This window comes from Brassica rapa, chromosome A02 (assembly GCF_000309985.2).
Source record: "Brassica rapa cultivar Chiifu-401-42 chromosome A02, CAAS_Brap_v3.01, whole genome shotgun sequence".
NCBI classification, from domain to species: Eukaryota; Viridiplantae; Streptophyta; class Magnoliopsida; order Brassicales; family Brassicaceae; genus Brassica; species Brassica rapa.
The window spans coordinates 21,051,955-21,105,978 of NC_024796.2; the positions used below are offsets into that span (position 1 = coordinate 21,051,955).

General features: G+C 33.6%; 4 protein-coding genes and 1 long non-coding RNA gene across 16 annotated transcripts; 2 read left to right on the top strand and 3 right to left on the bottom strand.

Annotated features, from left to right (window-relative positions):
• The first annotated feature begins 601 nt into the window (after window positions 1–601).
• Window positions 602–10,240, top strand: LOC103848843 (chlorophyllase-2, chloroplastic). Of its 3 annotated transcripts, none has more exons than XM_033284723.1 (5): window positions 602–1,516; window positions 2,383–2,635; window positions 2,708–9,395; window positions 9,475–9,765; window positions 9,850–10,240. In XM_033284723.1, exons 1-3 carry the CDS (start codon window positions 1,160–1,162, stop codon window positions 3,067–3,069), a joined length of 972 nt encoding a protein of 323 aa, XP_033140614.1. In that variant the 5' UTR covers window positions 602–1,159; the 3' UTR covers window positions 3,070–9,395; window positions 9,475–9,765; window positions 9,850–10,240. The 3 variants fall into 3 exon arrangements, with proteins under 3 accessions (XP_033140614.1, XP_009123914.2, XP_033140613.1); XM_009125666.3 differs by having other exon boundaries at window positions 605–1,516; window positions 2,383–5,950; window positions 6,059–9,395; XM_033284722.1 differs by having other exon boundaries at window positions 605–1,516; window positions 2,383–9,395.
• A 1,300-nt stretch (window positions 10,241–11,540) lies between these two features.
• On the bottom strand, window positions 11,541–16,374 carry LOC103848844 (VAN3-binding protein). The gene is made up of 7 exons (XM_009125672.3): window positions 15,822–16,374; window positions 15,471–15,566; window positions 13,163–13,583; window positions 12,650–12,868; window positions 12,495–12,544; window positions 12,289–12,346; window positions 11,541–11,958 (listed from the first exon to the last, which is right to left on the bottom strand). The coding sequence occupies exons 1-7, from the start codon at window positions 16,128–16,130 to the stop codon at window positions 11,756–11,758; spliced, it is 1,356 nt and encodes a 451-aa protein (XP_009123920.1). The 5' UTR covers window positions 16,131–16,374; the 3' UTR covers window positions 11,541–11,755.
• Window positions 16,375–16,628: 254 nt separating this feature from the next.
• Window positions 16,629–26,293, top strand: LOC117131863. Its single transcript, XR_004455264.1, has 2 exons — window positions 16,629–19,786; window positions 19,887–26,293. It is a non-coding gene; the product is annotated as an uncharacterized LOC117131863 (long non-coding RNA).
• A 2,608-nt stretch (window positions 26,294–28,901) lies between these two features.
• Window positions 28,902–33,982, bottom strand: LOC103848845 (probable indole-3-pyruvate monooxygenase YUCCA5). 2 transcript variants are annotated; one of them, XM_018655961.2, is made up of 3 exons: window positions 32,505–33,982; window positions 32,030–32,401; window positions 28,902–31,939 (listed from the first exon to the last, which is right to left on the bottom strand). In XM_018655961.2, exons 1-3 carry the CDS (start codon window positions 33,189–33,191, stop codon window positions 31,799–31,801), a joined length of 1,200 nt encoding a protein of 399 aa, XP_018511477.1. In that variant the 5' UTR covers window positions 33,192–33,982; the 3' UTR covers window positions 28,902–31,798. The 2 variants fall into 2 exon arrangements, with proteins under 2 accessions (XP_018511477.1, XP_033140610.1); XM_033284719.1 differs by having other exon boundaries at window positions 28,902–32,401.
• Window positions 33,983–46,625: 12,643 nt separating this feature from the next.
• On the bottom strand, window positions 46,626–51,820 carry LOC103848848. 9 transcript variants are annotated; one of them, XM_033284714.1, is made up of 7 exons: window positions 51,107–51,820; window positions 48,611–50,922; window positions 48,331–48,489; window positions 48,045–48,219; window positions 47,687–47,859; window positions 46,971–47,568; window positions 46,626–46,869 (listed from the first exon to the last, which is right to left on the bottom strand). In XM_033284714.1, the coding sequence occupies exons 1-2, from the start codon at window positions 51,210–51,212 to the stop codon at window positions 49,319–49,321; spliced, it is 1,710 nt and encodes a 569-aa protein (XP_033140605.1). In that variant the 5' UTR covers window positions 51,213–51,820; the 3' UTR covers window positions 46,626–46,869; window positions 46,971–47,568; window positions 47,687–47,859; window positions 48,045–48,219; window positions 48,331–48,489; window positions 48,611–49,318. The 9 variants fall into 9 exon arrangements, with proteins under 9 accessions (XP_033140605.1, XP_033140603.1, XP_033140600.1 ...); XM_033284712.1 differs by having other exon boundaries at window positions 46,971–47,144; window positions 47,236–47,424; window positions 47,524–48,219; XM_033284709.1 differs by having other exon boundaries at window positions 46,971–48,219; window positions 48,611–48,682; window positions 48,754–50,922.
• Window positions 51,821–54,024: the final 2,204 nt, after the last annotated feature.

Genomic DNA, 54,024 nt, shown 5'->3' on the forward strand with positions numbered 1-54,024 from the left:
TACAACTCCACGGGGAACGGGAAGTCTGTTGCAGCTATGTGAGCCAAGACACCTGCAAGAAAAAATAAATCATTAAGACTAATGTATTATACAAGATATTAATTTCCTAATCCTTAAGGCCCCTATGGTTTGAATATAATCGAATATAATATTTCATTATGTATATATGAAACCTAATCCGTAAAACATCTATGATTTCAGTAGAACCGAATTTAAGTAGTTGATTAAAATATAAAATATATTCTGTGTATACTGAACTTGCAGTATTAGGACTTTATATCAAATTTTTAAAACGGCGCTAATGTTTGTATCCCATATATATTAAAAGAGAAACATTTTAACATTTGAGGTAGCCATGTGTCATCACCACAATGATTCTTAGAATCTATAGAAAAATAAATTGGTTCATCTAAATATATAATAAGTTTTTTATTAAACTAACCATAAATTAATTGTTAATGTTCTTCATTCTTTCCATAAATAAAAATTATGGAATTGTCTAATGTGGTTAAAGTATATATAATATTTAATAATTTTAATTAATAAAAATTTGATAAAAATTAGTGTACCCTCTATCATTTTTTTTCAACTTTAACTTATTAAAATAAATTAAACAACCACATTAACCATATAATATAAATTTAGATTTTTCTGTATATTTTATAATTTAAAATTTTAAAACTAAAAAAAAGAGGGCCCTGAGGAGCATGTCACCCTCAACCCACAAACAACGACTATATATTACCAAAACTATTAAAAATCTCACATTAATTTTTTTGAACTGTGGTTTAAAATTTTTGTTATGAAAAAATATAAATAACTACAAAATCATATAAGTATGAAGATTCATTTTAATAAATATTAAAATTATTTAATTATAGACCATGCAAATAAAAAATGTTTTTTTGGATTAATAAAAAAATTTGTTTTCGCATCAATTTGATAACATTCATAATAGATACTGAATTTTTAATATTTAATATATATTTATTGTTTATTATGTAATATATACGTAAAAATAATTTTTATATAATATTCATTCTGAGCAAGGCGCGGATCTTAATCTAGTTAATGAATTAAATTTTACACTTCTTAATAATAATTATTTCAAATTTTAGAAAGAAAATCCATCATAAAGTAAACTTTTTCATGTCTATATATGTATCTTACGCATTTCATTCTCATGAACCTACAGAGAAAAAAAATTGAAGAAAATAACAAAGAGAAGAAAAAAAAAATGTCATCTTCTTCATCAAGAAACGCCTTTGTGGATGGCAAATACAAACCAGATCTTTTAACAGTGGATTTAGCATCTCGCTGTCGCTGCTACAAAACGACGCCATCTTCTTCTCTGACTCCGCCGCCTCCTCCCAAGTCGCTTTTGGTGGCAACGCCGGTGGAGGAAGGAGAATATCCGGTGGTGATGCTCCTCCATGGTTACCTTCTCTACAACTCATTTTACTCCCAGCTTATGTTGCATGTCTCTTCCTATGGCTTCATTGTCATCGCTCCGCAGGTTCAATATTATCTCACAAATTAATTTTAGATTAATTACACTGATTCATGAATTAATTAGCCTCTAAAATTTATTTTCCGTTCTCAAATTTAATTTGTTAGAGCATTAGAGGTTTGGAGTCCTGAAAACACATACACATAAATGTATATGTATATATTATATGTGTATATGTAATTATGAGATCCTGTGAAAACTCAATCCAAAGTTTCTAAAAAGAAATTTTACACTAGAATTAAATAGTGAACCGAGAAACTTTTTTAAGAAAATTTGAGTTGGGTTTTCCAGTCATAGACTCCACAGTTATATATACATATATATATACATATATGATCTATATATATATTGAGGACTCCATTGCCCCATTGGTAGAACTTTCCATTAGAAATCCTCTTAGTTAGTTAGCTACTTGTAAATCTGCGTTTGGTGACACATTAGTCCCCGTTCACCATTCAATACTAGTGTGAAAAGACATTGCAAGTAGACCATTTGGTATTTGTGTTAAAAAAAAAAGTGGACCATTTGGTCACTCGGTATAAATTTGCACTTACGTAAACTATAAATAGTTATGATGGATTAATGTAAAACTTAGGTGCAAGGAGACCGTCGTATTTAGGATTTATATGAATGGAGTACATGATGCCACGTTTAGCTGAGTTCTGAGACCTTATTTGTTTTGCTTGGCTCTTATTGGAACCTTAGACAGTAAGAAAAGTAAATAGATGGGTCCACTTGATGTATGAGTCTGTTTTTGTCTCTAATCAAATTGTCCAATTTTATAATAATCTCTCAAATCTTCTAAGAATAATTTCGTTACACGTTTTTATTTTGTTATGAATCAAATTTATTGGTTATGTTATACCCAACAGTTATATAACATTGCCGGACCAGACACGATGGACGAGATAAAATCAACGGCGGAGATTATTGATTGGTTATCAGTCGGACTTAACCACTTTCTTCCACCACAAGTAACACCCAACCTATCTAAATTCGCACTCACCGGCCATAGCCGCGGCGGCAAAACCGCATTCGCCGTGGCCTTAAAGAAATTTGGATACTCATCGGAACTAAAGATCTCAGCACTTATCGGTGTAGATCCGGTGGATGGGACAGGGAAAGGTAAACAAACCCCTCCTCCGGTTTTAACCTATGAACCAAACTCATTTAACCTAGAAAAGATGCCTGTTCTAGTTATTGGTTCGGGACTTGGTGAACTTGCCCGGAACCCATTGTTTCCACCGTGTGCACCTACGGGAGTGAACCACCGAGAGTTTTTCCAGGAATGTCAAGGTCCAGCGTGGCATTTTGTCGCAAAGGATTACGGACATTTAGACATGCTTGATGATGATACAAAAGGGCTTAGAGGGAAGAGTTCTTATTGTTTGTGTAAGAATGGTGAAGAGAGAAAACCAATGAGGAGATTTATTGGTGGTATTGTTGTGTCGTTTTTGATGGCTTATCTGGAAGATGATGATTGTGAGTTGATGAAGATCAAAGATGGGTGTCATGAAGGTGTTCCTGTTGAAATTCAAGAGTTTGAGGTTAAAAAGTAATTTTCTTTAGAGCTTGTTTTTCCTATTTTCAATATACAATAGTCACACTGCTTATGAAGTTATATTTTGTAGTCTTTACTCAAATGACATCTTGCCTCATGAAAGTAACCCGTTCACATCACAATACTAGGAGGGTAAACTTATATATGTTTTTTCTGCAATTTCAATAATCAAAATAAATTTACAAAACAGATATTAAACTGTCTGGCTGGAGCTGGTAGAAAAAAACAATATCACATAATTTGGTTTCTAGGTCAAGTGTAGTCAGCGTTAGATTAACCTCATAGATAAGTGCGAGAAGGCGCATGTGTGGTTGATTCCGAACCAAGAAGAAGTTAAATCTAGATATATGGAAAACATTTTGTCCCATGTCCTCTTGCCTGAATTGAACAACATATGACTTGGTTGGGCCACTTCATCTCGGATGCACACAAATAGTTGTCGAGGTTGCACATGAGATTGTTGAAACGATGTATATTGGCAAAGGGAGCTCCAGATGACTTGAAATGCATTGGTATATATGAAGATCAAAGGATACAACTTTTATTTCGTGGCAATAGGTTAACCAATAAAGTGACCCCTCTACACGCACATGATCAGGTTTACCAATAATCCGATAAGGACAGCATGAATGACATACCTCCAAGCATTAGTGGTAAAGTCAAAAACCTCGGCTGTAGTAGGGTTTTCTGAACCTATTTCGAAAGAGGTGTATGAACCCCTAAATTTGTCTTTACTGTGAAGTTTGTCGTTTAGGTGCTCACGGGCTTCGGTTGGGCGTGTTCGGATTGGGCCAAGCAGAGTTTCTATTAGGCCGAAAGGATTACAAAGTCCAGGAATGAGCTCGGCTCTCTACGAGTGCGAGCTAAAGAGTTTGTTACAAAAGCGGGTCCAACCCCATAACAACCATCGCCGACTTCAACATTTAGAAGAGAGTAACGGAGGAAGAGAGTAGAGAGAGAAGTATCACAGAGGAGAGAGAGAACTTAACGGAATAGAGAGATCCAATCCTGATTACAGCTCTGGAGTCCACAAAGCTTTCTATGGTTTCGTTTACGTGTCCTTGTCGTCTTCCAAGGAATCAAAAGCTGAGGGGTCGTCTTCTTCTTTGTAATTGATGTAGTATTCTTCTCCGGTGAGCTATTTGTGCAATCCCTTGCAGTAGCTGCACAAAAAAAACGATATCAGTCAATATTGTATTGATTAGACCAATAGTTTAGGTATGAGAGTTTCGTTCTCTCCTCATACATGCAGGAAACAAAGTTCAGGTTAACAATTGCATATGTTCTTACTTGCTAAGTTCATTAGATTGATTACAAGTTAAACATATATGATATAACTAAAGAACAATCAGATTCAATCTTAACCAGAATTGAGTTGAAGCTAAATTGAAACCTTAACAAGTGGTATCTTTCTAGGCTCAGACAATAAGGTTCGATCCGTTCTTGTTCTGAGGAGATAAGGTTGATCAGTATTTCTTGATGTTACTTGTGTCGTTGATTGTCTCTCGGAAGTTTGATCAAAATGGAATCTATTAATGGAAAGTTTTAAATGGAGAAGTTCGATGGATCAGGTGATTTTGTATGTGGAAGTTTAACATGTTCATGCAACTTAAACTGTATGGATTGGGATATATCTAAACAACTTCTACTAAAGAAGAAACTGATGTGGATACCAGTACTAAAAAAGAGACAAAGAAGGATCCTATGGCTAAGGAGAAGACACGAGAGCTAGAAACCTTACTTGTTCGAGTTTGACAAATATGGTGTTGAGGAAGGTGATGAAAGAGACGACTGTTATGGGAGTTTGAAAGGTGATTCTCAGACTAGGACACCTTTTTGAAGCTTGTTTATGGTCTCACAAGTCTGGACATAAATGTTTCAGATGAGGATCAAACAATATAGATCTCCCCAGTCTTCCACCACGATACAAATCCTTGGTTCATACACTCACTACAAGAATATCGAGTATTCATAGAACACCAGTATATAGCATTTTTTTGTTTTGTTTTTGCTATGGTTTACGACACGCGGATTTTTCTATAGCGTTTGGTTTTAATGAAATGCTATATTTAAATAAGACGGAAAAATAAATTCGATACGCGACATATTTTTTTTAGCTAAGTGTTTTTGCGGTTACTTATTGATAACATCACAAAACCAAAACTGTTATGTAAACCAATACGCGGGATAAACCTAAATTTTTGGTTTTTCCCACAAAAAAATCTAAGGCAAAAACAGAAACCCTTTCACCCTCTCACCTCAGTTCTATCGAAATCTTATGCCTCTCTCTCGAATCCTCATTTCACCTCTATGTTCTATCGAAATAAACTCAAAATCCTCATTCTACCTCTCTGTTTGATTCATAATCTATTTCCTTCTCTATCTGTCGAAGGAGTCATCTCGTTTCCACAGAGGTGAGATTAATCGATTTAGTTTTCTTCGATTTTGTCCTCAGTTTTCGAATTGACTTAGGGTTTTAATTTGTTTCGAATTGATTTAGGGTTTTAATCTGTTAGATATACGGTTTATATTCACTAAGATTAATCGATTTAGGGTTTTCATCTGTTAGATATACGGTTTATATTCACTAAGATTAATCGATTTAGGGTTCTTCAATTTTGTCATTAAGTTTTGTTCTAACTAATACTCGATGGTTCTTAATTTGCATATATCTTCTCAAATCAAAGGAGTACACTTATTTTAGTGGTGAGCTTCTCGTTCCTTTGATATTGTTATGAGATTTTAGTTTTCTATTTCAGTGTAGTGATTTACATATACCGTGTGTGATATACGCAACCTTACTCATGTATTGTACGTACACTTGGATCTGGAGCACTGTTTTATTTAACAATGGACAAGAATTGGGTTTGGCTACCAAGGTATGTGTATGCTTTTCTATATATTTTCATTTGTTTGGTTAAGTAAAAAGTGTTTGAGATATGAGTTTCAAAATGTTTGTTACTTACATGGCTAGCCTTGAGTATCAGGAAGGAGCATTTGCTTTTGTGAAAGAATCAGCTTTGAGATTGGGTCATCCGAGTGATATGTTGTGTCCCTGCATTGACTACCGCAACTTGTGTCATCAGCCGACAGATACAGTGGTGGATCATTTAATTATCAAGGGTATGGATCAGATATACAAGAGGAAGGAGAGTTAGTTTGAACATGGAGATGCGAAGGCTGATAAGCCATCAGATATCAGAAGTGAAGAGTATGTAGTTTATGACTTGTTCAGAACTGCTTTCTTTGATGGTGAAGCTCCACAGCCCCATAACGACGATGAAGTTCAGATAGAAAAAGGTGACAGTAAAGAGGAATCTGAGTTTAGGAAGAAACTGGAAGATGCTGAAACTCCACTATACTCTCTAGCTGTCCCAACTACACGAAGGTTTCAGCAATTATGGCGCTTTACCGCATCAAAGTTAAGCGTGGTATGTCTGAGAATTACTTCGACCAGCTCCTGACGGTAGTTCATGACATGCTTCCTAAAGATAATGTCCTTCTAAGTTCAACAGATGCAATGAAGAAATTCTTGAAAGTGTTTGGTTTTGGATACGATCATATTCATGCATGCACAAACGACTACATACTTTACGGTAAGGAATACAAGGACATCATAAGTTGCCCATGATGTGGAATTCAAGATGGAAAGGGATCAGCACACTGGTGAGGAGAGGACAGGGATTCCAGCTAAGGTTCTAAGGTATTTTTCAATTAAAGACAAATTCAGGAGGATGTTTATATCTAAAAGGATAGCTGAAGATTTACCTTTGCATTTCAATAATGCTAGTTCAGATGGTACAATGCGGTACCCAGTAGACTCTATCACTTGGTCCACCGTGAAGGATAAGTGGCCACAGTTTTCTGAAGAAGCAAGAAACCTCCGGTTTGGACTCTCTACCGACGGTATGAATCCTTTCTAAAATCCAGTTTACAAAATACAACACATGGCCGGTGTTATTAGTCAACTACAATATGCATCCAACAATTTGTATGAAAGAAGAGAACATCATGTTGACTTTCCTGATCCCTGGACCAACTGCACCGAGCAACAACATCGATGTCTACCTATCTCCTTTGATAGATGATCTAAATGATTTGTGGAATGAAGGTATTGTTGTTTATGACTTGTTTCAGAAGGAAAATATCACACTAAAAATAATGTTGTTGTGGATTGTCAGTGATTATCCTGGATTAGGGACATTGGCTGGGTGTAAAGTCAAAGGGAAACAAGCATGTACTATCTGTGGAAAGGATACACCCTTTAGATGGTTGAAGTTTACTCGAAAGCATGTGTATTTGGGCAACAGAAAGAGGCTGAGACCTGAGCATCCTTACAGACGAAGAAGAAAATTGTTTGACAACAAAGTTAAAGAAGGGACTCTATCTAGAATTCAAAATGGATCAGAAAGTTTTGAGACACTAAAGGATATATCATTAATAGAAATCGGTTTCAGACTGACGATGTTATGTGGAAGACTCAGAACAGTGGAGTTACCTATGAAACCTTCGGCATGTGTAGATCCAATGCCCGAGATACTGCACATAAGGCGGACATGGTTGCATTCTACGGAGTTATTGAAGATACATACTCCTCGACTACCATATGTTTCAGATTCCACTCTTCAAGTGTAAGTGGGCGAACAAAGGTCACAGTGTGAAAGAAGAGCAAGGATTTACACTGGTGAACCTCTAAGTGAACTGTATATCCAAGATCTGTACATTATGACATCACAAGCAAAACAAATCTTTTACGCTAAAGAAGATGATTCCTCACATTGGTATGTCTGTATGAGGGTGCCACCTAGAGGGTATCATGAGCTTGAGTTAGAGAAGGAGTTTGTTGCCGCAACTTTGACAATTCCAAAAATTGAAGATTATGTGAACCAGTCCTCTGATGACGAAAGTTTTATGTTAGAGATGACTATGAAGCAGTCTTAGTAGTGGAATAGTTGGTTGAAGTAATTTTTGCTGGTAGTTCATAGATTATTGGTTGTGTTTCAGGTTTGCTAAAATGGCAAAGTGAGAAGATACAGTCACTACTCGACGCAGTCGACGTCAATCAGGCATTCCCCCAACCCCTGCAGAGATGATCAGAAAAAAGCAAACTGCTACTCAGGCTAAAAAACAATGTTGCCAAGAAGCTGCACAGGAACAAGAAGAACACAGAGAAACTGAAGAGAGTGGAGAAGCTGATATGGAAGACGAAGATGAGTATTTAGAGGATGTAACATTGCAGTACAATTTAGAAGCTCATGAAGAGAGTATGCAGCCTCAGGAAGAGCGTACGCAGCCTCAAGAAGAGCGTATGCAGCCTCAGGAAGAGAGTACGCATCCATCAACTGGAAAAGCTCAAAATGAAGAAACAATCACCAAAAAGCGAACTCGAGGTCTAACTAAGATGCGTAGAGTTGCTAAACAACCAGAGGAAAAGGTTGATGTTGAATTCACATCTCTGGATGAACATGTTGGCAAAGGATCTGTAACTCTGTCATCCTTTCTTGGACGTCTAGTGAGAGAGGATGTTCATGTACTAATTGATGATTGGAGGCACCTCGATGAAAAAACTAGCTACATTATATGGGAGGAGATTCAGGTACTCTATGTATTTAATATATCCTTCTGATGGAAGACTTGTCAGACCATAATTTGCAGAGACAATTGTGAGTGTATACTGAGTTAATTGACTTAGGAAGTCATAAGATATTGACACAATATTGTTGTGTATCAGGAACAAATAAAGTCAATTGATACTGAAATGAGATCCACATGTAGTAATAACTTCAGAGATGATGTTGTGAGTCAAGTGTTAGGTAAAGACAAAAATCAAAGAGTCAGAGGGATGGGCAGAGGAGTTACTGCTTCAAAGCTAGCATTCATTCAGGCTAGAAACACGCATGTGCAGAAGCTTGAAGAGACACATTTGCAATTTCTCAAAAAGATCGAAGAGCTGCAGACGCATGTGCAGAAGTTTGTGTTTGTCAAAACATTCTGATGGTTCTGTAGCTGAGACTACCAGTGCTAGCAAGGTAGTTATGAAGTGTCAGCTTCTGGATTGGTGTGAAGTAGGTGATGTTGTTGTTGGGGAAGGAGAGTTCTGCTGGGCTGAACCAATGTACAAAATTGGTCGTGTTCCTCTTGGACCTGGAGCAGCAGCTGTGATTGTCAATGCTGTAACAAAAAATGATGCTTATGTCTGGAGGCCAACCACAAGTATATTTTCACTTGGACAAGCATTGGATAGCAAAATATCCTGGCCAGCTGAAAAGATCATTTTGGATAACGACCACGGCTCCACCAAAAATTCAAACTATTGCTTCATCGGTAAACATCTTCTTTCTCTAATCTGGTATGAATTGGTTTTATGTTTCAATTATGGTGTAACACATTATTCATGTCTTAGGCATCATCGGATAAAATACGCATCTATGACTGGACTTGCGATGATGTGATTGCTGACGGTGGTTTGTTTTCAACTGATCCAAAGCAACTGGTCAACAATATTCTCTTTGGACCCAATGCTGCAATTGTGAAGACTGAAAAAGTGATTAAGAAGGAGGCTTTGCGAAGACCTAGTCCTTAGATGTCAACAATTGGTGATGCACTTCGTCTCAGTATCGCTTGGCCAATTCAGAAGATAGATACTATTAATCAGTCACCATTAAGAGTTTCACCATTATTCTCTTCACCTCGGGTAAGCTTTTCGAACATTAAATAGATGTGTTGTGGTTGTTATTAACTTTGGTCTTATGCTTTTGTTTGCCACTTTGGGTGATAGAGTGTTAGTAACAGCTTGGACACAGCTAAATCAAGTCTAGAGAAGAAGTGCCTCTTGTTGGATTGCTTAAACTCGGGAAAGACTGTGGCTGAAGACCGTCTTGTTTCCACAAATCCAGAGGATAGAGTACACTTTGTCCCGTTAGGAGAAAATGCTCGCAAGGTCTTTGTTTGAGTGGCAAATATTGGAGATGCAAAAGTTTGGAGACCAAATGCAGAAGTTGAATTCATATCTGATGCTCTAGGTACCACTGTGGCTTGGCATGATGACAAAGTAAAAAATTTCTGATGCTTGTATGTTTTTGTGTTGTTGGATCTTTGTCGAACTTCATATCAACTGGAAATGTAAACTTCTAATGTTTAATTAATAATGTTTAAATTATTAGATTTCATTTATATCTATTTTTAAATATATTGTGGTTTTAAATAATTGAAAACATAAACGCTACAAAATGAAATTTGTAAAAATATATGACATGGGATCAGTAATGAAATACAAATGCTATTTTAAAAACTTTAAATAACAAAAAGGAAACCACTATCTAACTAAAACATACTGTAGTGGAAGCGAAAAGCGTTATATTAAGCGGAAGACCTATTATCGCGGCCGATGATACAACGTACCTAATAACGGTATGGTATCGTACGGTAGCGTTTTTTTGGCGCAATGAATACTCAATTTTCTTTAGTTACTTAATTATGGAAATCGAAAAGAAACGCTAATAGTCAAAGAAGTGACTGCTTCGGCAAGAACTTAAAGAAAAAGGATTAGGCAAGCATCCTAGATCTAATGTTGAAGGGTTAGTTGTTTCAACAAGAACAACCGAGAAAAGGTTTAATAACCAAGGGAGGAATATGTCAAAGAGAAAAGATTTTAGATCAACGTCTCAAGGCAAGTTTAATCCTAAGACAAGAGAGTGTTGGATATGCGGAAAGGAGAAACACTTTAAACGCGAATGTCCATAAAGAAAGGACCAGAAATCTTCATATTCTGATAATGTTGCACAAAATAAAGAATTTCCAGTGATCCTCACAACAAGTGCAAGACACAAAAGAAAAATGGGTCCTAACTCTAGATGCAGCTTTCACAAATCACCAAAGCCAGAAGTACTATTTGATCTAGAAGAGTTTGAAGGGGGCAAGATACTCTTGGGGAAAAATACATTGAGTGAAGCTAAAGGAATTGGAAAACTGAAGATTTTAAACACTGATCTGTCTAAGGTGGGGGCTAACATAGGTAAGGTTGCTGCTTTCAGAGGGAATTAATCTGATTTTTTTATGATCAGATGGAGAAACATGGTTGCAATTATACCGGAGAAGACTACAAAGTCACATTCTTCAAGGATGGAAAGAAAGTCATTGTGAAGAAACTATAAAGATGGTTTATCATCTTGAAGGATCTGTTGTGAAAGCCAAGCAACCTTGGCTAGAATATAAGTTGATATCACGAACAGATGGCATTTTAGGCTTGGGCATAATTTTGAAGAATAAGAATGCTATGGTAAAGAATAGTTATTTGAATGCGAAAGAGGTTCATATATTGGATTTCTGTCAGAAATGTGTGCTGGGAAAAGTTCATAAACTTCCTGTTACAAATGAGATTCTTGGTTATGTACACAATGATCTTTAGGTTTCAATGTCGAACAAAGAAAGCTTGCCGGTTTTTTCTATGCTACAATCACCCCAGAAGAAACAAAGCAATAGGTCAACCCCTACGTTCATCTGATTTCTCCATCACCATAGTTCATAGCTTAACAACAAGAACATTACGTAATTTGCATAAGATCTTACCTTATAAATATTTAGACGATTTAATCCCATTTTAGAAGAATATAAAATACCAATATTCCCATTGTTTCATTTTCATACTGACTTTACACCCAACAAGCCTATAACTTAATTCACCATTAATGCCTACTATCAGAAGCAAGGGAAATAAGCATGGAAACGCCTTGTGTCCAAAGATCATACTCCCTTTGGCTTTTGCACTCGAATTCAATCACTCTTTTCTCTAATGTTTTTAGCCCGAAGTACCTCAAATCCTCTCCTCCCTCGAGTAATTCACGGCCAGGCCACGCAGTTAATCCCTTCACAAGTTCCACCACCACATCTATATAGATCAAAATCAAGAACACGTTCAGAAACTTATTTTAATTATGAGACCAAATTTAAGACTATGCTAACATGTCTAATATAATATCATTATTAGCCTACCATCTCCTAGTCTTTCGTGTTATTTTGAAACAAAATGTATTCGAGACCGATTATATATCTTTAGACAATCATCAGACTAACTTTAGATCGTTCTTTGACTTTAGGATCTAATAGTACACTTCGAAATATATTCCAAAGTTAGTACCTTTTTGACCTTCTATCCATTGGGATCGATTAAAGACTATGAAAGAGTAAGAGAGAAGCAAAGTATCAGTATTTCACTCACACTTCTTTTTCTTTGTAATGGTCCCGGCAACATGTTTACTTTTCATCTTCAATATTACCTGCACAATAATTTAAAATGACAATTAAAACAATGGAAAATGTAATTTAGTTTCCACAATAAAGGTCGATAAACCCATTACTTAAAACTAAAATATAGTATAGGTATCTAAAAAGCTTAAACTATAGTATGATTTAATATATTTTTACCTGCTTTGTTCTATTTATGTATACCGAAACAACTTTCCAATGAAGATCGCCTGATAGATATGAAACGAGTATTAAAATGTTGGAATTACATTAATGTATTCAAGAACTATACGTAACATGAAATAAATCGTAAGTATTTGAAGACAATAACAAACCTTCGCGGGTGCGTTTAAGCAATTCGCAACCTTTAGCTAGCAATTCTCTACTACATATCCCAAGAAAATTGTCTTCCGGAGTTAAACAGCCTTGGTAACCACCACCACCGCCGCTGCTTTCACCGCCTTTCGGTATCCCCTTCTCCACCGGAATCACTGCCGCTATGTTCCATACCTCCTTAAATGCCCTCGCCTTTAGAGTTGCAGCTCCTCTCAACGCTACGTATGTACATTTTAAAAAAATGTTAACCAAGAATTATACTACACTTTATTAGTCATGTTGATTTGATGGTTTAGGAGTCAGTATGTGAGTCTACGTCCTAATAAGTAAATCGGAAGTTCAACTCAGAAACTTGGTGATTACAAAACAAAACAAAAAACTATATTATGGTAACAATTGAACTTTTAAAAAAATTTGGTGTCAAATGTCTAGTGTTTCTTGAGTTGATAAATTTGTGTAAGTAACAATTATATTTTTATGATCAACCAAAATGATTAATATGAGAACTCTACCTGTAGCCGCGGCGGCTGTCAACGTCATGATATCTCCGGCGGAACGAACGTTGACCGCAGAACTAACAACGGAGGCCAGGTGCTCGCGATCGGCTCCCATAATCTGGGCGGCTTCCACACATTGTGCCGCCACTAAAGTCGCGGCGGAAGCCACCGCGGAGTCAGTTTGAGCAACTTGCTCGTCATTTCCAGAACTCGACTGAGAGGCAGTTGCTACAGCAATAGCAGCCACGGCGGCAGCCACTGAAGCTACAGATACTGCCGCGTGAAGCTGTGCGTTTTGTGCACGTGTCTCCTCTCTTTTCTTCTCCCTCCTGTCCTTCAACCACCGACCGACAGTTTTAGAACCTCCTGCGACGCCGGAGACGGCGGATGGACCACGTATGTGTCCACTAAAGGATGGGCTTATACGGTAGAATTGCTGGACCAATATTTTAATTTCAAAATTAATACCCGTTTAAACGTATGTGTTCAATAAAAGTATAAATAAAAGTGGACCACAGTGAAAAATATTTTCTATAATAAATGGCTGTGGAAAATTGACCCTTGTGATTTGTGAACATAGACCAGCCCATCTTTGGGTCCTAAACCATAAATGCTATAACACTATTTCTAGCAAAATAAATACAAAATCAATCGGGTTTTAATAACATTTCAATGTTGTAGTTTGATATTATCATAAATGAAAACGAATTAAAACTATGTATTTGTAGGGAAAAATGATGTGGAAAATAGACCTATGTGAACATATGCCAGCCATACTTGGGTCCAAACCATAAATGCTAACAAACTAAATTTTTTCTTAATAAAAATACAAAATCGAATCCATGTTGCTAAAATTAAACCATAAATATAAAAATAGACTTTAACAATAGGGACAATATACTGCTCATCTTGTAGTAATTGACAGAGAAAAATACTTGGGACGAAGAGAAAGCCTGCGTCTTGTGTTCCTCTGTTTTTTTTTTCTTACAGCTACTGCTGCTTCTACTTAGGGCATCTCCAACCCTACTCCATTTTCAACTCCAAACATCATTATGGAGTAAAATCTTCTCCAATCCCACTCCATTTTGGAGTTGAAAATGGAGTAATGGCTAGGGTTACTCCATTTATGGAGTAATCTTACCCATTACTCCATTTTGGAGTTGAACTTTTTTTATTTATAAAATGGTCATTTCAATCTTTAATGTTTTTATTTCTTAATTAAATAATATTTAAAATGATACATTAACATGAAAATAGTATATTCCACAAAGGATTATTTAATAATTTTAAATAAATAATGAAAATAACAGAAAAAATAAATAATAAAAATAAAAATAACATAAAATAAGTAAATTTAATAATCTGGAAAATCCGTTCCGGATCCGCTAAGGTCGGTGAAATATTGCCCAAACGGAGAAGTCTAAGAAAGAGCTTGTTGATCTTGTGATTCAACATTTCGCTTTGATATTATTTGTATTTGTTGAGTTTGAATATACGCACGAACATTTGGATCTTGTATAGATGAGAGTGAACTCAATGCACCAATTGAACTTGGAAGAAAAGCTCCACATCCGAGTATCAAAATTGCAGAAGATGAAAATGTCTGATTTCAAAATTTTCTTGCTCGATTTAGGAATATCAAAGATAAAGAAGCTCATTTTCTCGATTTAGGAATATCAAAGATAAAGAAGCTCATTTTCATTACGAAATACATTAGTTGATCATTTGTGGGAAAAATTCTAATGCTCATTGTTGAACCCACATATATGTTGTCTTTTTAATGATTTCTTGTACTTTTTAATAATAAATATTTAATTCAAATAATTTATATTTTAATTATTTATCGTAAACATAAAATAGTTGGGGTTAATTGGTAAATTTTTATAAGTATAAGATTTTATTTGCAATTATGAATAAAATAAAAATGAAATCTTTAAGAAATATTATTTTTGGAGTAGAAAATGGAGTAATACATTGGAGTAAAACCTTACTCCATTTTGGTGTTGCACCATTTTGGAGTAAAAAATGGAGTAATACATTGGAGATGCTCTTACACTTTAGCCTTTTTTGTTTGTCAACGTGTTTAATTAATTTACCATATAGACCCTTATTTTCAATCTACGACATATATTTAATCCACCAAATCCTAATTTTAAACACTAGTCCAACAGTTGCGCAAAAAAAAAAAAAAACACTAGTCCAACACTTAAATGGGTTGAATTACTAATTAAGTAATAATTTTCTATAAAGAATCTCCTTTTACCACTAGACTTTCAATTTCGGTCTAGTATTTATTGAAAATTGGTTCAAGAATTTGACTGACCTTAAAGTCGTCGATGTCAGAGGGAGAAATCGGAGGGCTTTCAGTGAAAGAGCTGTGTGAAAGTCTCCCTGAAGTCCGTGGTGATGAAATATCAGGCTGTCAGAATTATTTTTGCAATCAAATTAAAATTAAACTATTTTATTATGAAAAAGAAAAGGGAATGAAGTTTCTAATTTTATACCATCTTATAAAATGTAAGTAAAAAAAAAGTATGGAACATACACAATAAATAAAGTTGTTCACGCAACAATATTTGTTACTTGATAGAAACATTTCTAAATTGAAAAAAAGTAATTTAGATTTTTTGATTTATTTCTTAATACAACGTCCGTTATGGATAGATTTACTTACAGACTGAGCCATGATACGTTCCATGACCATTAAAGAAGTCTCAGAGGAAGCGAAAGAGAAAGTGTTTCCGGAAACGATGCCGTTTTCTTCATCTTCCGGCAACAAAGTGACGTCAGAAGCGCTCTGGATCTCGGAGAAACGCATTTGCGGCGGTTGAAAAGTCGGAGAAGCTACAACGGCTCTTGTTACTTCCGTTGCGGAAGCGCTCCACGCGCGTGACAAAAACTCCATAGAATTTAACGGCGTTTCAGGCGGTTTAAACGATGGACTGAACCTCCATTGTTCTCCAAACGTTTTACCTTTATCCATTTCTAGAGAGAGAGAGAGAAAAACAGAGTGATAGAATGGGGAAGTTATTGCGAAGCTTTCGTGGTATTTAAAAGCGGACAGAGATATTCGATTTGGAGGTTGAGGTTATAGTTTTAGCTGCCATAAATCCTACGGTTGGATTTAATATTTTTGTTTAACTAACACGTGGCTTTATCTTGGTGGATAATGTTATCTTCGTACTTCCACTCCACATTTAATAATTAGCTAGTTAAATGCCATGCTAATTACTTGTAGGCGGTTGTAGTCTTAAAACTAAAGAGTAAAGAACAAACAAAAGAAAACTATGATGGTTAACTGAATTTTCTCTCTTTTTGGCTATAAGAATAATCCATCTACTTATTAATATCATCGTAACTATGATTGTTAACCAAATTTTCTCTCGTTAAAAATCATGTGTCTAACACAAATATGATATCAGCGCGGACTGAAATAGTTTATTGGATAATTTATTGTATTTGTAATAAGGGATTTGTTGTATAATTTTTTTTGAAATGAATATTCATATATCCGTTCGGATTCAATTAATTTATTCGAATTTCGGACTTTTAGGGTTAGAAATTTAAATCGTATTCAGATATTTATAAATTTTGGTTTGGATTTGGTTCGAATCATTGCGGGGTTGGTTCGGATTTGAGTTCGGATACCCATTTTAATTATGTATTTTTAAACAAAAATCCAAATATAATTGATATTAAAACAAAATAATATAAAACATAAAAATTTGAATAATGTAAGACTAGATATTTAAATTTACATAAAAATTAATTCAATTTAAATATTTGGATGGAGAACAAATAAATATTTTCAGTATTTTGAACATTTTTTTGTTGTTATTTTAGATATTTACATGTGATATATGTTGATAATTTTTAGATATTTTCATTTTTTGAATATCTAATAGATATAAAATTTAAAATAATTAATATATTTAAATATATAATTATGATTTAGATATTTTTGGTGTATCTAAAATATTTTAGTTTGGATCAAATTTGGATCTGGTTATTTGGATATTAATCTTTTAGATCCATCTGAATACTTTGCAAAAACTGAAGCAAAGGTTGATTCCCATCTAAACAAACAATCAAGGATGATCAACGAAAGGGATGATCTCTAGCTCCAACCAGAATTATGAAATCCAGTTACCTAGAATTCATGGTTGAGATTATAGGAGAAAGGGAAGACAAAAACTATATCCGAACTTGTCGGATACTTTATTATGCAAAATATTTATTCAATCTAGAATAAAAAAAACATAAGAACTTGAAGAAAAAATCTGATTCTAGATTGAAAACACTACAAAGCCTAGATAACTATATAGTCCGCAAGCGAAAGCAAAAAAACTCGATCTATTGACCGAAGAAAGTATATTTAATTAAAAAAAAAGAGCCATAAATCTCTTTCCATTCTGAAAGATATGAAAGAGTTATAAAAAAAGGAAGAATAGAGAATTATCTTTCTCTAAAAGATATGTAAAACAATTCATAATAAATTTTAAATTTTGAAACGACATTTACTATAAAACTGAATATTTATTGTCATCGAACTAAGGTTGAATATTTTTGTTTGAGTTTTGAGAATTTTATGGATAATATAGTATGTACACGGTTGGCTACTGTTTAGAGAATGTTGTTCGAGTGTTACTTTTCTTGAATTTTAGTCTTCTATACTAAGGATCTAAGAGTTTGAATGGAGAGCAGGATAAAAGATGGATTGCACGCCAAAGTGGATGCTTCACCTGTGAGTCTCCATTCAAGAAAATACAACCAAAACATCGGATACATTATTTAAAAATGGTTGATCCACTAGTGATCCAGATTAATGAAGAAATATGAAGTAAAACAATGGACTGCCTATTACAGTAGAATCACTCCATATTTGGAGTATAACAAGCAGTTCACTCTTTTTTTTAGGTTTTTGGTTATTATTACAATATCAAAGTTGGTTAATTTTACATAATTATTAATTTTAAAATAGACTTGTTATCCATATTTTGGTCACTATTTAAACTGATAAAGTACAATAGATTTAAAATATATTTGTATATATTGGTTCATCACAAACAATTTTTTATACTTTTAAATTTATTTACATAGTGAACCAAAATATATTTATAAATTATATGTTTTATAGATTTAAATATATTTATGATTTTAGCTCACATTTTAAAATAATTATATATTTAGTTAAATTTATTTTATTATATTTTAATACAAAATTATTATATTTATATATGAAATATTCTAAAAATAATTAAATTTTTAAGAAAATTAGATCGTTCGAATTAGTTATGACAATATATTTTATTTTATTTTAATATTAAATAAATTCAAACAAATATTTTAAAATAATTAAATCTAATTATAAAGGAAATCATAATTAAATTATTTTAGAAGTAATTTTGAATTGATCTTACACGCTCTTTATCAAAATATAATACTTTTAAAATATCCAAAATCAGATAAATATTTAATGAAACTCAAAATAATAACATATATGTTTAAAAAAAATTCTATTATAGTTTGAATAAATATTTAATTTCTCATTTATAAGATATTTTTAAAATAACATTATTAATTATGAAAATAAATAGTATTATAATTTTTTCAAATAGATTAAATTAAATTTGTACAGTATTTTGGACCACTTTTTATCCACTTTCACCATTCAAACATATGTTTTGAACCGCTAGATCCACTTGATCCACACTTGAACCGCTCGATCCGCTTGATCCACTCTTGTTCCGCTCAATCCGCTTGATACGCTAGATCCGCAACGCTTGATCCGCTTTCTCCATTCGGAACCTAAATGTGACCAAGAGAATATGTAGAAATAGTAAATTTCTTAACAGTTCTTACTATTTACATCATTTACAAGAAATATTTGTTCTTTATGATTCCTTAACATTCCTTAAAATTTAGAAAATAATAGACTATAATTATTCCTCATAAAATTAAGAAAAACAATATTTTACTTTCGTTTTATTCCTCTTTATTCCTTTTTTTCATATTCCTTATATTCCTTTATGATCACCGGTTAGTGGCTAAGTTTAAGAAAAAGTTAAATTTACATTTGTGAAAGGACAGAACTTATGTTCACCTTCTAGGGTGAACCTTTAAATTCACTTCACCTTTTAACACCATTCAAATTTACACATAAATTATTAATTAAAAAACATTAAATTAAATAAAAAAATAGCTACAAAAAAAAAACACTAATTTTAACGACGCTAACGCTTCCAGCGAAACCCTAAATCTTAAATTTTAAACCCTATACCCTAAATTCTAAAATCAAATCCAAACCCCTAAACCCAAACCCTATACCCTAAACCTTAATCTTAAACCCTAAACCCAAACTATATACCCTAACCCTAGACCCTAAACACAAATTATATACCTTAAACCCAAAAAATAGACTATAAACGTAAACTATATACCCTAAACCCAAGTTTTAGATCATAAACCTAAAGCGTAAACCTTAACCCAAACCCTATAGCATCTAAGTTTGGGGTTTGGGTTTAGGGTTTACCGTTTAGGTTTTAGGTCTAGAATTTGGGTTTAGGGTATAGGTTTTGGGTTTAGGATTTACGGTTTGGGTTTAGGATTTATCGTTTGGACTTATGGTTAAAGTTTTGGGTTTAGGGTATAGAATTTGGGTTTAAGGTTTATGGTTTGGGTTTAGGATCTAGGACTTGGGTTTAGGGTATATAGTTTAGGTTTATAGTCTAGTTTTTAGGTTTAGGGTATATAATTTAGGTTTATGGTATAGGTTTTGGATTTAGGGGTTTGGATTTGGGTTTAGAGGTTTGGATTTGGGTTTAGAATTTAGAGTATAATGTTTAGAATTTAAGATTTAGGGTTTAGAGTTTAGGTGGAAACATTAACGTCGTTAAAATTGCGTTTTTATTTTTTGTAGCTATTTTTTATTTAATTTAGTATTTTTTAATTAATAATTTATGTGAAAATTTGATTAGTTTTAAAAAGTGGGATGAATTTAAAGATTCACCCCTATGGGATGAACCTAAGTTCTGTCCTTTGTGAAATATGTAAGGAACTTCCTCATCGTAAAATACCAAAGACGTGGCGAGAATGTAATCTTAATGTGAACAAATTTCGATCGTGCAATAAAACTGAAACTAATTTACAAAAAAAAACTGAAACTCGAGTTATAAGAAAATAAAAATAATTACTTTAGATACCCCGTTATATTATAGTGGGGGAGTGTAATTATGACTGATGTGCACGTGGAGGCGTGGCTGGGAATTGCCATCATATGTATGGAACCACAAATCAAATGTTTGTAAGGTTTTACCCGTGACGACAAGTCAGAACACTCTTCACCACCTTCTCCTTTCAGCTTTTTGTCTCTTCTTTATTTCTCTTTTTATAGTAAGAACAAATATTTTTAACGCATTCACTCTCTAAAGTTCAACCTTTTTGGAAGCATAATGCCACTATGTACATTTTTGTAGGCTATATATTTTTGGGTCAATGTGTAGGCTATATTTGATTAGTTATATTTATAAAAACATTACTCGATAACGTAAAACATTGTCTTGTTTATCATTATAGGAGGAACCCGAGTAAAGACCCCACAAGTTTACTCGTGGATTTTAAGTAATAACGGAAGTTCTTAATTTGGATTTATTTGAAGAATAAACACTGTCTTGGTATTGGCCTTGAAGAAAGATAAATGGAAATTTATTAATAAGAAAAATGTCACATTCCGAACCAAAAAGAAAAAGAGAGTATAAGTTATTTAATGTGGATAAACCATGAAGAATGTTTGCAGCCGAAGGTTACTCACCCAACTAAAGCTCTTTAGCCTTTTGGGCACGCGGGTTCACATTCAAGTTTCAACTCATAGGTGATAGGTGTACAAACACATTTTTTGTCACCTAAAAATACTTAAATATATGGTGTTCTCCCCCATTCACTACTTAGTTGTGTCTCTCTGCTCCAAGAAGATCTCCATTCACCAATGCGCTCCCCTTATCCAATCCGTAAGAAAATAAGCTTCACAAATAAGACTTTCATACGCGTGACGAATGGTACTCATAACCACTGTCATTAATGGTATCACAAACTTCTGTATAAGTGCCTTCATATTTGCAAAAGCCTTCACTGACGAGATTGACTCCTTGTGTGGAAAGTTCTTATGGAAAGAAAATTGTGAAGCTCAGTCCTTAGAAAAAGTAGCACGGAGTTCATGCTGCAAAAGCAAAAAATGAAAGAGGGTTAGGTCTGAGAAACCTTTGAAACTGGAACAAAGTGTGTGCAATGAAGTTAAACCCTAACTCAACGAATATGTTAAAATCCGACAATAATTAATAAAGCCCAAAACGCGCATAAATAAATTTCTATAGTAGACGTGCAGAAGACGTAAGATGTGCTGCATTAGCGGGTCAACACCTTTTTCAGGGTCTTCCACACGAAGACCCCATGAGTCACACTGAAGAACTTTAGGATCTAGTCTCGAGTATCGTTGGTCATGAAGTCTCTGAAGGATACATACTCTGCAAAAAATTTCTCCACTCTCTCTCAAGGGATGCGTCTAACTGGCTCAAGCAACTGTAACCAAGATCTCTCATTACCTGGGATGACATAAAAAAGGCCTTCCTCAACAACTTTCTCAAAGACGCTGCAGCACCTCATGAGAGCAAGTTGGAATCTATCTGTGCTAGTAAAAATTCTAGAGGGCCAGTAGAAGATGTCTGGTTATTTCAAAACAGCCAAGTCTGGAGGAAAGAGCAGAAAGCGGAAGAAGAAACATAAGAGAAAAAAGAAGAATGATGACTTCTTGACAGTGGTTCCTCAGACTTGTTCAGATGAGTACCTTGAGTACTGAGTGTGCAACAGAGGAGGTTTGAAACCTTTTACCTGGATTCGAGTGCTTGTTACTCTAGAGCTAAGAGAGAATGGAGAAGCTTCTGCAAGAATCTTCATTGACTTCATGAACAAACTACTGAAGCAAGTTCCCATTCTCATCTCGACAAAACTTGATATCCAAAAGTCAAGCTAATGACTAAAAACAAGCACTTGATGGGAGGCAACCCATTGGTAAGCTTTAATTTTAGTGTAAATTTCATTTTTACTAATTTTCATATTTTTAGTACCATTCTTTGAGGTTATTGACTGCATGGTATATTAAATGGAAACACCAAAACTGATCACCTGCCAATAACATCCACGCTTGTTGAGAAAATCATAAGGAACCAAAGCTGACTTCCAACCTTAATCCATTTAATAGTTTGTCTTGGGGCTTGGTATACATGATGTGCTAAAATTACCATAGAGAAACTCTCTCAAATAAGAGATCAGTTGCAGTATTTAGGAATCCAATCCACAGAGACTCGTTATTTCACACAATAGACTTGAGTTTCAGATTTAGCTAGGCAAAATATAATATAAAACAATAAATAAGAAAGCAGTAAAAAAAAGATAGTTTGTAAGCAGATGGGATAAGGGGCTAGACTTAGGGTTTCATTAGGTTAAATCTATAGATGTTAAGGAGTTGATCCTAGAACTCAAAAGCAATAATAAGATATCTAACTCTCACTGTGAGTCTACATGTTTAAATTTGTATTCATACTTATGGGTATTTAATACGGAACGAGTCGATTGATACACCTATAGAGTGTCGATAAATACGTCTTTTAAACCGGCTTTATCGTTCAGATCGATAAGTTCACTAGGTTAACTCAAAGATTGAAGCGATGGGGTAGGCAAATTTCCTATGACTTCATTATTCAACTACACTTTGCAAAGAAAAAAAATGAAAGAAAAGAAAGAAAAAAAAGAAAAAGAAAAGATTCAGAGAAGAAAAAAAAAGGGAAAAGAAATCAGAATAAGACTACATGTTTACTCCAAAGCCTGTTAGGGTAAGAGCTCATGTGTTCATTGATTGATACTTCCAAGATAAAGACTACACATTCTTTTGCAGAAATGAGGTCAGTAAAGGGGTATACCAAGTGGCGTCAGTTAAGCTGTGGGATGGATGGTATGGCTGCGAAGCCAAGGTTTAATACATGGAAGTTCCTCTAGAGTTGACACTGATCTAATGTGGTTTGCAACATTGCAGAGGTGAAGGTAGTAGTTTAAAAAAATTGCGAGTTCCTTCGTTTTAAAACCTCTTTGACATGACTAATCTATTTTTGCTTGATGACAAACAAAAAGATAAGTCGGGAGAAGTTGATATACCATGAATTTTACCACTTTTATACCATGGTATAAGTCATTTTTAGTGTCTATTATATGTGTTTAGATTGTGTTTAAAGTTTTTTCAGGTTTAGGTCAAGTTTGGGCTATTTTGGAGATTCTAGAGCTTTTTGAGGTGCAAAGCTGTCCAGATGCGTCAGAAATTTAGCTATGGTTTGAAGTCTTATCGCATTGAGATTGAGCCCATATATAGACACATGATATATTTTTTAGTTAGCTTTCCAATACTACCAGTTTTAGGTCAATAAGGATCATGGATCAAAAGTTATGTCCGCTTTACTGAAGAATGGTCCGTCTGACTCGCGAGAGAAAACTATCGAGAATCAACTACTGTTGATCGACGACACCTTGGTGTCGATAAAAAATCCTCCAAATCAGCAAATCGTCGTATTTTAAAGAATTTTTAAGAATTACCACTTTACCCCAAAGTTTTCCTTATTTACAGAAGACCCCTATCCAACTTTAAACCCTATATATATGTTTTCTAAGCCAATATTGACAGCTACATTTTCTTTTATTCTTAGTTTTAGGGTTGGAGATAAGAGAAGAACTCCTTTAGGATTCTTTTGGAACTCCTTTGGTTTTAACATTGATTTATTTATCTATTATCTATTCAGACTATGTTTTGTGTTTCTTAGATTAGGATTGCTAGGGTGTTTTTAGATCTATACACCAGGGTAGCTTGTAATACTAGGATTTAGAGTAGTTAGAATAGCAGGAGAGTGTGACTTATTATCTGAACTTAAAATCATAAGACAATTGAGAGGTACGAGAGTGCAATCGATTAACGAAACCTGAACCCTAAGTGGATTAGAGACCTAGGCGCATTCGAAAGATGGTCTAGGATTTAGTTGAACATTATTAACTGATCGTTAATGCTTGTCTACAGAGGTGTCAATCGACATTATCTGTAGTATCGAACGACACTCTTCTTTGTTCGCATGCGAGTGCTGGAACATAAGATTTAGATATCTGATTAGACTTGCAGCGAGAGATAGTTATTCTAAGGAATAAAATTAACACGGTTATTTATTTTATGTTTTCTGTTTTTTTTTTTTAAATAAACTTATGTATGTTTTGGTAATGATATTTAATATTTTATTATTTCCATGATAAATATTTTACTATTAAGAATATTTTCAATTTATTATTTTAAAAGCAAAAACTAAAACTAAAAACTAAAAACCAACATCTAAAATTACCATTCGTGCTTTTCAAAAAACTAAAATCTAGTGCAAAGTCAAAAACCAAAAAAAAAAAATATAAAATCCAAAACCCAAAAACTAAAAACTAGAAACCAAAATCCAGAATCTAGAAACCAAACAAACGATTAATCTCCCACATCAAGAGTTTAACTCAGAAATGAATAATATATAAAGGGTTACGGTGAATTCACTTAATCACCAATTGGTTTTAAGTTAGAATCCCATGATAAGTCTGAATTTAACATGGTATTAGAGCTGGCCTACACTTTGGCTCATTTATCCGGCTAGGACAGTGGTCCGATCATCCCACTAATCGATGGTCCAGGAAATGCTCAAGTCCACCGAGATAGCAAAAAAATAGCATTATCTCGGAGGGGGTATAATGGATTATCTCGAGATTAATGGTTATATGCACCATTATCTCGGCGGATGGTGTTGGAGATTAAGATCCTATATCGGAAAGACAAAATGGACTTAAATAATATATAAGGGACTTAAGCCAATCCATTTACCATCAACTTGTTTGAAGTTAGAAGCCCATTGTAAGCCCAATTTAACATAGAAAAGCTTCAAATAGATCTTAAGAGAATTTTCAACTCCTCTTTATATTTACCTTTATAATAGTATTTAGAGGCAAAATTCACTCCAACACAACTTTATTTGATCCACTAAATTAGAAATTGCTATTTTTTCTTCTATAATAGAAAAATAGCAATTCTATATTTTTATTTGTAGTTAAATATTATTAGTTTACATGAATACATTGGAATAAACTTCATCTTTATTATAGTGTACATCTATCTCTAGACATTATTAGATAAGTGGTTTGTCATGTGTCATCACCACATATAACAATGATGACATGGCTTGAAGCTAATTGTGAAATAAATATTCACATTTAATATGACTTATATTTTGGCAAGTTTTATAAAATATGGTAATAACTCAAAGATCATCATTTATATAACAACACATAATATAATAGTAGAAATATAAATATAATAGTTTTAAAATTTTTTAAAATTATTATTTAATTTTACTTATCATAATTATATATCTTTTGATGCTAAAAAAATTCTTCAAATTTTATGCAGTTTTTCTTTAAATTATAATTTCTGATCCCAATACCATTAGTTTCTTTTTATTATTTACAAATTTTATTTAGTTTTACGTTTTGATAATTATATATAACAAAATTTTCTCTTGATTTTATGGAATTTTATTAAATATAAATAAACCAAAAGAAATAGATAAAAAATATTCCAAAACTATTATTTTAAATATATACATATATATATTATTAAATAAAAATTTAAATAAAAATTATTTATACTAATTTTTAAATATAATTAAATTAAAAAAATAATGTAAGCGAATAATAAAAGCTAAAGCTACTAAAATTTTATTTTTAAATATACTTTAAATTTTAAAAACTTTTATTTCTACACTAGAAAAACACGTAGTTTTAGAGATAAAAATAAAAAAAAATATATTGGAGATGATGTAAAAGATATAGAAGCTTCCTATAGAATTTTGGAGTTTCATGTAGTGGTTGATAGCTAAAACTGAAAATCGCAATCAGATGAATCTAATTAAGAAGCACGTTAAAACTTTTCAATAGATAAAAGCATTGTTTTCTGTAGATTATGTACGTTTTTGTATTTGTATATACATCATTGTAAACTTTATCCTTATCTAAAAGTAAGTAATAAAAAAAAAACAGAAGCTTAATCTCGATATTATTCTGATGAGATGAAACCACGAATTTGGTCAAAGTATAGTTTATTCAAGCAAACTATTAAACTAACAAAACCGTATATGTAAATCAGAAGTAAGGGAAACACTTCATCTGTAATACCCATGCATAAACAGCTGTACTATCACATTCGACGCTGATGTCCACACCGGACGAGTTTCTTCAACTGATACAGAAACTTACGAGCAGTTGATATGTGGCGACGTATGTCTGCATTGGATTTGGCCTTCTTCAAACTGTAGCTCTTCAGATAGATGCAACGACGTCGTCTATAATCGTCTTCCTGACTCAATAGAAAGTCTGCACTCAGTTTTTCTGAAGTTACTTCTTCATCATGTATTGGCTTCTTTGGGTTTCCTTCTTGATCCCAAACTTTTCCATAGATCCAGTTCTCCTTTTCCATCATCGATAATATAGCAGATTTCTCTTCTATCTAGCTCTCTATGTAAATTCATTAGTTGTAGAGTATTAGGGTATATATACAGCCTTGTTTTTTTTCCTTTTTTTTTAAATGTTAAATATACTGGATTAATTAGAGAATTTTATTTACAAAAAATATATATCCATTAACAAAAAAAAGGAAAAATAACTCATTAACATAAACTCTCTGTGACGACCCGGTTTCCTTAACAGGTTTGGTTTGTTCCCTAATTAATTTTTTTTTAATTAAACCAAAGCCATATATTTTGTTATTAGAGCATCATTATCGTGGTCCTAAGCCGCGTCCGTAGCTAATTAATCATCAAAACTAAATCGAAACTAAATTAAATGGAAGCAAACGTTTGTTATTGTTAACTATGCATGTGTATTTAAAAGAAAACAAAACCCTAGCTCCTTTTTACTCTTCGTAGAGAGGAGCCGTCATTGTTATAAGCGAAACCACAAATCCAATGTTCATGAAACACCTAACCTATTTGACTCACAATGTAATCTGACTATAACGACGGATCTACACTCTGAGATATTCCGGGAAAGTAACAGAAGAGAAAAGAAAAGAAAGTTTCAACAGTATTTTTTCGATAATCTGATTTCTACCAACGAGCAGCTATATAACGTGATTCTTCTTTCTCTCTGACGTGGCTACTGTCGACGTGGCATACCCTCTCCTTTAACTGTATCAAATCTCCCTGGCTGAGAGAACTTTGTCCCCAAGGTTCTAATGCAGGAAATTTATGCTGCGAGCCTTTGCGTTTCCATTGATATCTCACCGTGAATCCTCACTGTACCTTGATCACAGCTTTCGGATAGATTCCCAGCTTAATGTTCAGAAGGCTGTTTCCTGGCATGATGGTAACAGGAAAACAGTGTTGGAACCTGATGTAGTTGCTTCTGCTTCTGCAGCAAGTCGTGGTTGTTTTCACCTTCAGTAAAGACCAAGTTTCTTGATATCCACATGCATAAAAATTCTGAGAAACCCCCAAAACAGTGAATCCACATCACTCAATATTATCTCAGGTGGTCTTTTCACATGAAACACTTTGGAGATGATGAATCAGTGACACGACTCTCAACTTGACCAGTGTTTGTCCTGGACATTGTGATCTTCTCACTTGAAAATTGGAACTCCAAACATGACAACCCCTCTTTAACCTCTGAATCTTGTTTTGGTTTCTCAGCTTCTTCCCAGCTAGAGGACCAATTCACATATTGCAATTCACGCCTCAAATGAACAAAGATGGAACCATCTGAATGTGAACTCACCCTGTGAAGTCGTTGTGCTAAATGCAGAACTGGACCGTGTCCTCTGACTAACTTGTGAATATAGTCACAACTTTCACACTTGTTCTGTCCATCCCATTGATATATCTATAAACCATTACAACACCACACTTTGTAAGACAAACAACGCCTCCTGGATTAAAAGGTAAGTTTGTAGTATCACCAATACATCTCAGAATCTTGTAAAACCCGTCCCCTCCAAATCTGTGATGTTACAGCCCCAGTCCCAATCCTTTTTAGTATAGGATGGATGGATTGATTGTTTGTACTTTGTAATGAACTATCTATCTTATTAAAACTCAAGTACAAATTAGGTTTGTTTGGAAACATGGATTGCAGTTGTAAAAAAGATGTTTTGTTTGGAAACATAGATTGTAGTTTTAAAAAATAGGTTTGTTTGGAAACATGGATAACAGTATATTAAGAGGAAAAAAAAAGTAATTGGCTCATATTTTTAAGAAAATTTGGAAGTCAATTATATTATGAGAAACTATCTATCTGGTACCTAATCGGGTTCGGTTCAGGTCTATTTGAGTTTAGGGTTTCTGGAGTTAAAGATTTCAGCCTCATTCTAATATTTTTAAATTTCAATTTGGGTTCGCTTCGGATTATTTCGGGTTCGGTTCGAGTTCGGATAACCCATTTAAATTACTTTTAAAATTTTAAAATTCATTATATATTTATATACTTTAAATTTTTCAAAAACTATAAACAAAATAATATAATAAATATAAATTTGAATAACATATGTCAGAATACCTAAACTTAACATATAAATTACTTTAGTTCAAATATTTGGATAGAGAATCAATAATTATTTTAAGTATTTTTGGTGTTTTAAGTACACTTTTACTATTTTATATATTTACTTTTGATTATTTGTATATATTTTCAAGTATTTAAACCAGCTTAAAAGTATCATATATATTTTAGATGTTTTATATATATTAAATCTAAAAATAATTAATATATATGTATATAAATATATTTCAGATATATTCGGGTGCCCGGAATACTTCGGTTCAGATCGGATTCGGTTTCGGTTATCTAAAAACCAAAATTTTGAATAATTTAGATATTTAATCAATTTTGGTTTGGATTTGGTACTACTTTTTGGATCGAGATCGGTTCGGTTCTTCAGTTCGGGACTTCGGGTAGTTTGCCTAACTCTTATATTATTATTTATTTGGCTAAAAAAACATAACCTTAACCCTAACCCTTATATTATTGACATGAAAGATAAATAAAAACATATTTTTAAAAAAATATACTCGTGCACCTGCACTGGTCAAAATCTAGTTGTCCTTATTGTTGAAATGAAATTCACAGATGGCAAAAAAAAAACTCTTACACAGAGGAATGATTCATAGCGTAGAGAATTTTATAAAGAAGTTCATAACAGTGATTAAAAAGCATAAATAGTTGTTAGTGGACTCAAAGTTTGGCCTCAAAATCTCCTAAATTTTATTTCCTAAAAACATATTTTAAATTTTTTTGTAAATAATATATACATATATTTAGAAGCACCATAGAACAGTGGTTAAAGTATAAAGGTTTCCATATTCAAGTTTGGAGTTCGAGTTTCATACAATGCAATTTTTTACAGATTATAGAATGCAGAGCTTATTGAAGGTTCCAGAATGTTGCATGTAGTGTTGTTCGTTGTGGTCCTCTACTACAGAGAGAACCTATTCATCGAAAATGTCATACATGCAGAACCGTCCTGTCGATCTAAGTGTTTTGCGTAGAGCTTCATCCTAAAATCATTATGCGAGATGCTCATCAATATGACATATTGTAGGTAGTTGATTATCATATGTAATATAATTAGAGATTATATGATGCTGTATTGTGGTTTACCCATTGTGTAAAAAAAAAGAAACGTGATATATGTATATTGGAGTATAAGTGGTCATTTTCAAATTATTTTCCAATAAAAACAATTCAATGAAAAATGAACTTCAATGTTAAACATGATTAAAAAAAGGAAAAAAAAGGACCAACTTTTTTTGTCGTTTGAGTAACCCATTATTTGTTTTATCAACAATAAAAACATATATTAATACATTATCTATCTATACTATTATCTGTGATGTGATTTTTTGCATTTGATGACATCCTTAATGAATTTTTATATATAATTAAAAGGAAATTTATATTAATAATATTAGATTTTTTAAAAATAAGAAAATTCTTACATCTTATGTTGTTATCTTGAAATAATATTTTCTATTATAAAGTTAAAAAAAAAGATAGAAAACAATTTACAATTAAATATTAATCAAGAAATTTTTTTGTATAAAGATATTTTCTTAAATTATTAATATAGAGTGTTCTTAAAATTTCAACACAATAATAAAACATATTTTAGTTAAAGTTTTGTTATATATACGTAAATAATTTGATGTTTGATTTAAAAATTTTGAAAATAGAAAGAATAACTTATCCTGCTTGTTTTTGAATTAATAAAACACAAACTCATAAGTATTCATAAGAAGATAATGTCCACATGTATGGTCAAAATATTTAGTTTTATTATCTTCTATATTTTTAAAAACACGCCTGACCAACCAAATTCTGCCATATATCACTTAGATTTAAAAAAATTTAAAAATCAATTAAAACAAGATAATGATTAAAACAAAACATATCAACGATGTTTTATTTCTTTTGTTCCCATATCTTTAAAATTTGACTGACAAATCATAAACGACACCAGAACTACCATCGTTTAACAATAGAATAGGAAATGATTATACTCTTTCTTATTCAATCTCGATACTTTAACTCAAAATTAGTGTCGTATGAATGTCCCGAGTAGGCTTGGGCATTTCGGGTATCGGTTCGGTTCGGGTATTTCGGGTTTCGGGTAATTCACCACTTTAAAGTTCTACGGTCATTACTTTGATATTCAGTGAGATAATTTGGTTTATGTAAGGTGATTGGAACTTTGAGTGTTGAAAAGATGCAAAATTGCCGCCATGAAAAAGTTGATCCTATTCTAAGAAAAAAAATAAATGGACGTACGTTTGAAGTTTTAGTGATGCTGTATGTGAGCTTGTCATTTATGTCATATACTATATTTTAAAGGTGGTATAGAATTACACTAAGTAATAAATTACACATGTTCTCAAACTAAAGAGTTTGATAACTTTCATAACATAATTATTTTCAATGCATTTTCAAAACAAATCTAATTTTATGTATGCGGTTAATAAACGAAAATATGTGTTATTGGTTTGTGTATGTATATTCATCTCCCTCTAATAATCAAGTTGTGTAATTTTAGTGATACAGAACTGAATTTGGTCTTGCGTAATCAAAAATATTCCCATGCGTAGCATTGAATTAATACTGGTATTTCATAAACCATTACAAACAACACGTAAAATAAAAAAATCATAAAAATAAAATAATTAAAGAGAAACACCACATCATCCAAGTTAATACAAATTCCCAGACAGCCATCAAAAACAACACCGTTGGGTCTTGAGGACAGGGCTCTCTTTTACACACTGTTTATTCCCTATCTTTTTATCTGTATACTTTCTTCTTCTTTTCTTTACAAAAAAATGAATTAATAAATAAACACTGTTTTAACTTTTTGTCCCGAACCGTTTTAAAATAATATAATAAATGTATGAAATAACTCTAACTTGACCTCTAAGCAACTGAGATGCATCTGCGGTGACCCACTCGTGTTCTCATTTTCCGTCGTTTGGTCTCTTCTCTCCACACGTTACCAATGTCTTAAGCGATGCTAATAGCGTCTGCTGATGCTCCGGCCAATCCTTTCCTCGTGAATCCAGCCGCGTAAAGTCCCGATTTACCTTTCCATGCGTTTGGAAACGGCGATTTAGGAAACCCGTTCTTGGAAAATAGGTCATTTTCCTGAAGGACAAAAAGAATAGATTCAGTTGACTTGTTATGCAATAAACTACCGAAACTATTAGATTGAAGTTGTTTTGTTTTGTTTCTCACCTGAAGCCAAGAAGGAACGTTACTGCGGTATCCCGTGGCTAGAACAACAGCGTCAAGATCTAATATCTGACCATCAACGAGCTCCACGTGGCTACGAGAGAACCTTTTGATTCCAGGGACGATATCTACCTGGCCGGATTTTATTTTCTCCATAGCTCCGATATCAAGCACTGGAGTCTTCCCTGTGAGGACCTTGAGCTCCATTGGACCCATTTTGGGCCTCTTTAGCCCATTCTTTGTCAAGTTTCCCAAAACCAGCCATGCGAGGATCAACAGAATCTTGTCCACTAGCCATAGAGGTAGCCACTTCATCAGTATCATTGAGATTTCGAAAGTCGATTTGCCTAGAATCTCCCTAGGTAAGACATGAACCTGATCAAAATTAAATACCAAATTAGCTTAAGGGTAAATCTTTATTGACTATAAAAATTTGTAAACTAAGTTTAAAGTTGGAACTTTGATTTGTATAACTTACCGAGCTACGAACAACCATGGAGGGGTTAGCACCGTGATTTGCGAGATCAAGAGAAACTTCCATGCCGGAGTTTCCACATCCGACGACAAGAACACTTTTTCCTCTGTATTTCTCCCCAGATTTATACTCACAAGAGTGTATCACCTCTCCGTTGAACTCCGTCGTCAGCCCATCTATCTCGGGAACAACTCTCTCCGCGTTTTCTCCCGTCGCCACCACTAGCCACCGGCAGATATATTCCATCTCTGACCCGGAAACGGCCGAGGAAGGAGAAGACTTCACCGTCTTAATACGCCAGAGACCACTGGTCTTTTCGTAACGGGCGGACTGAACACACTCGTTGAATTGAGGGCTAATGTCGAATCGGGTAGCGTAGGACTCAAGGTAATCGATGAACTGCCGTTTTGTCGGATAATCGGGGTAGTTTTCTGGGAAGGGCATTTTGGGTAATTGACAAACTTTCTTGGGTAAATGAAGTTTGAGTCTGTCGTAGGTTCTTTTCTGCCACAGTGAAGCTATGCATTCTTCTCTCTCCAATACCACAAAGGGAACACCTTCCTCGCGGAGACAAGCAGCTGTGGCTAGCCCCGATGGGCCCGCTCCAACGATAACTGGACCGTTAACCCAAATGCACCGTTGTCTGTCAGAGAAATCTTCACTTCCCATGAGCCTAAACATGTTCTCCATTCTAGGGTTGAGTTTGATGGAACCGATAGTATATGTAGTGAAAACCGAATAAGGTTTAGGTAGGTTTCAAGGTGTTTTGATCGAATTCAAAAGGATTGGTAGTGAAGCTGAGTAAGTTATATGTTTGTTGATTAAGAATGAGATGTGTTTGGAATGTGTTGTGGAGATAGAGGTGGTGTGAGTGAGTTTATATAAAGGACGAGTTAGGAGGAAGCTGCATGTGACTTGCGCCTTCTAAGGTTAAATTTTAACAATTAAATGAATACAAAAGTTCTTCATTAAGTGTTGCTAACTAAAATGTAATAGTTTATTTTGATTTCCCATTTAATCATATGCCTTTGCTAAAAAATAGTTTACGATATTTAAGCTTTTCCTTATGGAATTATTCGATTCTTTCCTTCAAAGTTGCTGATGGGACTTTGATTAGAGTATCTCAATCTATAATCATATATTTGCTCCATTTATTAGCATAACTTAATTAGTTGGTGATGATTAAAATAGTATTGCTTTATGGTATATATATATTGAGATATTACTTATACTGATTAAATGGCTTTGAATATTACAAAGAGATATAGTTTAAAATTTAATGATGTGAAAGCGTAATCAACTAGGCGCAATGGACCAGTGATAATAATATAGATCATCCAAATTCTTTCGATCTTATGGTCCTACCCCATGAGCTTGTAGATGGCTTTGGAGAATAAAACTGAAATATGAAAATTACTTGTGAAATAGATATCTAGAAATTAATGTATGTATATATAAGTGCAAAATGATCGAAGTAGCTAGGTTAGGTTCGGTTCAAATATAAAGTGTGTGGGAGTATTTTATGAGGTAGCTAGGTGTATTTAGCTCAATTGATATTATTTGTGATCAGTGTTTCAAAAACTGTTTGGATGGTCTCCAGATGATTAATTGTTAAGTTATATATATAATATATATATTCGGTGCTGATTAATGATTATCTATCATATATAATATTGCGGGAAAAGTCGATTCGAACTTTAGGAAACAACGGAACTTGCATAAGATGAATAGAAAGAGCATTGTAATACCGGTGATTTCTAGAGTATTTTAATGGGAAATCAGAAAAGGATTTAATTAGTGTATAATATATACAACATAAGCGATATTAGGCTAACCTGTCATTTTAGGCTAATTTGATGCAAATACAGTAACCGATTAGTTTATATAACAATTTTATCGAAGTAATGTTTTATTTGTAGAGTTTACTTTGTCCGAGTAATACATTATACATCGGGGTGGATCCTCAGAGGATCAGACGATGCAATTGGTGGGATTTACGTGTTCAGGTCCATCAAGAATTGATTTGGTGTGAGAGTGATTGCGTCGGTTTATCATGCTTTGAACAGATAAAAACTAATGTGCACCATTTTATCAAGCCTGTCGTCGCCACTGTAGTGAATTTTCATCTATACTTAGTCGATGATTGGCACGTACTAATTAAATAGCCATGCATAACTATTTGTCTTTACATATTAAACGATAATCTTAGAAACGTAAAAGGGTTTTGTTATTTTGTTTTTGATCGTGTCTAATAATTTTTTTGTATGTTAATCCACTTTTTAAAATATTATACAGCATGGAAGTTTAAATATCGTAATAACGTTAACACAAATTATTTAATTATATTTTCTAAATTACAGTTGATAATTATCTTATGGTTTAATTACTTTTCATTATTATATTCATGCATAGCTTATAATTAACTGCTATTTTTCTGTATTAGATAATACACATACAAAATAATTTGGTTTATTAAACAATGTTTTTTAAAAAAAAAACCCTAAACTAGTAACTCTCCAAGATCAATTATTTATTTTGGATAAAGATAACTGCTTTTACATCAAATTATGCTGATGCATGCTCTTCAAGACTTGCTGAGATTTTACAGTCTTCGAAGCTGGTTCAGTAGTCTTAACTTTTAACTAACCAAGTGGTTTTGGCTAGTGGTAATAGAAAGATACATGATAGTTCCACCTTTGGTTTGGTTTTCTTTGACCACTGGAGCGTTTTAAGTTATAATAAAATACGGATCCTGCGGATCTCGTAGTGAATAGTCATTTGGCTTATAAAATTTTGGGATCACACTACACACTATGGTAATCAGAAAAAAAAAACCTTAACTTTTAACCACATTCTTTTCTCTCCAATAATATTAGCCTCTAGTCATTAATGCTTTCCATCTATGTCCGATCGAATTAATTTTTTTCTTTTTGTCAACGATCGGATTAAAAATGTGTATTCTATATGTTTATTAGTCCGGGTTATCTTAGGGATTTTACAGAACTTCGAATATAGGAAAAACAACTTGATAAAATAAGCGTGGCGAACGCGTGATGACAAAGTATTGCACGCAAATGAGATGGTGAGCCCAGTGGGGGCACAATTGTGACCCAATTCTCAAGCCTTCCGCCGACTACCTAATAAACCACATCAAATCAATTTGCAATATTGCAACTTTGTTATACCTTATTTAGTAGGATTATTTTTGTCCTTTATGGTATTACTCGCTTTCTATTGCTTTCTGTGAATCTTCCATTACACGGTTTTCAAAATGTTGAACTAGAAATGGAAAAGTTGGAAATGTTCTTCCCATCTAACTAATTTATTGAGCCTAGTAGATGTACGATGGGCGCGTTATGAATTATTCCATCTACATTTTAGTTCATTATAATACGTATTACTACTTATAGTGGTATATATGAGAAAGTTCAAAGTATATCTTATATATTATTTGAGAAACCTTACAATGAGATAGTCATATGTTATCACTAAAATGATTCCTAAAATTCTTAGAGAAATAGGTTTTTTTATTCAAATTTTTGTGATTTTTAAAAGTTTCACACTCAAATTTTTGTGATCCATGGCTTAAAACTTTTGTTTCTGCAAGATACAAATGATTACAAAATTATATAAGTATGAAGTATCATTTAATAAATACTAAAATTTAATATATATATATATATATATATATATATATATATATTAGGAAGTATCATTTAATAAATATTAAGATTTAAAGATATATATATGTATATTAAATTAAACTATATACTATATAAAAAATACATAAATATTTTAATCTCGAAATTTGCTTTGAACATTTTTTTTGATAAAAACTTTGAATAAATATTGACAACTTAAAATTTAAAACCTATTGCATTGAATTTATTTTTTTAAATTATAAATTACTAAAACTATTAGTCCTACAATGAAAATGTTGTAATTAACAATTCAATGTTTTTGCTATAAAAAAATCATATGAGTAGAAAACATCATTTAATAGATATTAATATTAAAAGTATACTCTATATATATATATATATATATATCTTAATATCATTTAAATTTAATTATATATTATATAAAATAAAAGATGTGATTGTTTGGATTAATAAAATTTATTTATGTGTTCGTACCAATTTAATTATATACACAATAGTTACTGATTTTTTGATTATTTAAGATAAGATATTATTTCAGAATACGTAAAAAAAATACAATATACAATATATAAAATATAATATATAATGTTTGTCTGGCGCCTTTTATTTATTACTCACTCTGTTTCATAATAAGTGTCATTCTAGCTTTTTTTTCTTGTTACACAAAAAGTGTCACTTTACAATTCCAATGGAAATTATACTTACTTTCAGCTGGAAATTAATTGCAAACTGCATTGGTTTTATAAATAATTTTATTTATCTCAAATACTATTGGCCAGAAAGATGTAATTAATAAAGACTTACATATATTTCCGCTACTTTCTTAGTCTGTGTGAAAAGTGTCAAAGTGACACTTATTCACAAACGGAGGGAGTATTTTGGAATACTACGTGGAAAATTTCACGTGATTCGATACTCTTATATGTTTCAACTTATCCTATCTATATGCTGAAACACTCATCAATATTTCATCTAGAGGAGCCAATCAAAGAATGTGAAATTTCTTATATAACCAAATGGGGTAGTCTAGTAGTAATATTTTGAGTTTGGTGTGTACCCATATCAATCCTATCTTCGATTCTAACTAAATTATCATTGGTTCATCAGTAGAAACTTGGATTTATGCCCAAGTGGTTAACATGATGGATTGTAACAGACGACGGTCTACCTTTTTGTAGTCAATTCACTCTGCAACAGTAAATGTGTTTTTTCAGAAACCAACCAGATCAATCGATAGAATATATAAAAAAAAATATTCTTATGTATATGATGCGCCCTAAGGAATAAACACTCGACCGGTAAAAAAATATATGGACTCGATCCGTGAGGAAGGAGAACTGATGGAATGAACGGTGACACAAAGGGTTGCGGATGGCCCAATGATACTACCAGAGTGCTTGATTGTCGCTTGATATGACTCACAGGTCCGACAAGGAAGCAAAACTCGATCTGTTGCCGGATGTGACGCACCGGTCCAACAAGAAAGAGGCGTTTAACTTGGAGCTAACTACACCAAGAAAACTAAAAATGTTCTAAGCAAAGAACAAATAGTATAAACTCAAAAGAAGAATAAAAAATTGATTGTATTACTTCATGAAAGGGATTACATATTTATAGTACTTGTGGTCAAAGAAAGACATAAAGAAATGCGGAAAAATATATAGGAAATAACAAAGATTGACTAGAAAATAATAAAGATAGTCAAAGACTCCATTTTCCATGCGATCTAGCATTAAAGATAGTCAAAGACTCCATTTCCCATGCGATCTGGTCAAGATGACCCTTTGCCTACTGTCAAGGTTCATCCGAACCAATCTGGTCCATGGCGGTAAGGAGCAGTACGTGGGTTGTACTATCTGAGGCACATCATTCTCTTTCTCTTCAAAAGGATTTGTCCACAAATCTGACTCTCCTGGATCAAAAAGAAACATGGGTGAAATAGAGATCAAGTTCACATTACCACCTTTATGCAACCATTGTAGTTGTGCGAGCAACTTTAGCTTGATCATTCCACGCCCATCTCTTACTTTGTAAATTATGTGATGGTTTCTTTGAGTTCCATTTCCAACATCATACTCTTTGGGATGAAATAACCATACCTCCAAATACTGTAGGTCATCCTGGACATTTTTGCTGCAACCAACATCCAAAAACTTATACTGAAATTTCGTTCTGATATATGGCTTCAATTCTTCAAACAACAGAGCCTTTGCTTTGTCAGCTGGATTCCAGAAAGCTGATTCTCCAAAGACAAAATTCACAGCTTCAGTTATCTTTGATTGCACTTGTGAGTTAAGAACCGAACTCAAAACCCTTCCCTCTTCCATGTTTGATTTACCTAGAGATGCCCAAAGCTTCTTCTCCCCATATTCTAGTTCCTTCAGTGTCTCAAAATAAAGGATGTATGGATCAGGTCGTGAATAATGAGAATACCTTTTGAAAATATCATCGAAATGGGTTAAAGTTGAAATCTGAATCAGTTCTTCTTTTGCAGCTTCTTTAGCAGCTTCTTTAGTCTCCTTAGGATCTGATTGCTCAATTGTTTCTTGCTGTGCCTCCTCATCAAAGATTAGACCAAGATCATAGCTCAATGGTCTCCTACTGACAAGAAGTGAATCTTGCGTCGGACTATCGAATTGCTTTTCCTCCTCAACAAAGTTTAGACCAAGATCATAGCTCAATGGTCTCCTAGTGACAAGAAGTGAACCTTGAGCCTGGTTTTCCGGTTCTACAAACCAGTCTTCCGCTGCTAGCCTCCTTGATTCTGGTTTTTCATGGCTAGGCACAGATTGCTTTTGTTGTGTCTCAAACTGATCAATTCTTTTGTGGATCGGAGCAAACTTAGCCTCGATCATCTGCTTAAATTCACTTATGAATTCTTGAACAGTGATATTGTATCATTCTGCCTCTTGAATGACATGTTGTTGAAAAGATGAAGGATAGATCGATAGATGAGAAGATGAATAGATAGTACCGGTTGAGTGGCTTTGATACCACTTGATGCGCCCTAAGGAACGAACACTCGACCGGTAAAGAAAGATATGGACTCGATCCGTGAGGAAGGAGAACTCATGGAATGAATGGTGACACAAAAGGTTGCGGATGGCCCAATGATACTACCAGGGTGCTTCATTGTTGCCTGATATGACTCACATGTCCGACAAGGAAGCAAAACTCGATCTGTTGCCGGATGTGATGCACCGGTCCAACAAGAAAGAGGCGATTAACTTGGAGTTAACCACACCAAGAAAACTAAAAATGTTCTAAGCAAAGAACAAAGAGTATAAACTCAAAAGAAGAAGGAACATCGATTGTATTACTTCATGAAAGGGATTACATATTTATAGTTCTTGTGGTCAAAGAAAGACATAAAGAAATGCGGAAAAACATATCTAGGAAATAACAAAGATTGACTAGAAAATTATAAAGATAGTCAAAGACTCCATTTTCCATGCGATCTGATATTAAAGATAGTCAAAGACTCCATTTTCCATGCGATTTGGTCAAGATGACCCTTTGCCTAATGTCCAGGTTCATCCGAACCAATCTAGTCCATGGCGGTAAGGAGCAGGACGTGGGTTCTACGATCTGAGGCGCATCAGTATAGATGGAAAAATTTCGTATTTTCTGGGTTAGCTGAAGTAAATAAACACTCCATCTTCTCTCTTAGAAAGCTTCTTCATCTCTTGGCCTCCGTTCACCGACTCCGGCCGCTTCCAAAGGGTTGGAGTCAGGTTTAGCTTTTTGTTTCTTCCATCTCCAGTGTTTCATCCGATCATTTGCATGTTTGATTCTGAAGGTGAAAAGCTGAAGATCTAGATATGATCGAGTCCTCATCTTTCACGGCTTCTCAGTTGGCGTTTCTTAGTCGTTCTCGTCATACTCTCGACTTCTCAGTTGAATGTTATAGAACAAAGTGTTCTGTTCTCCGGTGTTGAAGCTCAGGTTCTCTGGTTTCTAATTGCTTGCACTTATTCACTATGGGAGGTTCCTAGTTCGTAGTCTCTTCAAAGACCCACATGGAGTATTGGTGTTGTGTCGTTTAGGAGCATCTCCTCCTCTTCACTTTGATCTTGTTTTTTTGGTTTTACCCTCTCTTTCATCATGCAAGATAGGTTCAGGTTAAATTTTGGGTTCATCCAGCTTTAGTTATCATATCTGTATCTCTTGATGTAATGTTTTTTGTTTAATATAATCATCTTTCAGTGTTAAAAAAAAGATGGAAAAAATTCGTTTGTGAGATTTTTTTTGGGCATTTGGCTAGCCGCGATGTAGATCAGCTTTAATATATATCTTGTGATATTTGATTATGAAGCTAGATTATATTGGATTTCATTAACGGCCTTGGTTGGACTTTCTCCCTTGGCACTTAAGTTTGGTTGGTGGTATATAAAATAATTGAACAGAAATCAAATAGTACAATTAATTTCTTTTTTAGTTTTGGTAAGGTAATAAGGTTCAGTGACATCTCACAGAAAAGCTCTTGCAGATATTACGAATTGTTTAAAATGCTTTTGCAATGATCACGTTCTTTCATATATATTATCCGTTAGGTAATAATGGAGAATTATATGCATAGGAAAGGATGCATACATTTTGCTTCACATGGCTCCTTCCCATAAAATAGAATGTTTTCATTTTTCAAAAAAATCCAAGCAAAATAAAAGTTTAAAAACTTATTAAATAAAACATTAAATTAGTATGTAAGAGCATGTATAGTGCTGTTATTGATTCGATTGGTGTATTTAACTTTCATTTTTTTTTTACTTTTCATTTCTTATTTTGGATTGTGTTCAGTTTTAATGTTTATCTATAGTATTTTCTCTAATCTTTAGTATAAAGTTTATAACAACTCATCTATGCACCATGATTATAAAATACAAATATTAACTTGAACTTATGTGTGAAAACGTTTTAATTATAAATAAATCTCAAACAACATATGCAAAAAACAATCATAACACTATAATAAAATGATTTATCATTTTATGGTTTTTATTAATTTAAAACATCGAACAAAAACCGGTTGCAACGCAACGGGCTCATATCTTGTATACCGTAGAGTTAGGATATAAGAGTTTTTGGCTGTTTAATGAAACTTATTTTAATCATTTTCCTCATTGTTAGCTATGTTGGTGGAAAAAAAAAACTATTTTAAGGTCATTTAGTATAATTGCTCTTATATTATAAAACAATAATTATTGTATATTTCCATTACTAATAAGTAATGTTAAGCGAAAACGATCTTCTAAATAAGTTATTTTATTGTATACTAGGGATTGGTCCGCCCTACGGGCGGGTGAATTTACACTAAATTTATTTTATATTAAAATGTATTTTAATTTCATAAAAAGTTTGAAAATTTACTTTAAACTGAATATAATAAATATAGTTTCTTTTCTAATTAGATATATACATATATTTATATATATATTTTTTAGTTTATAATTTTTACGCGTTTGAATTTTTATTTGTTATCAACTACATTTTATGATATTTGTACTATTTTATTTTCAGTATTCATTTCAGTTATATTTTTAATGGAAATACGTTCTTTTTTTGCATTTGCTTGATATTATGTGTAATATTTTAATATATTTTAAATGATGTGTTAAAGTTTTATTTTTGATTGTGATATATCTGAATGTATTATATCCGTGATTATGAATGTCTTTTAACAATGTTCTTATTTAAAAATTTCTTTTAACCAAATACTAAAATCACATTGTCTTTGGGTAATCTACTATTCTTATCTTTTCGAGTCCTTTTTTGTTTAGTGTCAATCGGAAAAAGTATTTTTGTTCTTCAGGCGGACTCTTAGTATTTTTGTTTCTATAAAGTACAATTAGAATGTAGTTGCAATTATATCTAGTATGTGACAACACCATGTTATTGCATTAGAAGAACAGCAAACAACTGTCCAACGACATAAACTGATTTGAATAGATTATGATTTGGTTAGAACTTATTGGTTGACCAAATTTCTTTAGAATCATTAAACCCAAAAAGTAGATTTTCATTCTTTCGTATGGATACAAATTTTTTTAATTGTATACAGTGGACGTGTTTATATTTAACCGGAATGAAAAGAGACATGGACGTTTGTAACTCTTGGAAAACAACAATGATGTAGAAATGAATAGCTCTTTAAAATCATCAAACCCAAAAAGTAGATTTTCATTCTTTCATATTGATACAAAAAATTTATTGTGTAGCGTGGACGTGTTTATCTTTAACCAGAATGAAAAGAGACATGGACGTTTGTAACTCTTGGAAAACAAAATGATGTAGAAATGAATAATTTGAGGGAAAATACTTTGAAACTACGATTAAAGCTCTATTACTTAATTACATGTCATTGATACCGACTTTACTTTGCAACATAAGAAAAGTGATTTCTCAAAAAAAATGAAAAGTGATGTAGCAAATCAGTTGATCGCATTTAAGATTATATATGAGAGCTTTTATTATTTTTTATGTGTCAAGCTATAAAATTCTGAAATTTTAAAAGTGAAACCATTTGTTTTGAAAGAGAAATAAACGTGCAAAAGAAAGTTGGATGTTATTATGTAAGGGAAAAATAGCAGGCAGAATAAATGAACCCGGATCACACATAGTTATGAGGAGTAAGACTTCTAATCATTGCTTAGATTTAGAAAATAAGATGATCTAGCTAGAGGAAGAATAAATACACCTTCGTTTCTCTTTTCTTTACATGTAAATAATAAAAATCATTGTCCAATCTATCTTACTTAGTCCCAAACATCTGTCTAGTTTGTGGAGATCTTTCATGTTTCTGAGTTCATGGACTTCATGGTAATTTGATAAATGAAAAAAAAGAAGAAGAAAAATAGATATAAAGAATAGAGTGAGGTTCTGTCCTTTGAGTTTTTTGTCTCTTTAGCTTCAAGTTTTAACCTCAATGCTAGATGGGTCACCTATTTTGGCTCAGCAGGATCCAATTTTCTCACACCGGCGGTCATAGAAGAAGACGGAGAGACTTCATAGGCAACAGTTTGAGCCACCACTTGTTGTGATTTTGGGTTTAATGGAGCACGAATAGTGAATCTTTGTGCGTTGGTCATTCAAGGAGAGGATGATGATGATGGAGCTAATGTGCTGAGCAATCAAGACCCAAGAGGTTAAGGCGCAACATGCATGTCAGCGAGTGAAGAATAAGAGCTCATGGAGTGGTTAAATTTGCAGGCTGACACAAACTTGCAAATCCCATGTTGAGCATAGTGGCTGCATTGGGCTATCCCCTGCAAATAATATTATTATTAGTATTCATAAATCTTTGCCAGAGATCATGAGAGAACTACCAATGTACATAGTTGTTTCAGAGAAAGAAAAAAAGAACTTCATTATTGAATCATAAAACTCTAGCAATCCATTAATTCTTACCAAAATATTTTATTTTTGAGTCATGGGAGGTTCATGACTGTAAGGTTAAAGCTAATATATGCAGATGCTTGGGCAATGAGACTTACTGGAAGAAGTATGAGTCCAATATGGCTGAAAGTAACTCCCTTTAGCGATGCTGCTATCAGTCGTCTTGTATTGTCTATACAAAAAATAACCAAACAGATTAATTATAAATTGTCTTTGTTAATACTAATTTTTTTAAAAAAAAAACAGGGCGAAAATATGGCAATTTACCTCCCAGCCGTGAACCCTGGAGAAGGTTCTTGCCTCAGTCTCATTCCAAAACATACTCCATGTACTTGGTTCAAGCAAGAGTCTTGCTTATCTCTACATCTCCAATGATTAGACACTGTAAGATATAATAGTATTAGGATTTGGTAACGACATGTACTTCTCCTGAACCTCTATGAAAAACTCACAGATAAGGAACATGAAGGTTAACCGTGATCACCTGCCAGATATCTGAGCAGTATCAATGAACTTGGTTGTAGTGAAGGATCATAGCTCAGCCTCCATTTACCTTGGTGTTTGCAGTGGCATGTTCACATGCCTACTGTATGGAGTCTAGTGATATACATGCTAGGGGAAAAAGCAGCAATGTAGTAGAACTTGGCCTTTTCAACTGCCATAGGAAAGTGAACATGTCTAACAAAGGTCTCAGATAATTTAAACAAATGAAAATATCCAATATTAGACTGATAAAAAGATCAGAAAGAGTTTTTACCAGTACCCAATTGTCGGAATGCTTAGGTAGGTGCTGCATCTTGCAACAATTTGGATCAGTAGGATACGATCAGAGACCTTCATGAAGGGAAACATGCCTTAATCAAGCCACCAGGAGAAGTTCCTTTTAAGTTAAGCATCGCAAGAAGAAAGTAAAATCATCAAAGCACATCATATTTTAGGTAAACAGAACCATCAACGAAAAACAATTAATGAGAAAAAAAATCGAATGTAGGAACTGTTAAAGAGTACCAGTAGTTATCGTCTTCTTCGGAATCGATTGTTTCCTTACGATCATTACTGTACCTGAGCTCTGGGGAAAACGAACCAGTCGCTTCTCTAGCAATATAATATTCTTCACATGTAACTGTGGAACTGAAAGAATATGTGTTCGCCAATGTAGCTTAAGGTGGTGTTTTGAGCAGTGTGAAGGCTGCATATGACGACATTGTCTTATATAGAGTGGGATAGAGAAGTGGAAGGGTGATGTGAGTTAAGCTGTTTTTGTTTTGATGAATGAAATAATGGTTTGAGTTAATGGGAATGGGAGATTATGATGGAAGAAGAAGTGGAAAAGTCTGAACACATTCAATGGCTACATAGAAGAAGAAGAAAAGAGGCGAGACTTTAGGTTTAGATGAAATGTATTAGTTGGGCTTAGTTTTGTTGATTTGTTTTCAGAGACTTAAGTATATCAAACCTAGCCCAATAAAGTCCAAGAACTAAACTCATCGCAAAGAAAAAATACATAGAAACAACACTGCTGACGTGTCGCAAAACCCCCTATGTGAATGATGATGTGGACGCCTGAGAGGGCAGATAAGCCAACTTTATTATTTAAGACTAGGGGTTGCCTGCCCTACGGGCGGGTGAGTTTACATTAAAACTATTTTTATATTAAAATATAATATTTTATAAATCATTTAAAATTTTATTTTATATTGAAAATAGTAAATATAATATTTTTTTACGATAAGATCAATAGATTTTTAACTTTTAATAAATTTTTTAAAATTTTTAGATTTTGGTTAATTTGAAAATCTATTGTTTTAGTTATTATTTGTGTGGAGGCGGTTGTCCCTTTTAAAGAATGAGATGTGTCTAGATTATTTTATGGTAGACAGATGTAGGGGTTTCTAGTTCACCTACAGAGTTTACTAATAGATTATCCTATGATGGTATTGTGCAAATTACGAAATGCTATTTGTTTTGATACAGTTTAAAGTATACAAATAGTTATGGTAGTGGACGTATTGTATATTTAATTGGTTGAGAACATAAAGAGACTGGCTTATTGATGTTTTTTTTGAAGATATAAAATTATGGACAACGTTCAAACAAAATAGACATTTTTTCATTTGGTTAAAGTAATAGCCGTAGTCGCATCTATTGAGAAATTAGAAGGTGCAAGAGTCTATAAACAATTTATAGAGATCTATAATCTCTATACAAAAGTTTATAGTTATTTGTAAAGTTTATAAATCATCTATAAACTAATCTGAGGTTCATACTACTGTATTTTGTAAGACTTTGAAAAGTACCTTCCAAAATCATATAAATGTTGTCATAAATCCTTATAAAATGACAGAGTAGAGGAAAAAGAATATGAACACAGCTTGGTTTTATTCTCTCTTGCATTGGCCTAAAAAAATATTCCATCTGTTTCAAGTCTCTTTTTCTCTCGAAGGCGTCAATGACCATATCTATGGTCCATGAATTCCATCACGACACTCATTTTCTTTTAATTTCTTCTTTTCCCATATGGATCAAGGAGGATATTGAATGTTCTGATGTTGGATATGATCCCAGAGCTCTGAAACTTCGCATAACAATTCTCCATCATTTCTACTTGTCTGTTTCCACCAAAAGCTTCATGGTCCAAGAATCAGTCAAAACAGGAATTGCAGAATCTAATTTTGAAATATTAAATGGCTAAAGCTTACTGCTCTGGTCGCCACAAACGCCAATAATACTGATACACAAGAAAGAATACTGATACACAAGAAAGAATAATCCACTTCCACATTACTAATACCGAACAAGAATTCAACATTGTTATAAAAAGTAGACTCATCATCACAACATTATTAAGAATCGGTATCTCATTTTCAAGACAAGTAGCTTTTATGTCAAAAACACATACATTAACAGACATTTTTAGGACATTCTTCATCTTTTCATGGTGAAACCAAAACAGGATCATTCAGTCTTAGAAACTTCTCCGAAGCTGAACGTAGAATGTTCCGTGTAAGGCATTGAACGGGTACTTAATGCTCAGTATATGCTCAAATATACATTATTAAATACAAACAGATGGTAGTATATGTAAAAATCTTGATCCTTTTCATGATCAGTATATGTTGAAAACTTAGGAGACAACATACATGAAAGCCCAGTTAAGTAAAGGCAACATTAAACTCAAAATTTGTGACCAGGTTTGGATTACATCTTCACCTTTCCTGACCTGATATTCAGACATATAAAACTTAAGAAATTCCCACCCCAAGTAACTTCTGTTGGACCTCCAAATCCTCCAAATGCAGAAAGTGTTGCTCTCTCTTGAATATACATCATTGTGCAGAGCATATACTCACATAAGAGATTTACATAACACAAATATAGGAACTTATCTATAATATTACCTACATAAATCCTATACCTGACTTATAAAGAAGATAAGTGTTGGAGATGGTATTGTCCTTCTGAGATGTACATGCCAAGGAAGTCAATTAAGCGATAACGACAAAGAGTGGCTCAGTTTATGCAAAGTTTGGCTCATCAAGCTGGCTTGGATAACCATATGAGCATTCGCCAATCTCATCCTCAAGTGCTCCTGTTAAAAAAAAATAACATAAAACCGTGAGGAGAGAAATAAAGAGCTCAGACCAAACTCATCGATCCATTATTAATCTCATATGAATCACCTTAATTACACTGTCAGCATTAATAACATCAAGCGAACCACTTTGGATTTAAGTATCCACAAGACTAAGGGTTTGGTCGCACAAATTAGGCTGTGCTAGAAGTAGATTTTCTGTGTTTATACAGATTACCCTAGCAAGTGAGGAGTCAATAGCATGCTCAGTATGTACAAACTACAAACACACAAGTTCCTGTACGCAAAGATACATTTCTTAGAAAATTCAGACCTTTCGAATCCAATATGGTTCAGTAAAGAACATAGTCATAGAGTTAAAGAAACATAAAATAACCCCTTGTTTCTATGCTTCAGGACCCTATTTATCCACAGTATGTCCCTATTAATAAGAAAACAATCAGAAGCAACCCAAAATTGAAACCAGTAATATCTCTATATTAACAATGGACACATAATTTTTGGAAAAAGTAGTATGACGAAGAGATATAGAGAGCCACCAACTACTAATGCTACATCAAGAGCAAAAGATCCGGTAGAGTATAACGTGACATATCAAGGAGAAACTGAAGCTGAAAGAAGTGAACCAATCACTTCTGGTGTCAATGGTCTACATCCTCTTTTTTCTTAGCTCTCCACATGTTATATCTTAGGCTCTTCCTTTCCAAATCACCTGAGATAAAGTGAACAGCAGGAAATTTGTTTGTCCAAAAACGGTTCTAGATTAATAAGCAAAGACTTCGATATATTAGTCAAAAAGACACTGATGTTGGTAAGGCTATTAGTCTAGGGAAAGAAGTCAGCTCAATAGAAGCAAACATGATGGCAGCAATGAGAGAAGGTAAGAGATCGAGTCACCTAAAGACTGTTTCTTGTAGTAAATAAAACTGATTCTTCAATAGTTGAATCTGATGGTTGTTGCACAATCAGATGTTCGACTTCATGTTTGCGGTGTTTTTTTATCTCTATGATGAAGAGTTTCAGTGATGTCCAGATCCGCAATTGTTTTACTGATGAAGCTATTAGAGACAATCTGTTGAACAACCCAAATACGAATAATTTCGGGCGCGAAGCAACAAAATAGGATCATGAGCAAATGATAGAAGTATTAAAAACATAATGAACTGATAGATAGAGATCTAACGCAAGAAAGGGAGGTTGCGACAGGATTTAATGATCGTCGGCGAGAATACCATTGAGGTTCTATTGATGGGAGATTGGGAGGCCCTTTCCAAGAGAGATATATGTTGATAATATATCTTCACATGGAATATGAGTTCCCAAAAAATCTGACTTTGCTGAGCTGAGAAATATACACAAACAGAGTTCAAAATGACAGATTCTTTTTCTATACCCACAACTCCACAAGATATAGTTCTAGAGATTGTTTCTTGCATTCAAATGACCCAGATGAGAAAATTTACCAATAAAATCTCTAGCAGAGATGAAAGAAAAATCTCCACGAAGCGTACAGACTTAACATCTCCAAGAGAAAACTGAACAGAGAGTCTAGAAATATTGTATCGATGAATTGAAGCTCAAGAAGTGGACGAAGTTGATTGAATACCATAACTGCAGACGTTTCTCAGAATCATCAATGAGGAGGAGAAGCTGGACCGTTAACGTTTCACACAGAGAAGACTGTCGGCCAAAATCATCATCGGCGGCTTTGCTTTGCGTCTCCAACAAAAGGAAAAGAAACTATTAACATCTGGGCCTGTATGAAAACAGTAACAGAACCCGATGAATTTTTCAGACACAATACTTGGCCCACTCAACGTAACTCACCGAAACATAAACACGAAATGCTTAAATATTGACATGACACGTGGCAGAAAAAGCCCCATGCTTTCTGATGATGTGGAGGGCTGTGTGCATCACACAAGTCAACTTTATATATATTTATATTTATATATATAGATAAATAGATACCATATAAAATTTTATAATTGATTAATATATCTTTCACAAAAAAAAACTACTATATAAATTTTTATTTTACTATTTGGTCACTTGACAAGGAAGGACCCATTAACAGATTTTGGTGGCAAGTAAAACACTATATATCACACATATTAATTAGCTCATTACAAAAATAGAGGTTTCTGTTCCAACGGGAAAACAATCACCATTCACCATCTCTCATCACCAAACCAATTATTCTTCTCCTTGGGTCCCGTTGGTCCTTCTTCGCCTGATAACTCCACCGGAAGCTTCCTCAACACTGCATCAACCCAACACCTCAGCCTCCATGGTAATCTCTCATTCAACCTCTCAATCTCCGTTCTCGATCCATACACAATCTTCGGTCCCCACTCTCTCATATAACCAAGCCACGGCGGCTCCACCACCGCCCCTCCGAGATACTCCGCCGCAACAACCTCATACTTGGAACACGAATCCACAAACAAATCGCTTCTCGCTGTATCGTTCCTTATCCCAATCCCAAGCAAATCTGACCCCTGTAAATACATCCCGGACCTGGCAAAGCTGGCGTGACCATGCTTGGACGAGTAAACCACAGCTTTATTGCTTCCGTCCACGAACTCCAGATCTTGAGCTTCGACCCACTCTCCCCCGCTATGCTGAGAGAAGTAAACAGCGTGAAGCTCGCCGGAGAAGTTGCTGATCCGGAGAGTGAAATGCTCCCAGTCACAAACGTGTTGACCGGTTTTGGCCAATGAGAGGTTCATGAGGCCGAGTTTTAGAGTCGCTGGTCCGTTAAAAGGACAGAAAATCCAAAACACAAGATCAGTAAACGTTCCTCCAAACGCTGGCTTAACGTGAACGTAGAGCTTGGCGGATTCTAGATCTCCTCGCTTCAGAAACTTGTTTCTCTGTTCATCATTATTCGGCAAATCAATCCAAAACTGTTTATCATTGGCTCCACCATGAGGCAAGTTGGAGCCGTTTTCATCAACAGGTTCTTGGTTATCAGAGCTGCACAAAACGGCACCGTTCTTGAAGAACCAAGAGACTGAAGAAGGCAAATAGACTTCATCAGGGTGGAAGAAGACTCTCGGACCATAGTGTTGAACCAAAGCATGGATCTGGTCTAAGTTTGGCATTGCGTGTAAACTTGGATCAAGGTTTTTCAAACAAGCAATGTTGTTACAGAGACGATCTTCTTCTTCTTCTTCCATCTCCTCCGCGGAGATCATCAACGGAGTTCTACAGAAGAATGTACCTGCAGAGACTCCTTTTCCCGACATTCCGCGGTCTGAAGGTCTCGTTTTCCATATAAACAAAGGAACTCTTAAAGAATCCGATAAAGCAGTGATAATGACTCTACGTGCTTCACATTTATCGGTTAGATCAGCTCGAACACATCTAACTTGATCCAAATCAGGTTTCGTGGGACTCGTTGTAACCAAGAATCCGACCGGTTTATACCCTCGAGGAGGCTTCGGTAACCAGAAGTAAGCGCAGCCCTCGCTTTTAGGTTCGTCTTCTGATAAGTCGTTTGAGCTCCAGACCAATGTATAATCAAGTGGCTTTGCAAGTGCAGACTTGACGATGTCTCTAGCTACAAGAACAAAACCTCTCAAGAGGTGGGAATCAGGCTGACAGTAATGTCCTAAACAGTGGAAACTGTTGGGTAAGTTGTCGGGTCTGTAGAACGAGACAGACTTGTTCTTGTCTCGAGGAGAGACGTATCGCCATATCAATTCAAATGATGTGATCTCGGCTACTTCTAAGTCTCCAAGATTGATTCTTCCCGAAGCAAAGCCTTGACCTAACCAATTGAAAGCATTATAAAGTGAGAAAAAGTGGAATGTTTCGATAAAAAAATAAAATTGTTCATAATTCTTGGTGGATTGGATCAAATCATATAGAAACTAAAGTTGCTAAATCCAGAATTTGTTTCCAGATCGGAATCATGAACTAGAAGATTCAAAGAAAGAAGGGATCACAATTACCAGAAGGCCAGTGGGGAAGAGAAGCAGGGAGGGAGAAGGTTTGGGGTTGCTTCAATGGCGGAAATTCTGTGAGATTGTTCCAACAGAGACACTTGCACCCAAACATTCCTATCTCTCTCTCTCTGATTTCATCCGATGGTTCGGGAAACCATACTAATCAAACCGACACATATCAAAGCTTGTTGGGTCCCAATCATCCAGACATCTCGATTTACTTTTCGGATAATTTTTAATCCCACAAAAATTAAATAATAAAAAAAAAAAATTTCATGAAAATTAAACACACCCACATTTTCACAGTAGTATGCAACGATCGTACAGGCAGAAGCTACCTTGACGCATAAGAATCTTACCCTTTTTTTTTTTATAGGTTTAGATCATCTCCGATGTATTCCTTTATTTTTATCTTTAAAATAGAACATCTCTAAAATAGAGATGAGTTTATCTCCAATGTATTTCTCTATTTTTACTTTTATAAAAGAATATTCTTAAAAGATTTTATTTTAATTTTACAAAATATATATTTTGTTTATAAAAGTTGATAACTAACCCTATTTATTGTTAACTTTTAAAATATTTTCATAAACTTATGAATTTTTTTAAAACTAAAATTTTGTTAAAAGACTATAATGTAAATAAAAAATATTATTATACTCCTACAAAAGCTGTATTTCTCTATAAATATAATTATTTTAGTTACAACTATAAAAATTTGAAAGTTAAAGGACTATTTTGAAAATAAAAAAGTATGACTCTATAATAGAGGAATGCTATTTTTTCGTATATAAATAGAGGAAAAAATAGCAATCTCTATTTTAGAGGTGGAAATAGAGATGGATGTAGCACTTTTACCTCTATTATAGCATATAGAGGTGAAAATAGTTAGGGGTTGGAGATGCTCTTAGTATGTGTTGAGTTAGATAGGCTTCCAATATGAAACCAATAATATGTGAAAAAGTTGTCTCTAATAAGATGTGATCCGAACTTGTGATTTAGACTGGGTAGTTTTTTTTTTTTTAAGTAATATAAGAAACTATATGAACATGTTAGTTTCTTTTCTTTGAAACACTGATTCATTTTATATATAAAAATAAATGTTTATGTAAAAAAATTTAAAATGGAATAGTATAGTATGTGAGAGTTAATATAGGCATATAGCTACTTATGTTATAATACTATACTATTGTAATGCACTATTATGACATAAAATTAGTTATTATGTATTGTTCTACCTATTGTACAATATTGTATATTTTGTTTTAAAATGTGATCATAAGAGAAGAGTTATGATTACACAATGAGCATTTATCTATTATTATAATTAGGGGTAGGCGTTCGGGTACCCGTTCGGGTTCGGGTCGGGTATTTCGGATTTTCGGGTATTTCGGTATAGAGGTGTAGAACCCGTTCGGGTATTTTTGTACTTCGGGTCGGGTTCGGGTATTTTTAGTTCGGATTCGGTTATTTCGGATCGGGTTCGGATATTTAGATTTTGAAAAAAAAATTAAAATTTTCATTTCTCAAGTTTCTTGTATTTAAAAATATAACTTTCAGTTAACTAATTTTTTTATTTCTAATAGATTGAATGGTTAATAGATTTGGACATAACATTTTAAAACTAAAAAGACACTAATTTAGTTATTTTTTAAAAATTTTGGATGTATCTTTTTGTTAATTTTTGAAATAAAAAATTTGACATGCATTTTAAGTGAATAGCAAATCATTTTTTCCGTAATTGTATGTATATCATATGAACTATGTGTAGTATCAATATAAATATTTTATATAAAATGAGAGATATAAACTAGAAATATAAGGTTAATTATACATATGTTCGGTTATCTTCGGATATCCATTCGGGTTCGGGTATTACCCGTTCGGGTTCGGATATCCAATCTCTCCTTATTCAATACCCGTTCGGGTATTTTGCTACTTCGGTTCGGATTTCGGTTCGGGTTTTTCGGATCGGGTTCGGGTGCCACTTCGGATATCGGGTAAAGTGCCCACCCCTAATTATAATGAAGTGTTTACTCTCTCTTGATGATGGCACGTCAGAAAGTCGGCTCACCAGAAAGTGACACATGTCCCATTTTATATTTGAGTTTTCTGTTGAATTTATTTGTTTTTGTATGTATGGGCTAGGAAAGTGGTGGGCTGCGGTTGATTTAATACAGACCCGTAACATGAATAAGAAAACTCTATCTTATGGCGTTGTCCTCTCCTTCTTCGTTGTGCAGAGACTTTTCATCTTCATCTGAATCATTTGTGGAATTAAAACGCATCCATTTGTTTCTTCTTCGTGATTATTCTCCATTACTTCAGTCACCACGATGTAGCCTTAAATGCATGCTTTAATTAGGAGTCTGTGAACATGAGCGTATAAATAAATCAGCTTTCTTTCTCTTGCAATAATCTTATCAATATGTTTAAACAGCAAAACACATTTTTTCTGAGATATAGCTAACTTCCAAGTTTGATTGGCTATAGTTGATGAGCCGTATTTAGATCTTTCTTACTATTAGTCAAGTTCTTATGTCTGGTATGTTTTCTTCAGATATGTTGTAGAGAATTGTATCAAGAAGCTTTCATCAGTAACTGTTTAGGAGTGTTCGTGTATCAGTTTCATCTCTGATTAATTTGAATCTGTTCGGAAAATATTTTGAAAATATCTTTGTATTTCTCTTTCAAAAACATTTGAATCCACTTTGGTTAACATTTAATATTAATCTTTGTTCTTTCTCATTAAATTTAATGTTATTTTTTTTTTAACTTGCAAGTGAATATATTGTTTGGGATTTGGTATGCATATTGTTAAGGATGGCAAGTATAAGCTCTACAACGTTAATTTTTCAGTTCATTTTTAAGTCCAGGAAAAGGTTCTACAAATCAGTTAATTACATACTGGATTCCTTACATAT

Coding starts and splice junctions, on each gene's coding strand:
- LOC103848848 (XM_033284709.1), bottom strand. CDS start 51,212: ATGTTTGGGTGCAAGTGTCTCTGTTGGAACAATCTCACAGAATTTCCG. Junction 50,923..51,106: donor TCTTCCCCACTGGCCTTCTG/GTAATTGTGATC, acceptor TCAATTGGTTAG/GTCAAGGCTTTGCTTCGGGA.
- LOC103848844 (XM_009125672.3), bottom strand. CDS start 16,130: ATGGATAAAGGTAAAACGTTTGGAGAACAATGGAGGTTCAGTCCATCG. Junction 12,347..12,494: donor ACATAAATAGAACAAAGCAG/GTAAAAATATAT, acceptor ATTATTGTGCAG/GTAATATTGAAGATGAAAAG. Junction 11,959..12,288: donor CATTACAAAGAAAAAGAAGT/GTGAGTGAAATA, acceptor TGATCTATATAG/ATGTGGTGGTGGAACTTGTG.
- LOC103848843 (XM_033284722.1), top strand. CDS start 1,160: ATGTATCTTACGCATTTCATTCTCATGAACCTACAGAGAAAAAAAATT. Junction 1,517..2,382: donor TCATTGTCATCGCTCCGCAG/GTTCAATATTAT, acceptor TATACCCAACAG/TTATATAACATTGCCGGACC.
- LOC103848845 (XM_033284719.1), bottom strand. CDS start 33,191: ATGGAGAACATGTTTAGGCTCATGGGAAGTGAAGATTTCTCTGACAGA. Junction 32,402..32,504: donor CCATGGTTGTTCGTAGCTCG/GTAAGTTATACA, acceptor AATTTTGATCAG/GTTCATGTCTTACCTAGGGA.